The 72,089-nt window shown below is 45.1% G+C and overlaps 1 protein-coding gene across 1 annotated transcript; it reads right to left on the minus strand.

The window, feature by feature from the left end:
• Positions 1-31,874: 31,874 nt before the first annotated feature.
• LOC137322187 (putative nuclease HARBI1) lies at positions 31,875-58,327 on the minus strand. The gene is made up of 4 exons (XM_067985299.1): positions 58,046-58,327; positions 52,978-53,037; positions 49,684-49,764; positions 31,875-32,393 (listed from the first exon to the last, which is right to left on the minus strand). The coding sequence occupies exons 1-4, from the start codon at positions 58,325-58,327 to the stop codon at positions 31,875-31,877; spliced, it is 942 nt and encodes a 313-aa protein (XP_067841400.1).
• Positions 58,328-72,089: the final 13,762 nt, after the last annotated feature.

Genomic DNA, 72,089 nt, shown 5'->3' on the forward strand with positions numbered 1-72,089 from the left:
TTGTCTCTAGAGTTAAGATTTTAACCAAAAATTTAGCAAGCTTTATAAAGAAAAGGGATCTGCATGTATATATTACCTTGTCACATTCCTCATAAATGTCTCAAAGTGCTTCAAAATCTATGAATTACTAATTACAGTGATTATTATGTAACATAAACAGTTACTGGTAATTCTTTTTTAAAATTATTCATTCTCGGGATGTGAATGTCTCTGACAAGGCCGGCATTTATCCCTAATTTGATACAACTGAGTGGCTCGCTAGACCACTTCAGAGGGCAGTTAAGAGTCAACCACGTTGGTGTGGGACTAGAGTCACATGTAGGCCAGACCAGGTAAGGACAGCAGGTTTCCTTCCCTAAAGGACACCAGTGAACCAGATGGGTTTCTATGACAATCTGTCAGCTTTTATTGAATGCAGTTTTTTATTTCCAGATTTTTTTTAAAATTGAATTCAAATCTTCAAACTTTGATGGTGGGATTTGTTCAGTGGATTACCAGCCCAGTAACATAACCGACACACTACTGTACTCATGTGGAGCACTGTATCATATAACCTGCACAGTTAATTGAGTCGGGCAGTCAGAGACTGCATGCTATCCTTGTCTCTCTGCAATACATTTGCTGCCATAGCCATTTTACAATCATTTCTCTCAACTCGGTGCTGTTGTTTTTACACTTCACTACAGTTGGCTCATCACTTCCCAAGGCAGTAGCTCCTGTTAAACAACTAATTTACTTTTATTATCACCCTAAGTGAATTATCCTTGCCCATCACATACTAAATGCACATGGCAAGTGCTAAAATGTATTAAATTTAATTAATTTGCATCGTAACTGCCTGCTTTTAGTTTTTTAAAATAAAGGTGTTGAATTCTGTTGAGCCATAGTGTTTTAATATTGATGATACAGCTGGATCACAAATGTAAATTGCCTGAGACACAAAGAAAAATAAAACTAGGATCTAATGAAGGGTTTACATCCAAAATATTAACCCATCTTTTCTCTTTTTCATTGCAGATGGAATTGCTATTTATTTCCAGCATTTTCTGTTCTTAGTTTTAAAATGGAAACACTGTGATGCACTTGTACAGCTGATTCTGAGTTCTGAGCATTGTTAATGCACTTCAGGTTTTCGCAGAATGAACCCGCCAGTGTCTGTGACATTAGAGGTTGGTTCACAATGTAAAGATTTAAAAGTGAAGCATCAGACTGTTTTAAAGGAGAAAAACTCACAGAGATCATTTTTCTTTTTGGTTTGCATTGACACATACGTGAGAATTTTAAAGGAAAGCACGGGTGTAATTCCTCGGCAACACACTGTGCTTTGCTGGCTCTCTGATGCCTCACAGGTAAAGTCATCACCTCCAATCTGTACAGATCAGCAGAGTCTCAGGTTTGATCCCTGGTCTGTGTCGAACTAGCTGAACGCAGGTCGGCAAGCAGTAGTGGCACTAAAATTAGACTGTGAGTCAACGAAAGGAAAATTGGTCAGGTTTCCCACAGCTAATCGATAAACAGTGACCCCTACTGGAAGCATGTGTGTATGGACACTGTATGGACACTGGACGAGGACAGAATCAGACTCAGCTATAGGCTCCGAAAATTCATGGGGCCATTTACTTTGGTGTTGCATCCAGGACGCGGGGCTTCTGCCCGCTGACCCTCTCCAACACTGACTCTGCTGTAAACCACTGAGTCAGGCCATTTAAATATCTATTAGTGTTTCAGTAGTGCAACTGTAGCACTTGCACAGTGTACTGGGGGGTGTGGGGGGAGGCTTGGTAATGAGGAACGCAGCCTTTAAACAGACAAGAATAGCTGAAGATTGCAGGTTGGTAAGCAGAAGGTTAGCAGGAAAATGTTTAGCATAGCGAGTTGACATTCAGGTAACTCGTGTGATTCTGTGGCACTTTCGAAGTCTGTCTTCAAATGGAGGACCTGGCAGAGCCATTCAAAGAAGGGAGCAGGGCATTGCAAGGAGGCAAAAAAGAAGAGCATGCAATTAAATTGAGACCGACCTTCAGATGCTCATGGCTGAAATGCAGTTACGGAGGGAAAAACTGCTGGGTGCCCAAGAGGTAAACTCAGAAAAGTGTCTGGCGTGCCATGTGGAGGGAGGTGGCAGTGGCAAGTTCCACCCTTGCACCCCAAGACTGCAGATCGTTTCTGGAAAGAGTTCAATGACTTGACGAGGGCAGTCAAGGTAACACATCGGCCATTTCACTGTTCTTCCTTGGGAATTAACATACTATTCAGCCTCTAAAATTAATAGTGACTTTTCACATTGCACTGTGGTTAAGGGGTTCACTAACTCAGGATCTTACAATATTGCCACCATCTTCCCTAACAGCAATTACTTACTTGCAAGTGAATGTTCTGGACATCAGAGATTTGACCCCTTTACAAGGTGCAGGGTATAGAGCAGCTAGGAAGGCACTCTGCTCTAAGCTTGGGGGATGGCAACATCAGTGGACAATGCAGATGGCAGGTTAGCGGGTGCACACTTACATACTTGCCATGGAATCCCTGTGAAGCACCAGACAGCTAGAAGCTTCCTCAGTCTTCACTGTCTCCTTAATCATAATCAGTTTATGACCTCCTTTCATGCAGATCCATCAAAGCAACAGAGGGGGGGAGGAGTCAGAGGATGATGAGGAAGAAGATGATGAAGAGGAGGAAAGAAAATTTCTTTCTGGTGGGTTATGATGATGATGATGTTGAGGAAGAAGTTGTTGAGGACAAGAACACACAGGAGCCACAAGAGCAAGACCCTACCCCATGTTCCTCTGTCACAATCATCTCCATATCACCTCCTGCATTACTTGTTTTCTCACTCTCTTGCATTAGCTCAGATATTTTTACCTGGGTTGACTGAGGATGTGCCATCGGGTGATTCACGGACCAACAGGGAGCTTGAGGAGGGTGTGCCATCTTCCCAGTAAAGGCAGAGTTGAAGGCTGCCATCGGAGTACCCAGATCTCATAGGTACTCCCCCGAAAAGAAGGAAGTTCGAGGAACATCACACCTACACATAGGCTCTGAGGGCAAGTCTCCGAGGATGTGCAGCAACTGACAGCTGTGACTCTGGAGTCTACAACCCTCATTTGCAGTAACATTAGGGAGGGTTCTTGCTTTGTTGCAGGCATCAATGGAGCATGTGGCTGCTTCATTGCAATCCACGGCAGAAGAATCCTACTCGGAAATGGCGAGGGACAAGTTGGGCACTTCCTCCTCCATGGAAGTATAAATTGCAGCTCTGGTGGCAGTATGGAACAGATTAGTCAGCATCTTTCATACTAACTTTCATTCCCTGAGGGGCAGGATGCAGGCTGCTGCCTCTCAGGGCTTTAAGATCCTGATAGCTGCCATTAGATCAGCCAGGCCGTGATCAGTGAGATCAGCGGCCCGGTGAAATGGCTACGGATGGAGGCAACCAGCTGGTTCTCAGGACAGCAGCACGTGGCAGGCATCTGGCCTTCCCCCTCAACGCACCACGCACGCGGCACGACAGGAGGTGACACAAGGCTGCCCAGGCACAAGCTCTGGTGATGCAGGCAACAGCAGCAGCTCCCTCCCGGGAACAAGCCTCCATCGGAGGAAGTCCACCTGAGTCCCATGAGCCTTTCATGCCACTGGAGCAGCCAACCACCTGTGGTGATACTGGCCTTCATGCTGCACCTAGGAGATGCACTAGATCCGGAGAAAGAAGAGTGCGTTTCGGTGAACCATTATGGCAGCTTCCCGCAAATCTGCCATTATAGAATCATAGAATCGTAAAAAGGTTACAGCACAGAAGGAGGCCATTCAGCCCATCGAGTCCACACCGGCTCTATGCAAGAGCAATCCAGCTAGTTCCACTCCCCCGCCCTTTCCCCGTAGCCCTGCAAATGTTTTCCTTTCAAGTACTTATCCAGTTCCCTTTTGAAGGCCATGATTGTTCGTTTGAAGAATTCTTTATATTAGGTCACGTACAATCTGCACATTCAGTGAGTGGCACTCCTCTCTGTTCAGAATGTTGAGGGAATTAATGATAGGCACCGTCTACTGCACCCTGCACTCTGGGGAGCCTAACAACACGATAAAACTGGATGGCAGCATCATGCGGCTGCCTTGCTGTCATGTCAAACTGAATTAATTCCTCTGCTATAAAGAATGTCAGTTACCTGGTAAATGCATGCTTGGATGACACCCCGGGTGATTTTACACAGATCCCTCTGCAGCTGCTTGAAAAGAGCCTGTGATAGAAAAGTTGAGCGTAGTTGTCGCTTTCACAGCCACAGGCTCAGCTGCCCAGACAGAGGATCACTGGCCACGGGTCTTCCTGTAGAAATGGGCACATCTCTATTGCCTCTTTGATGAAGCGCACTCTTCTAACACAGGGCTCCTCACTGAAGTCTTCATAGGATCTGCAGGGCCTGTGCGTTCTTTTGGGAGCCGGGGGGAGGTAATGTCCTGGCTCCTCAACCAGCACCTCACTCTCATTTCCTCCATCCTGCACTGCTTCTCCTCCTCCTTTGAAATTGCATACAAGGGAGTGTCCATAGCGAAACATTGGGTGCGATAGTGTAGGGGTTACATTACTGGAATAGTAATCCAGAGAACGTGAGTTTAAATCCCACCATGGCTGCCGGGCGCGAAACTCGGAAGTACAATTGATGGGCCTCATTAAGGTCGTCATCCCACTTACCTTCCAGGATTCAAACTGGGAAATGATCCCCTCCACTCCTTGGCTCGCAGTTAAAATTTACCCCTATACCTCCTATTTTGGTATCATTTGCAAATGTCGGCACTACTCCCTCTAGGCCTATATCTACAACTCTGATATATAGGCCCCAATATTTAGTCAGATTGAGAGGCTGGCCGGCTGCCGGTGGGAAAGCCTGCTATACAAGGCCGCAGCCATGAACTGGAGAGGGGGGAAGGGAGGGAGAGATAGTGGTGGGGGGGGGGGGAGTGCGGGGGTGGTGGTGGGGGGGAGTGCGGGGGTGGTGGGGGGGGGTGCGGGGGTGGGGGGTGTGGTGGGGGGGTGCGGGGGTGGTGGGGGCGTGCGGGGGGGTGCGGTGGGGCAGGGGGAGAGATCGGATCGCGGTTACCTGGATCGGTTCTGTTCAGAGTAATAATAAGCTAGCACTTCAAACTGGTTTGAGAATATAAGCTGCTCTGGACACGCCTGTTCTAACCTTTCCTTCCTGCCTTTCCTACCCCTTTGATAGTCACCTCTCTTTCATCTTCCACTGCCTGCTCTTTATCTCTCCTCGGTGCGACTCCCCTCTCAAACTCTCGCTCCAGAAACTGCTCTCCCACCCTGTTGTGTCGAATTGCCTCCATCTGCTTCTCAAGTTCTGTGTTTTTGAACTCGAGCAATGTGAGTTGGAAACACTTCCCATAGACGTGTTTGCTGGAGTCAACACCTAGTGTTCGACACGCCGACGTTTTGCAGGAATGACATATCACTATCCCTTCCTGTGTTGCCATTATTATGTTTATTTAGTTTGTGCTACTTTAAATTTAATATTGCTTGCATATAACATCAGCTAGTCTACTTAGCACCTCCTTCCCCCTCTGTATCTAATTCCTAGTCTCACCAAATTCCTGTTTCAGAAGTTCTTACTCTCACTGTGGTCAGCCCCCACACAGGATCTAATTAACACCTACTTGCAGTTGACTGACAGCTAACTGCCAACTCACTTGCAGTTACACAAGGTAAAATCTAAGCTTAAATTTCAGATCAATAAAAAGCACAATTTCTCTACTACTTACCTATAGCTTATCTCCTACTCACAATCTGTGTTTGAAAAATAAGTACATTTTTTCTTTTCACAGCTTTACCAAGTACTGACTGAAAACTTTGAGGATAGAAAGAGCCACAAGGTGGTATTTTGGGTGCATGACCACTTCAAAAACAGATAAATTAGATCCTGACCCCAGAACTCCCAAAGAAAGGCCTTCAGAGGATTTGAGGGAACTTCGAATGGCAACAACCAGGTTGATAAGATAATCAATCTGCTACGCTAATTACATACTATTATGCAAGGTGCTATTTTGGTGTGCATCTGGGTGCTTTCAAGCTGCCAGGGACGTGTACAATGGCTTGATGAAGCTGGTGAATACTTGTCTCCAGCTGATGGATGGTGCTGCAGTTGGTGAACACACAGCCCTGTCTCATGTGGTTTTCTATTAGCTTTTTCCACTTGTCTAGAGGATCCCAAGAAGGGACTTTGGGAGATATGGTGATAGATTAAGTTGGCACTTGGCACCCCACAAGACACATCTGCAGTAGTTTTTGTTGGCGCTACTTGCCCAATGATTCAATGTTCTCTTGAGTATCATTGCAAGATGGTTGAGGGTTAGATTCAATCGACCTAGATGAAGATCTGTGTGAACAGGACATACATCATTCAATGAATTACTTTAAAATAAACCTGAAATGAAAATGCAATGACTGCTGGAGATGTCTGCTGGAATGATTTATTCACTTCAAGTACTTACAAAGGGTTTCTTCATAGGATTTCAAGAATGCATTTAGGTATTATCAAGCAGGTTACAGGCGTTGTGGATGAAAATCATCGTTTCTTCCGGAGCTCTGTCATTGTAACCCTGACAGGAGTGTGGAAGGGCCAGAAAGATACGCTGGATCCCGTCCTTATATCAGGGATTCTGTAGAGTGCAGTAAAGGGGCCGAGACTTCATCTGCCTCCTACAAGGCCAGTGGCAGATGAGAGGGTGGGGATGGAGGCTGGCACTCCCAACACCAAGAGTACTCGAGTCCTTGCCCTCCCATCAGCAGCATCATTGGCCGTGGTATGCCTGGTGAGAGTTGGTGTACTGGATCACCAAATGGCACACATGGGTCCCTGGCTGGCATTGTGGTCTGGCCATTGAAAAACAAGGATTTTTTAAAAAGTATTTAAATGCAGGACCCTTAGAAAGGGGCCAATGGGAGCACTGTTGCTGTCTTTCTAGGAGGGACAGGGCCCAGTACCTCCTTACCCCCTCCCCCCCACCTCTATGGCTGACTACTCTTTCGCCACATGGGGAGCAAGATGGGTGCCCTGGTGGCCCAGTGGCATGGAAATTAAGGGACCTCCTCCTGACTCCACAAATGTGGGTGGGATGAGTTGTGGAGGTCCTGCAGGGGCAATCTCAGCACCTACACTGGGATGCACCCTTCTGCGGATTTTTATGAACAGTACTTTCAAACATCTTCTGATATATGAGACCATTGTAATAAGCAATATTATTGCACAAACGATTAATGCATTCAAATCAAATTCCTCTGACTGCTATTTAATAAAATCCCCCACAGGAGACTGGTCAAGAAGGTACGAGCCCATGGAATCCAGGGTGCCTTGGCACTTTGGATACAAAACTGGCTTAGTGGCAGAAAGCAGAGGGTGATGGTCGAAGGTTGTTTTTGTGACTGGAAGCCTGTGGCCAGTGGGGTACCACAGGGATCGGTGCTGGGTCCCTTGCTGTTTGTGGTCCACATTAATGACTTGGATATGAATGTAAAAGGTATGATCAGTAAGTTCGCTGATGATACAAAAATTGGTAGGGTGGTAAATAGCGAGGAGGATAGCCTCAGTCAGCAGGACAATATAGATGGGTTGGTCAGATGGGCGGAACAGTGGCAAATGGAATTTAACCCGGAAAAGTGCGAGGTGATGCACTTTGGAGGGACTAACAAGGCAAGGGAATACACAATGAATGGGAGGACCCTAGGCAAGACAGAGGGTCAGAGGGATCTTGGTGTGCAAGTTCACAGATCCCTGAAGGCGGCGGAACAGGTAGATAAGGTGGTAAAGAAGGCATATGGGATACTTGCCTTTATTAGCCGAGGCATAGAATATAAGAGCAAGGAGGTTATGATGGAGCTGTATAAAACACTGGTTAGGCCACAGCTGGAGTACTGTGTGCAGTTCTGGTCGCCACACTACAGGAAGGATGTGATCGCTTTGGAGAGGGTGCAGAGGAGATTCACCAGGATGTTACCAGGGCTGGAGCGCTTCAGCTATGAAGAGAGACTGGGAAGATTGGGTTTGTTTTCCTTGGAGCAGAGGAGGCTGAGGGGGGACATGATTGAGGTGTACAAAATTATGAGGGGCACAGATAGGATGGATACTAAGGAGCTTTTTCCCTTCGTTGAGGGTTCTATAACAAGGGGACATAGATTCAAGGTAAAAGGCGGGAGGTTTAGAGGGGATTTGAGAAAGAACTTTTTCACCCAGAGGGTGGTTGGAGTCTGGAACTCACTGCCTGAAAGGGTTGTGGAGGCAGGAACCCTCACAACATTCAAGAAGCATTTGGATGAGCACTTGAAATGCCATAGCATACAAGGCTACGGACCAAATGCTGGAATATGGGATTAGAGTAGACAGCGCTTGATGGCCGGCGCGGACACGATGGGCCGAAGGGCCTCTATCCGTGCTGTATAACTCTATGACTCTATGACTCTATAATGGGGTCATTAACCCTTCAGTTCAAATATCAGACAAAGGAATAGGGTATGAATGTATTAAATCTTATTATAACATTTTGCAGGCTTTACAACCTTACGTGTTACAATTGCCGTGTTGGACTTTGAAAAGATTCTTTATTTCTCATCAAGATGATCAAAGTATTTTCAGGCCAACCAAAATCTTTTTTCCAGCTTTAAGGATTCTTTGGTATGATAGGGACTGCTGTTATGTTTAATTTTTACTTTGGAATTCTGCAGGTTGTTGATGTGCTTAAGTCAGTCCTGGCACTTAATGGAATTTTTACAACATTATTGCTATTGTGATTCAATCATCCTTACATCCTTCTCTGGCAATTTTTATACCAACAATTATATTTGTGTATTTGATAAAATTCAATGGGCTCGATTTTCCAGTGAAGTAGTGGGTGCGTTGGGGGCTCCGAAAATCACGGATATCACGAGCGGGTTCGGAGCCCGGCTCCAACCTGCAGACTTCCGGGTTCCCCATTGACATGTCTAGGTGCGCGTGCACCTCCCAAATGCGGCAGTCCCACCGGCTAGTTAAGAGACTTATTTAGATACTTAAAGTACTTGAAATACTTAATTTTGTCCACATTAAGGCAGGGGTCTGATTTTTAAACATCCTCAGAGTGTTTCCCGTGCTGTGGGAAACACTTAATGTTCTACCAGATGTGTTTCAGCCAGCAGACAGTGGGACATTCAAATACTTGTTTGACAGATGGGGAGAAAAGGTGAGTTCCTGCTGCAGGGCATTCAATTCTTTCACACAAACTTTTGGCTGTGAGATCTCTGTGTTTTCGCTGAAAATTCTTACTTGCCACACACAATTCTTCTGTTCACACATATTGAACCACTTTTCAGACCCTCTCAAACTCACACCATCAGGGTGGGGGGGCGCCATGGCCGCATTCACCACGACATCCGAGGACGAGTAACGTCACGAACCTCGCCAGACACGGTGTGCACTTCCGCCACTTGTAGCTCCACAACACAGTGCTGCGCCACAGGGACCTGCACAAAAGCACAGTGGGCAACAACAGAGAGAGCGACGTCGCAGGAGGCACTACCCTCGCCATAGGGTCTACAGACCGAGGCTCAGCTTCCTGGACCTCTCCGAGGAGCGGTGCATACAGAGGCTCAGAATGAGTTGCCAGGTAACCGCGGACATCCGCAGCCTCCTTCATGCCAAGCTGCTGCCAGCTGGGCCGAGCGGCATCTCATTACCCGTCACTGTCAAAGTTACCACTGCCCTCAACTTCTCCGCCTCCAGAACATTCCAGGGTGCCACCAGGGACATTGCTGGGGTCTCTCAGTCATCTGCACACAAGTACATAAGGCAGGTCACCTATGGCTTGTTTCGCAGGACCTCGCAGTCAACTTCCCCATGGACGTCCTCAGCCAGACGGAGAGGGCAGTGGGATTCCACTCTGTGGCTGGCTTCCCACAGGTGCAGGGTGTAATCGATTGCACCCATAAAGCAATACGAGCACCTCCACATGAGCTAGGACTGTTCATCAACAGGAAGGGCTATCACTCCATCAATGCTCAGCTCGTTTGTGACCACCGCAAAAGATTCCTTCCTGCACCAGATTCCCTGGCAGATGCCACAATTCCTTCATTCTGAAAGAATCCAACATCCCGCCCCTCTTCCATGCACCGAACACCCTTAAGGGCTGGCTCCTCGGGGATAAGGGATACCCCCTGCACACGTGGCTCATGACACCTCTGTTGAACCCCACCACCGAGCAACAGCGTTGATATAATGACAGCCACATCGCCACCAGATCTACAATTGAGCAATCTATAGGGCTTTAGGTGCCTTGATCGTACTGGGGGAATGCTTTAATAAGCTCCAGACAGAGTGGGACGCATTATAGTCGTGTGTTGTGCCTTGCAGTATAGAAAGTGTGAAGAGTCCAGTCCTCAGACCACCTAGAAAGAGCAGCGCCACACCAGGCCCCCCACCCCTCCCTGCACAAAACAGTCCTGCAACTATACATGCACCCATTGTAGAGTGACCCATTGGGTGGCATCAAGTGCCACCGTTCATGGTGAACCTCATGAAAGGGCCCTATCACAAAAGCCCGTCAAGAATGGGCAAGACGTGGCAGTAGTGGTGACAATCATAACATTTAATGTGACTTTAACAAAAAGCAAATATAAATGAAAAACATGACAGTCTGTCAAATACCCTTGTGCATACCCTTCGTGCTCACAAAACCTTCGCCTTTCTCTTCCTATTGCTTCCACTTGGTGCATCCCCTGTGGCTCCGGCAGAGGTAGTGGCAGGTTGTTCATGTTCATGCCCTGACTGCTTAGATGCTTTGGGCCTATGCCCTCTGGGTTTCAGAGCCCATGAGGGCCCCTCCAAAGACTGCTCCACCTGCACCTGTGCAGGGGTAGATTCGGCCACCTGTAGAGGAGGCAACATTTCGGGTACTGGTTGAGAGGGGGGTAACGGGTGAGACGTGGGAGCGCTTTGAGTGGCGTCCCCACTTCCATGTTCCCTTTCGCCATCATCCCTTCCATGGGCCAGGCCCACATCACTCCTTCCACTCTACTGGACAACAGTTTGGAGGACATGTGTGATGCCTTGTAAGGCCAGTGCTAGTGTATCTGTCTGCCTGTCTAAGGCGGCAGAATGTTGTTCACCCTGAGTCCAAACGGCTGTTGTCAGGGCCTGAATGGACTAATTTGTGAGCCATGCTTAAAGCTCAGTGGAGGCTAGCCTTCTCTCCATCGCAGACATTCCCGCACATACCTGTGACCCTATCTCAGAGAGTTGCTCACGTTCCTGTGACAGTATCTCGGAGATTCCTTCCTGTACCTGTGCCACCATTCCACTAATGCAGGAGTCGGACTCCTCCATCCTCTGCGTTCTTGTGCAGAATGTGCGTGGCACCTGTTCCAGTACCTCACAAATGTGTTGCTGTCCCTCGATCATTCTCCTTTTAAAGGATGGCCCCCAGGGTCCAGCATCTGCGTCCAGCTGAGCAGAGCCTGGAGAGGAGTGCGCCCACCGACACAGACTCTCCACAGCTGGCCCTGCCACCAGTGTCTGCTCGTGTTCACTTGTGTGTGGTGTCTCACCAGGTGCCAACCCAACTAACTGAGGACTAGGACCCACTGAGGCATGAGTATCTGTGCTGGTGGATGGCTCACTAAGATGCGATGGTGCGTCCTCAGAGGCCGGCAGGTCCTCTGAGGAATCACCCTCTGTTGTCACTATGGTCACTGAAGGCCCTGTAAGAGAACAGAAGGCAATATTAAGCATCATCACAGATGTGTCTTGTGATGAGCGTACTGAATTGTTGAAGATGGCAACCAGTGTTAACATCAATTCATATTGTGTGTGATGAATGTTAAAGTTATGTCACCAGACATTTGTCGGGTGCCAGTCTTGCCGCTCCCCGACAGACAGGCTCTCGAGGGTCTGGCTCAGCTCCAGCGCCTCTTGCTCCGTGTCTGTGAGGACCACTATTTGTTGTGGCCTAACTCCAGTCCTCTCCCTCTCGTGTGCATTTTGCGATCTCTTCTCCTAGAAGGGGAGAAAGCACAGACATGTGAGTGAGTGATGGTGAAGTGGCCAACCGATGGATGCATTGGTTTGGGTGAGGCTGTCCATGAAAGAGGTGCATCAGAGGGTGAGTATGAGACAGAGACATCACACTGGATCAGGATTGGGGTGACTAATGGGGAGGTGAGGAAGTGCTGAGGAAGTGCAGGTAAGTTGAGGATGAGCCTTAAGTGGGTGTGAGGAGTGATGTGATGGAGTAGTCTTGGCAGTGCAGAATGAGTTGGAGGGTGGGGGCAGTGATGTGGAACACGGAATGTAGGAGAATCAGTAAGTGTACTCACTTTTGCCGACCTAGTTAGGTCATTGAAGCGCTTCCTGTACTGGACTCAGATGCAGGAGATGACACTGCTGCTGGTGACCTCCTCTGCCACCTCGAGCTGGGCCTTCTTGGTCGTAGAGGCAGGGCATTTCCTCCCGTCTGCGGGATAAAACACTTCCCTCCTCCTCCTCACACTGTCCAGTAGCACCTGGAGTGATGCATCACTGAACCTTGGAGCAGCCTTGCCCCTGTGCTGCTCCATTGTGATCTGTGGGTCTTTGCTCCAGCAAAAGCCTTTGCAGCAATGGCCCTTTAAATAGAGCTCCTCCAGCTGACAGCCTATGATGTGGGTGCGCAGCCCGCCCACTGCGCAGCTCTCCGACGGCAAACCCGAAAGCTACGTTAAGTGACATCAATTCAATTGCGATCGCGTGGGAAATGGACATTTTTATTGGTCGGGTTACCCACAGGCCCATTCACTGCCATCCTGCCTCCATTCTAATATCAGGGCCAATATCAATTTTGCTTCGGTCTTTATTTTCTGCCCTCAACCACCACCAGAGTATGATATCACAGTCATCAGCATTGATCAAGTACGTTATTCCTAATTGTTGAGTTAGTAAATGATTGCAATTCCCACTAATATCTACCTTGGTGCCTTAAACTTGGTGTGTTTGGATTGGGTAGTGTTTGCAGTTGGTTCGCAATGCATTTCTTTGTTCAGTGTGTGTACTGTTTGTACTGATGTGCAGGGTGATGTAAGGTAGATAGGTGGTGAACTACAGTTTGTCTGGCAGAAAGTTTTATTTGTGCACAAGGTCATGGGAATGTCAAGGTTAAGTGCAAAGTGTTGTGGAGGAGACTTGCTGAGGATCATGCGAAAAACGCAGTGCGATGTGTTGAGTTAATTTTCCTTTTGCAAAGTGCTATTTTGAGCATAATGCAGGAACTGATCTACCTTATAAGTCGTGCATGATGAATATAGTATTTGTAATTTTTAGGAAATTAACAAAGGTGACTCCTGTCACTGCAGGAGAAGCAAATGGGTCGGAACATTATATGGTGAAAGGTTATTTAGTGCCATGTGCTTTTTGTATCGTGACTATGGCATCTTATACCAATCAAGTCATTCTTATGTTTTTCTGAGCATGCTGTGAGGATAGCAAATGAGCTCCTTGAATCGGTGTTATGTTTCAATCTAGGTCAGCTGCACATTGCAAAAGTCTTTCTTGCTATGGAGTTCTGAACAAAGCTAATTGCTTTAAAGAAATAGCAAGTGTATGGTTAAGGATGTGTGCAAGCTTCTGCACATACATATGGAGGTTAAAAGAGTTTTATACACAGTCTTCATTGTCTGTGCTGTGCAGGTGAAGCTGAACAGTTTCTACTCTGACACGACTGTCGAATCAAATTTTTACCACAATTCCTAACTTTGCAATTAATTTGCAGTTGACAAATTTGGGATCGAACACAGTTTGATTGTGAAACAGATGCTACATTAATGGACCAGCATTTTTTAGCAGTGACAAAAGATGTCACTTTTTTCTTGCATTATTCAACACCACAACACAATTGTTTCAAGCAAGGTGCGTTATACAATGTGCAGACAGCCATGAAGTGTTTGAGCTATCAAGACCGTGAACCAGAGCAAGCGTGGAATCCTACCGAGGAATTATCTGCGGTTATCATCTCCTTTTGCCTAGCAGCATCATCCCTTTTGTCATTTAATCACTGCTGCCCTCCACTCTATCACAGGCCTTTCCCTTTTGTTCTTTCCCTGCCCACCCACCCCTTTTCCCTGGTTCTGTAGTTGTTTAAAAACTGTTCATCTCTAACTCTGAAACGTAAACTCTATCTTTCTCTTTCCACAGATGCTGCCCGACCTGCCGAGGGTTTTGCAGCATTTTCAGTTTTAATTTCAGATTTCCAGTATTTTGCTTTTGAGGAATTATCTGTGCTGGCTGAAGCTGGTTTCTTACAGAAACATCGAAAGCACAAAATTGCTGCACATGCAATCCTCCTGAGCTGACATGAGGAAGGGGCTCATGACGCGGGGCTTTTTGATGACCGCGTAATTTGTCTCCTGTTCTCCTGTTGGTGCAGAAGTCAAAGAGATAACTGAGGCTTTACTGCTGTCACGCCCACTCATTTAATGATAAGAAAATTTGCCAGTTTGCACTGGGGAGTGAAAGCCTATCCTTGCCCCACACCACATATTTGCACTGGGGATCATGTTAATGTGATGGCCCAGATAGAATGTAAATGTTAACATTTTAGGAAATACTTCACAATGTCAAGACAGATGGAAGATTTGAATTAACCCGTAGTCCACTGGTTCCAGTTTCTTTCTATAAGAGCTGAGGAATTCTTGCAGTTTTCTGTCACAGAGCAGCATACAACATGAGTGACATCTGCAGGAGAGGCCTCAGGCAAAAAGGTGGTAAGCAGAGTCAAAGTATCTCTTGGGCATGGTCTCTTTGAAGATGCTGAGGCATTGATACAGTGCAGGACGTGATAAAGGTCAGTTTTTGCACACTTGAATACCCACTTTGGACACCAGTCAAAGAGTGAATCACCGAGTTTGAAGCAGTACAGGTGCTCCCTGCTTATCTAGACCAGTGGTCACAATTAGAACTCAGCCTTCATGAACGACATGTATGCAAAAGTACAGGAACATGTGAGTGGCTCTCAAGTTGAGTGATCCTATCTGGGTATTATGACATTGCACCTTACAAAGAAGTATGGATGAGTTGGGGGTTTCAAACATGTCACATAATTGAAGTGAAGAATTAGAATCCAAGAGGGACCAAAAAATGGAGGTGTAAACACCCTGAGGCATTCTAGAAACATAGAAACATAGAAAATAGGAGCAAGAGTAGGCCATTCTACCATAACTACCACTATACAGGGGCCCGCACTTGAGTCCTGCATCTGGACATGTCAGAGTTCCTTTCTTCAACACTTCTGCTTCAAAAGATCGGCTACCACAGAGTTATGCCATCTGCTTGCAAGTGATCTGCACACAGCATCTGGATCAGGGAAGGCTCTTCTCGTAGAAGTGAAAACTATGCCAGCAGCTTTCATACCAATGCATCTTTCCAAGCCACCACAGGAGAAATCTGCCACATCAGCCAGTTTGTGGTACACACGCGCACCAGGAAAGTAACAACCAATATGTCTGCATCACCTTTCCTACAGAAAGGAAGCATCGGCTGGAAAAAACTCCTAGCTTTTACAGAATGGGAGGGTTCTATTGAGTGCAAGGAGTTGCACCTGGTAGCTATGTGGGCATCAGCTATCTTCAGGTCAACTCATAACCTTCATGAAGAGAAAGGTTTATGTTCAATGGGGTAGAAATTGGACCATATTGCGCTCATTTTACGGGGTTAAAATGGACACGAGACTCAATGTCAGGGACCAACGTCTGCAAACGGCAGTTGATGCTAGCTCAATTGTTAATTTTAAATCTGAGATTGATAGATTTTTGTTAACCAAAGGTATTAAGGGATATGAAGTTAGGTCACAGATCAGCCAGGACCTCATTGAATGGTGGAACAGGCTCGAGGGGCTAAATAACCTACTCCTGTTCCCATGTTCCTACACTCCAAAATTGGGTCGGACTTTTATCAAGAGTCCAGGGCGGCTGCCTAAAAGAGGCATTAGGCCCCTTGCATGTGCTAATGAGGGGTCTAATGCCTGTTTTAGGACCCCTCTGGGAAATGGGGCTCCTCTGAGCAGAGCAGGGATTGTGTCTGCTCTGGTCAGATTTTCTAGACGTGGATACGGCCTGAGAACTGGCCACCACCCGAAAGGTATCTTTAATTATGTTTTTTTTAATTAATGTGAAGGCAGGAGAAGCAGGTGTGTTCCCCCCAGCTCCACAGCACTCTTGCCATTTGCTCCCAGCCTCAATCTGCTCCCGTCACGCTGTCCTCCACTCCCCCCCCCCAACCCACCCCTACACCTACAGCCAGTGAGGCAGGCGGCCTAAAATTTGATTCTTCAGTCAAGTGCGCTGCCTGTGGAGACATGACAGATGCCAATAGCTGGTTGCGTTTATTTAGTTGAGGCCCGAGGACCAATTTCTCACAATCCTGGGCCTCCGTCTTCAGGCGCAGGGATCCGATTGAGAATTGGCCTAAATGAATTTCTTGGCCAATTAACATTCAAGTGGTATCTAACTATAGAAACATCATTATGCCCATCACTAGCCATTATCTAGGAAACAGCCTTGGTGCCTTCATTGTGTGGAAGTCCCCAATGCCCACATTATTTGAAGGAGAAGATTTGAAGGTAGGTGGCTCTTGAGGAAGCTCTGCATCCATGGCTGCTGGTCTACTTTAAAAAGCCCCTTAACAATACAGGAGCAACTCGGACTCCTCTGCTAGAGTGTCGCCGGGAAACATAAAGATCGAGGGCGTACCTACGAGAGAAGTCCGAAAGACTGAAGCCAAAAATATCAAGAGTACAACAAAAGAATGAAGAAATCACAAAAAATGTAAACAGCTGGCACGAAGGGTGTGACTTATCAGCAGACTGTGAAGTGGTGCTGCTTATGGCTACGTGTATGGAGTGCAGCTAAATTATCTCTTAGATGCGACCATCTTTTTCTTTGTTTTTTGCATTCCCTCATATGGTGAAAAAGATGCTAATGCAGAAGGTCAGCGGTAGGGGAAAGCACATTGGGATGGTGCTGCATCCAAGTAAATCCAAGCTGGCAGTATTAGCAGCGATCTCAAGCCCGGGTCTGGGAATTCAGGGAAATTTCACTTTTTAATTTCTTTTTACGACCGCGCACATGGAAAATACACTTTTTGTGCACATTTCTGAAACGCCAGCAACAGCTCATTGTTTTGAACACAAATTAGTGTTTGGGAGAGGTAATAGAAAAATAGAGTGTTAATTGTGGAAAGTACCTCTGTGCAAAAAAATGATCACATTATCCCATGGACCTTCATTTGCATAAAGCCTACCAGAACTGTATCATTACGTGACACCACCAACATGAGTAACCAAGGCAACAGCACGTGCACTACCTCTCAAGAGTCCCCAGGTACTACACTTAACTGACAACTGCAGTTGGGAGCTTTGTATCTCCAAAGAAATATGCTAGGCAACAAAGGCCTAGTGATTTAAAAATCACATGCAGACCACACACTTATATCACGACCCGATTGCAGCACCAAATATGAAACAAAACATGCCAGGATTCCATGCATATTGAAAACACCAGATAATTTTCAATCAATTTTAAAATTCTCATCCTTGTTTTCAAATCCCACCATGGCCTCGCCCCTCCCTATCTCTGAAATCTTCTCCAGTCCTACAACCCTCCGAGATCTCTGCGCTCCTCAATTCTGGCCTCTTGCGCATCCCTGATTTTCTTCGCTCCACCAATGGCGGCTGTGCCTTCAGCTGCCTAGCCCTAAGCTCTGGAATTCACTCTGTAAACCTCTCCGCCTCTTTCCCCTCCTCTAAGACTCTCCTTAAAACCTACCTCTTTGACCAAGCCTTTTGGTCACCTGTCCTAACGTCTCTTTATGTGGCTCGGTGTCAAATTTTGTTTGATAATCACCCCTGTGAAGAACCTTGTGACGTTTTACTATGTTAAAGGCGTTATATAAATGCAAGTTGTTGTTCTTGAAGCAACCAAAACCCAGTGGATAAAGAAAAACAAGGAGAGCTGGTAATCTGCAAGGAAATGTGTGAGAGAGGGAGGTGGACCAGTTACAGCGCAGTAACAAGCTGCAGCGATTATGAAGACGGGGCATTACGGGGTTTGTGAAACAGCACAGCAATGCTAAGTACATTCTACACGGGGATGTAAACTAGGTGCTCCATTCCTTTGTATTACCTCCATTTCTTGCCTTCGCTTTGAAAATTATTTTATCGCATGAAGCTCACGTTGATTATATAATTTATTAATTACCTATATTTTAAAATGTCCTCATTTATTTCTTTCCTACTTACATTGATTTTCATTCTTACAGGTCTACAAGAAAAAAAGTACAGGGTCAAGTGTTGAAGAAATGCTGGGGGAAAGAAAGGCACAGAGGGCTAAATTTACTGTGATTGGGACCAAAGGCTCACCCAATGGGATTGCTGATCGGAGAAGCTGGCACAGAGGTCAGCGCACTCATTTTTAAAAAATGAATGTCCACGTTCTTTATTTTTCTTATATGATTTTTTTTCAGATTGTCCAGAAGCAGAGACCAAGTTGGAAAGCAGATAAATCACTGATCTGAAGGGTAAGCCAGCAATGGGAAGGAGGAGTGGTTGGAGGACTGGTGGTCTTTATTTAAGAAGGTATATCTATTTTCTCTTTACACATCAGGAATAGGGAACAGGAATCCAGACTAATCTGGAGTATGAAGACTACATAATTTGGTTACAGAAAGATTGACTGGGGTTAATTTTGACTTTGGGTGCTCGTGTAAAGTGAATGATGGTGAATCGGCAGCCTGTTTTACATCTCTCTCATTAACTTCAGTGGAAATAAAAATCGCCCAAAATCAAAATTACTCCCATTAAATCCAGTGCTTTTTTATGTAAACTACATCAAATTTGATTGGGATGTGTTCTAAATCTGAATTTTTAAAGCATTGCAATTTTAAGATTTGTGCATTTTCAAATGTCTTTGAATTCTTGGGATAAGCCCAGTTCAAGTCACTTAAAGAAAAAGAGATGAAGATGTACTTTTGTAGAAATGAACAACCACCAATGAAAATGGCAATAGTGCAGCTTTCCAGCAGATGATTTTGTGAAACCTAATTTTGTTATTGGGAAGAACAGAGATTGGCTAATTAATGCTCATCTGTAATAATGTTCCATTTCACACTTTTCAGACTAAATTTTCATCTTCAGCATTCCCAGCACAGGTCTTCATGGCCAGGAGGGCATAACTGGAATTCGAGCACACACCTGAATGGAAAATGGTGGTGGGGGTACCTCTGTGCCAAGAGTGTTGAAATTCCTTCCCCCTCTTCCCTCTTCAATTAGTTAAACAGCCACTTGACTGCTATAACCGATGAAAAAGGCTGCTGATGGGGTTAGATGAAGTAGGTTGGGAGGAGGCTCGTGTGAAACATAAACACTGGCATAGACCAGTTGGGCCGAATGGCCAGTTCCTGTGCTGTAAATTCTTTGTAACTCTATGTAAAAGTTTGGCAGTCTACCAGGATAGTAAAAGCCAAATTAGATGGACCTTGGTCTTTTTTCATCCAGCAATTCCTATGTTTCTATGTCTACTGGTAGAGTGTCAATTTACCTACAAGGCTCAGTCTTCAGAAAAAGTAAGTCCCGAGTCTTTAATATTTTCAGCAAAATCAACCAGTCTGCCTATAAACTGACTTCTCCAGATGAAGTAGAGTTGTCCATAAAAGCTGTTAATTTGACAGGGTTTTATGGAAGTGGCAATTTTAGCTGAGTTTGGGTCTCTCCTGCCATTTTACTGTGATTGGGAGTACTGCAGCTATCTCTACTTTGGCTGAACTCACCCTGATTACACACATTGTAATTTCCCTAACTATTGGTGCTACCACTGGCACACTGCTCAGATGTAATACTCAGAAGGGCTGTGCTGATCGTGACTGTGATACAAGATAAGGTGGAAATGGTGAATCTCATTACAAGTTTTTTTTATAGGGCGATGCATCTATCAGCCTTCCTAGTTCTATTCACCACAGCAGCAGCCCATTGATCAGACAGCCATCTCCCATTCCTCATGGAGTCCTTTACCTTTCACTGTCTGTGAAGAATATGTGCTTTTATGCTCCAAAGCCATCATACTTCCCACTCCTAATCTTTAGAAAGGTGCAATTTACAAGAGAGAGAAAAAAAAATCCACTCCTTAGTTGCTGATTCAACAGGCATATTGAAGACGAACGGATCTTTCCCCCAGATGGAAAAAAAAGTCCAACTTTCTGTCCTAAGAGGCACTTTAATTACAATAATACCAAATCCACAAATCTACAGTGTAAAAGAGGTCATGTCTTCCATTTTAAAGAGAGGCTGTTCCTCAGGCAGCAAGATATACTGCCCCTGTCACTTTCACATATCAGCTTTCTCCTGTAAACCCATGTTTTGTTCAGATCTTTCTGGCTGAATGCAAGGTGAGAGTCCAAGACGTGTTATTAAATAAAATAATAATGGTGCTAATCTGCTCTATGGGATGACAATGTGCCACCTCTCTCAAAGTGATCTTCCTTTGGTGTCAAGGAAACCAAGACTCCTGGCAGATTGGGAAGGCATAAAGCAGGTGGATTACCTGCGGAGGGAGGAATTTGGAACGGAACTCAGAGCCACTGGGTTTCCATCCTGTGCAACCTGTGGCCCAAATTTAGGTCAGTGGGGTGGTGGGGGAGGGGGTTGAGGCGGGCCGGGGAAAATGCCAGGGCACAATGGCAACTGGAAGCAAGGCTTCAGGAATATTGGCCCCAGCTCTTTTACTAGAGACTAAGGTCTATCTGAGTCTCTTCTTCCTTTAACTTGATGCAGATGGAAGGCAAATGCATTTACGACTCACTTAAATCCCTAAGGAAGGGGTGAATCAATGTTCTTTAAATGTTTGTGTACAGTGAATTGTACAAATTTCTGTTCCTGGTGCAAAGCTTCACTTGCAAGGAGCACATATCAGGGAATTAGGCACGGACATGAGCGGGCTATTTAGGATTTTCGTCCACTGGATTGTAAAACCAACAAGGCCCACTAACCCCCCACATGAGCAAATAGTCCTAATCACATTTGCCAACCCCGTTTCCATATTCCCCTCAACCCCTTGTCCTTCAGACACCTGTCCTTCTAATCTCAAATGTTGACATGATTTCTGCCTCAACAACTGACCCTGTAAATGAATTCCCCAGACTCTCAACTCTCAGTGAAGACGTTTCTCCTGCCCTCTGTTTTAAATCTCTTATATTTAATCTTGTATCTATGGCTGATTATTGTCTGCAAACTTAGCAGAAAACCAATTGCAATTGAAGCATTCACAAGAGTTCAGCAGAACAGGGAGATCATAAAAGAAGAGCAGATACATAAAGGGCTTCATCACAATACAAACTTTCACAGCAGCTCAGGGAGTGAAAAGGCATTTAACTGCAAACCACAGATATCCGTGCTTGCTGGCAAGTCAATGGTAAATGTATGTTGGAGATTTGGCTTTAAAGCACCCTGATCACAGTATTGATGGTCGAAGTGATGCAAGATAAAATGAGGCATGCCAGGTAGACACTAGAGCTGGACTCATCATTATTTTACCAACCCTATCAGCAGGCCCTAGCAATAGTTGAGGATAACTGCTTCCATTTGCTTGCAGTCAGCGGGAGGCAATTTCAGAGCCATGCCATCTGCTGCAAGGACATCTGCTGCCAACCTGAAACTTAGGGATTGTCAGTGGCAGTTAAAGTCACCGCCCACCTCCACTTTTCTGCTTCTGCCTCTTCCAGACTAGGAAAGGGATCATCTGCAGTAACAGCCAATGTGCTGTCCATAGGTTTCACAAAGTTAAGGTGGGGGGGTGGGGGTTCATTGATGGCAGCTATATGACCACTAGGCCCCTGCTCCTACAACTGCACCACCACTTGATTCTCTTCACTGACATGATTTCAGCATACCTGTCACTGTTCTTTGCAGAATTGCTTGGGTTTGAAAATGAAAGAAGAAGTTGGGTTGGAACGGTGATGAGTTTTACTTAATTTAAAGGATTACACTAAGATCCCATGTTTAGGGTTTTACTACAAGGTACATTTACAATGGATGAAGTGGGCAGTTGGCCTGTTTGTGGGTGAGTTGTCATGCCTGGCCATGTTCTGTAACTTTGAAAATGGTGTTCAATTTGGTTACTCGCTTGTGGTGGAGATCACTTTGTTATCTTGTGGTAATTGGGGAGTGAGCTCACACCAGCCATATTAAAGCAGTCAACATCCTTGGAGAAATGTGAGGTATGACATTAATGATCAATAAACGTATAATAACATCAAAATATAATAAAAGTATAATATAGACTTCAAGAGGACATAAACAGGCTGTTGGCATGGGCGGACACATGGCGGATGAAATTTATTGCAGAAAAGTGCGAAGTGATATATTTTGGCAGGAAGAATGAGGAGAGGCAATATAAACTAAATGGTACAATCCTAAAAGGGTGCATGAACAGATAGCCCTGAGGGTATATGTGCACAAATCTTAGAAGGTGGAAGGACACATTGAGAAAGCGGTTAAAAAAGCATACGGGATCCTGGGATTTATAAATAGAGGCATAGAGTAAAAAAGCAAGGAAGTTATGTTGAACCGTTATAAAACACTGTATCGGCCACAACTGGAGTTTTGTGTCCAATTTTGGGCACCGCACTTTAGGAAGGATGTGAAGGCATTAGAGAGGGTGCAGAAAAGATTTACTAGAATGGTTCCAAGGCTGAGGGACTTTAGATACATGCATAGACTGGAGAAGCTGGGGTTGTTCTCCTTAGAGCAGAGAAGGTTAAGAGGAGATTTGATAGAAATGTTGAAAATCATGAAAGGTTTAGATAAAGTGAATAAAGAGAAACTGTTCCCATTGGTGGAAAGGTCAAGAACCAGAGAATACAGATTTAAGGTGTTTGGCAAAAGAACCAAAGGCGACAGGAGGAAAATCTTTTTTACGGAGCAAATGGCTATGATCTGGAATGTGCTGCCCGAAAGGGTGGTGAAAGCAGATTCAATCGTGGCTTTCAAAAAGGAATTGGATAAATACTTGGAGGGAAAAAATTTGCAGGGCTACGGGGAAAGAGTGGGGCATTGGGACTAACTGGATTGCTCTTACAAACAGCCAGCTTGGGCTCGATGGGCTGAATGGCCTCCTTCTGTGCTGTAACCATTCTATGATTCTATGATTCTATGATAATAGATTGCAATTCCCACACTGGAGCACATAAAAGAGCAGAACATTCAGGCCCCCACCCCATTCCTGCAAAATATGTTTTAGTGTATTTTAGTGGTTTTAAATGATTGCCATTTGTAAAGGTCTTTATTTTCAGTTCGAGAAAATGAACCTTTTTGACAGTCAAAAGAATGAAATAGGTGAGAAATGGCTGTTGCTGATAATTGCAGATGAATGCTTAACATGTTCGATTCACTTTCCTCCATCCCCTATTTTAATAGAGGGCATTAAGCCATTTTGTTTAACTAGGTCAACTGCCCTGTTAAAATAGCCGACAGAGGAATGACATACGAGTGTTTTAAGTGTTCACTTGCTATTATCACCAACAGTAATTTCTAGCCTTGCTTTAGAAAATTTTGTGATGCACAGTAGTCTGATCAGCATGTAAAAGAAGTGACTTGTGAATATTTGAGTGAGGCCCTTCATCAGAACTTGGATGCAAGGTTTTGTTTCAATGATGTTGACTCATCATAATCCATCCTGAAGCTAATTAAAAATAAAATGCTGCTTATTTAAAATGATTGAAATCAGCAAACCCTCATTTCAGGTAATCTTGCGCTTGTCTGTGTGCTCCCACGGGATCAGGAACAGGGACAGATGTGATAGCGAGTCAGTTTATTTTGTGCGTGTAGAATGCTTGTTGGTCGGGATTATTGTAGGCATGTGTTGTAAAGATTTCAGTTCTTTGCCTGCTTTGAAAGATGCTGGGGAGTGAGGTGGATAGGTCGGTTGCATACAGCAGCATGTCATTAGCATACAAGGATATTTCATGATGTTTCTTTCCTGCCTGTACTTTGTAGATACCTGGGTTCACTCTGATGCATGTTGTTTGAGTTTCTATGGCTAGGGCAAACAGGAGGGGATATAGAGGGCATCCTTGTCTGGTTACCCAGTGCCTTGTGAATTCAAGGGAGCTGAGGACATTTGTCCAAACTGTGGATGTGGGGTGCAAACACTGGACAGTAATCCACCTCTTGAGGATGCCACCAAAGTACATTCGCTTGGGTATCATGAGGAGGAATTTCCACTCAACTTAGTCGAATGCCTTTCTGCATTGAGGCAGAGTACTAGGGAAGGTGCTATTACAGTGGTGCACCATATTGGACAGTCACCTAGTGTTGCCCCTCGAGGGGTGACCCTGTATAAAGTCTGTTTGGTCTGCATGAATCAGCCCAGGAAAGACAGTATCTAGCTGGAGACTAAAATCTTGGCCAAATTCCTATAGTCAGCATTAAGGTGGTATATAGGTCTACATGGTGTTCTTATCATTCTTATATTTTATTGTGATTGTCGCTACTCTGCAAGTGTCTGGCTTGGTCTTTGCCTCCAGCACGTAGTTTCAGTAGGAGAGAAGTGAGGCCCAGGAATTGAACCTTAGAGAACTCATAAGACTATCCATCAGACTCTGAGGGAATAAAGGAAGGAGAAGTCAAAGGCCTCCCCAAGTTCAGGAATAGTACTGATGTTGTTATGCCTTGTCCTTTCTCTCTCTCTCTCTTGCCTGCATACACACACATATGTACACACACATACATGCACGTCCTCATAAACATCACATTACCATAAATGCCAACCAAAAACTGACCAATTTGGTGCTTCTCACATACTACATCGGTTTGAGACAATTAAATTTATTAACACATTTCAGAAAGTAATGTTGGAGGTATGTTCATTTATATGAGCCCAACGTGGGGAGAGGGAGAGAGGGAGGTATCTACCAGGGAAGCTATCACCTGGGTGAATAGTAGCCAGCTTTATTGGTGGTTCAACTCAGACATAGAGATCTGGAGGAGGGACAGAGGTCATGTCCTTGGCTTTCTATCCAGCTGGAACAAAGGACACATGGTCTGTAGCAATCTGGAGTGGAAGTCAGACAGAGAGAAAGAGAAAACTCCCTTTATAATTTTGGTGCCTACTAATTTCAGAGAATTGCTAGTCAAAAGGTGAATTTGGCCCGAAAACAGGAATGGCCCAGTGTGCTTTTGTTATTTTGCACGTTATGAATAGTGCAACGAAATGGGCAAAAAATTAAATGTAAATGTTATTCTGTTCATTTACATATATATAAAATAGAATGTGTATCAGGATGCCATCTGGAAGATGGGAGAAACACACTTAGGGGCACGTGTGATATTAAGTTATCCAATTCACACAACAAAGGGTTTAATTGTTAGAACATCTTGGGTCATGTTATCATATGACTAGATATCGAGTAGAAAAGGTAAACTCCTGATTGTAAGGGATGCAGAGACCACTAATGGGAGACACTGGTGACACTGAAATAGAAAACTATCTAATGCAGATTTTAACTTTTTCCCAGGTTTCCTTCAGCCTTTCTGACTCAACTTCTCCAATGCCCTCCTTGCCGGCCGCCTAAGATCCTCCCTACACAAATTTCAAATCCTGCTCGCCCATCAACCCAGTCCTCACCAATTTTCACCGTCCAGTCTCCCAACACACTAAATTCAAAATCTTTGTCTGCATTTACAAATCCTTCCATGGCCTCTTCCACTGTACCTCTGGCAGCCCCTCCTACTCCATGGTCCTCTGACTCTGGGCTCCTGTGTAACCCCCTCCTCCCAATCTTACTCTACTATTGTGGTAGAGATATCAGCCACCTCGGTCCTATCCTCTGGAACTTCCTCCCTAAACCCCTTTGATTTGCCATCCCTCCTGACCATCTTACAAAATCTCCTCAAAACCTATCTTTCTGGCCAAGCTTTTGGTCACTCCTCTTAATTTTTATCTCCTCTGTGAAGCATTTTGGAATGTGTTTTAGTATTAAAAGTGTTATACAAATGCAAGTTGTTGTTGTTGAACATTGGTTTATAAGCAGTTAGTTGGTGAATTAAGTAATCCTGCACAGCGAGCTAGGCTTCAGCAGGTATTATAGTTGCAGTCTTTCACAAGTTATTAAAATCCAAAGTTACAAGACCCCTATTACTTAGCTTTAACTACTTCTATCAGAAGTGTTTTATGAAATCCAGTTTTCAATCATTTTTTCTCTGTAAATCGAAAGCACTTTCTGTCTGCCAGTATTGCTTTCTTGTTGCCTTTCATTAGACTTGCCTGAACTACAAGCACCGAGCACATTTCTCTCTCATCTGAAGTCCTTCTGTACAGTTCATTTTTTTTCCTTGACATGGTAAAATAACGTCCAGTGACAGAAAGAAATAGGCAGTCACTGTTTCAAACCTGTCCTCCGCACAAATCTATTTCTACTTCTGAACAAACTGCACTCCAGATGGTATTAACTTATCTTTCTTGCTCCAGTGTTATTTTCATACCTTTGGTTAAATGAAAACAGCCTGGATTTTTCTATTGGCATTAGTATCTGGGCAATATCAATTAACAGTTCATATTTTCTAGTGCATTTAATGGCTGATTAATGATCAGCACCCAAGTAATTAGGGCCCAGTTAAACCATAATTGACGTTGTGATTTTAACTCGGGGCGGGAATCGGAACTGCAGAGTCCGAAGCGGGTGGTGCTCTGTCTGGTCCCTCCAGTCGTGAGGCCTGGGAGATTTTAACTGCCAGCCTCATTAGTACGCTCCTGTATTAATACCCACCCAAAGCTGGTGAGAATTATGTCACTGCCAGCGGGCGGGAATCCGCCGGGTTTCCACAGAAACAGTCCCCGGTAAGGTAAACGAAGAATGGTGGGGAGGTGGGGCTATCGGGAATGTCCACGACCGGGAGAGGTGGGAGGCCTGGGGCAGTGGAGGCCCAAGATACCCTTGTGGGGCCTAGAGGAACTCTCCTGCTCCTTCTGCACCACATGGAAACTTTAAAAAGAAAAATTAAATTGACTTATCTGGGCCTCTTGTGACTAGGATCCCTAACACACCCATTGGTCATTGCCGTTGAAATTAGGATCCCACTCTTCTGATGGGCGGCCGTCCCATGCCTGAATTCAGGCAAGTTAAGATGGGGGGAGGGTGGGACCGCATCGGGAAAGTGGCGCCAATTCCATGCCACCTTATTCAATTGCCCGCACCCTGCGCTTGGGTCAGGGGAGGATTAAAATCAGGCCTTAAGAGTCAAGAAGGTGAGATGTTGTCCTAGTTACTGTTTTCAATCACTGTGTTAAACACAAGTACTATTAAGACCAGTTTGAAGTTGGATTTATCTATAGAGCTTTATAGTATGGCTTCATTAGAAGCTTATTTCACTAAAATCATTCTTGAAGTGATGGGCCGCACATGGAGGAGCTGAAAGTACCACAACTCTCAGAACCTAGGAAGTACTAGATTCTAATTTATAATGTCACAGACTTGATCGCATCCCGATACACAAAAATATACCTGTGTGACGATAGGACCCAGACCATCCCAAACACTAAAAAAGTCCCCGGATGACATTGGTTGATGGGTTGTCTAAAAATGTATTGAAACACATCCAATGGTCTCAGAAAGGAAAACCTAAGATTTTGTTTCACCGACATGGAAGATTTTTGCGATTGAAATACAAATCTATAAGAATAATGGGAACATAAGCAAACCATGAGGTGAAAGTTAAACTCTGAGATAACTTCATAATAACCAGAAATGAATGTTGTTTTGGGAATGCCATATATGATCAAAGCTTGCCAGTGAAATGCTTAGCATGATCAGAAGTTGTTCAGTATAAAATATGTACACACTGAATTTGAGCACACCAATCTGAGAAAGACTGGTAGCTTTCCATGTGTTTACTATTTATGTGTCCAGATGTACCATAACAGTGTTGAAACATTTAGTTTGCATGCAATTGGCCTTTATGATCTGAATCAACATTTTGTATTCAGAGTTGTGAAACGTCAATGTTTATTGTCAACTGTACCAATTTTCCACTTGGGCACAGTATATTATTATAACCTTTTACAACCAATTAAAGCCCACACACTGAGATATACTTACTGGGGAACTACAGATGGACAATAGTTGCTCACATGCTGAGAACAAATAATAAAAATAAAATCAACCTAACACTGACCTCTGGGTAAACCACTTCCAATCCTTCTCCAATCCACACAATATCCATTAACACTGTGTTTCCTGTTTGTCAACCATCTGTCTATCGAATGCCTCTACTTTTCCCCATATACCGCATGCCTGATTCCCACTGACGTCAATTTTACTAGGGCTCCTTGGTGCCACACTCGGTCAAATGCTGCCTTGATGTCAAGGGCAGTTACTCTCACCTCACCTCTGGAATTCAACTCTTTTGTCCACGTTTGGACCCAGGCTATAATGAGTCTGAAGCTGAGCGGTCCTGGCGGAACCCAAACTGAGCATCTGTGAACATGTTGCTTCCGCTGTTTAGCATGCATGTAGTCCTGTGTTGTCGCTTCACCAGGTTGGTACCTCATTGTCAGGTATGCCTGGTGCTGCTCCTGGCATGCTCTTCTACACTCCTCATTCAACCAGGGTTGTTCCCCTGGCTTGTTGGTAATGGTAGAGTGAAGAATATGCCAGGCCATGAGGTTACAGATTGTGCTGGAATACAATTCTGCTGCTGCTGATGGTCCACAGCACCACATGAATGCCCAGTTTTGAGCTGCTAGATCTGTTCTGAGTCTATCCCATTTAGCACAGTGGTAGTGCCACACAACACTTTGGATGGTGTCCTCAGTGCGAAGACTGGACTTCGTTTCCACGAGGACTGTGCGGTGGTCACTCCTACCAATACTGTCATGGACAGATGCATCTGCGACAGGTAGATTGGTGAGGACGAGATCAAGTAGGCTTTTCCCTCATGTTGGTTTGCTCACCACCTGCCGCAGGCCCAGTCTGGCCGTTACATCCTTCAAGATTCGGCTGGCTCAGTCAGAAGTGGTGCTACCGAACCACTCTTGGTGATGGACATTGAAGTTCCCCACCCAGAGTACATTCTGTGCCCTTAATTCAACCCGTTCTTCAGGTGTAAAAAGAGGGTGAAACCCACAGCTTGAGTACTGCATACAGTTCTGATCACCACATTACAGGAAGGTTGTAATTGCACTAGAGAGGGTGCAGAGGTGATTTACGAGGATATTGCCAGGACTGGAGAATTTTAGCTATGAGGAAAGATTGGATCGGCTGGAGTTGTTTTCTTTGGAACAAAGGAGGCTGAGGGGCAATTTAATTGAGGTGTACAAAATTATGAGGAACCTAGATAGAGTGGATAGGGTGGGCTCAATTGCTAAATTTAAATCTGAGATAGATAGCTTTTTGGCAATCAAAGGTATTAAGGGATATGGGCCAAAGGCGGGTATATGGAGTTAGATCACAGATCAGCCATGATCTCATCAAATGGCGGAGCAGGCACGAGGGGCTGAATGGCCTACTCATGTTCCTATGCTCCTATGACCTATTTACCTTTGCAGAGAGGTCAATAACCAGGGAGCATAGATTTAAAGTGATTGGCGGAAGGATTAGAGGGGAGCTGAGGAAAAGATTTTTCACCCAGAGGGTGGTAGGGGTTTGGAACTCACTGCCCGAAAGGGTGGTAGAGACAGAAGCCCTCAGCTCTTTTAAAAAATACCCGGATATGTACCTGAAGTGGCATAACCTACAAGGCTATGGACCAAGTGTTGGAAAGTGGGATAAGGCTGGGTGGCTCATTTTCGGCCAGCACGGACACGATGGGCCGAGTGGCCTCATTCTGTGCTGTTAATTTTCTATTAATCTATGATTTTATGATAGATCAGCAGCCGAAGTTCGGCAGTTGCCATTTTGGATCGGATGACTTTTAATTGCCCAAGTGACCTGTCTGAAACTGCCGTTAGACCCCTTGAATATGGTAATCAGGGGCCTAATGCTGTTGCAGGACCCCAATGGCAAATTGGGGCAAAATCCAGGCACAGCATGCATCGAGCATACTCTCTGATGGCCTAACCATTAGCAGCTATTGTCCATCTGTAGTTCCTAACTTTCTAAAGGGACCGCTCGAAGCCGCCGAAGAAGAGATAAGTTTTCTGGTGTCCACTTAGCTTAATAAGTGCTTCTCTTGGCTCCACAGCAATACTGCGGGCCACTGCTAGCCCACGCTCACTCTCCTCTCATTCGCCTGTTTCAACCCACCCCTCCCCGCCCACCCCAGAATTACCATGCTGGTTGACTCAATGTCCGAGCAGGCCAATTTTTGGAAGGTCTGGATTGACGAACTGCATCTGGACACCTGATTGGTGTCCACAGCACGCCAGCATTATGGAGATGAGGACTAAGGCCCAATTTGAGGCGAGCCTCAGGCCTCCTTCGGGCACATGTTTTCAACGCATCGCCAATTTTGTGCCGCTTCCCTGCGCAAACTCAATTTCTCCCCATGTACGTTACATCCACTGCATTCCTTTTATCTATGCAACATTACTTCTGTGATAATTCTTAATATTTCTGTATGTTCTCTTCCAGGCCCTTCAAGGAGTGAAGACGTGATTGAGGGCGGTTCCTCAGTTGAGCTCCCGGCCTCTGAGGGTGCACCGTCACATCTTAGTGAGCCATCCACCAGCGCAGATACTCACACCTCGGTGGGTCCTAGTCCTCAGTTAGTTGGGTTGTCACCTGGTGAATCACCACACACAAGTGAACACGAGCAGATGCTGGTGGCAGGGGCAGCTGTGGAGAATCCGCTTCGGTGGGCGCACTCCTCTCCAGGCTCTGCTCAGCTGGACACAGTTGCTGAACCCCAGGGGCCACCCTTGAAAAGGAGAATGATTGAGGTACAGCAGGATCTTTGCGACGTACTGGAAAATGTGACTCTGCACATTAGCGGAAAGGATGGAGGAGTCCACCTCCAGCATTAGTGGAATGGGGACACAGTAAGTGAGGGAATATCTGCGATGGAGTGAATGGCAGCCTCCATCGAGCTGCAAGCATGGCTCACAAATGAATCCATTCAAGCCCTGATAATGGCCGTGTGGACTTTGGATACCAACATGTCTGCCGCCTTAAACAGGCAGACAGATAATTTAGCCGTGGCCTTAGAATGCGTCACAGATCTGCTCCAAGCTGTTGTCCAGCAGAGTGGCAGGAGTGAAGTGGCCGTCGCTCAGGAGAGGGATGATGGTGAAAGGGGACATGGAAGTGTGGACGCTACTCAAAGCGCTCCTAGGTCTCACCTATTGCCCCCCCTCCCCTAACAAGTACCCGCAAAGCTGCCTCTTCTCCAGGTGGCCGAGTCTGCCCCTGCACAGGTGCAGGTGGAGCAGTCTTTGGTGGGGCCCTCATGGGCTCTGAAATCCAAAGGACATAGGCCCAAAGCATCTAAGCAGTCAGGGCATGAACATGAGCAACCTGCCACTACCTCTGCTGCAGCCATAGGGGATGGACCACATGGAAGTACTAGGAAGAGAAAGGCTAAGGATTTGTGATCACGAAGGGTATGCACAAGGATGTCTGACAGACTGTCATGTTTATTTATATTTGATTTTTGTTAAATGCGCATTAAATATTATAATTCTCACCACCACTGCCATGTCTTGCTTATTCTTGAGTCCCTTTGGTGAAAATGCCCTTTCATGTGCTTCATCATAAATGGCCAGCCCTGATGCCACCCATTGGGTGCGTTTACAGTGGGTGTATGTGTGGTTGTAGGAACATTTTGTGCAAGAGAGGGGGACTGGTGTATGTGGTGATCATTGCAGATGATCTGAGAACTTTACTATCATCACTTTGCAGATCGTCTTATGAGAATCTTTCAAATATGAGTGATTCCCTGGCATCACGAGCAGCCAGGTGAGGCACTGCTCTGCCGATGGGTTGCTCATCGTCGTCCTCCTCCTCCTTCTCTTCATTGTTGCTGGCAGATGTGGAAGCTTCATGAGCGCATTGGAGCTCCTCCACCTGTAACCCTCTCTGTTGACCGATGTTGTGCAGGACGCAACACATGACTATTATTCTACACACGTGCACTGGTGAGTAGTGAAGGGCTCCCCCAGATCGATCCAGGCATCTGGAGCGCATCTTCAGCATTCCAATGGCTTGTTCAATGACAGACCTGGTGGTGATGTGACTGTCATTGTACCGCTGCTGTTCCTTGTTGGTGGGTTTCCTCACAGCTATCATGAGCCACGTCTGCAGGGGGTATTCCTTGTCTCCAAGGAGCCAGCCCTTAAGTCTGTTTGGTGCATGGAAGAGGGCCGGGGTGTTGGATTCACGCAGGATGAAGGAATCATGACAGTTGCCAGGGAATTTGGCACACACCTGCAGAAATCTCTTCCGATGGTCGCAAACCAGCTGGACATTGATGGAGTGATATCCCTTTCTGTTGATGAACAGTCCTGGCTCATGTGGAGGTGCTCGGATTGCTACATGTTTTCAATCAATTGCGCCCTGCACCCGTGCGAAGCCACTCAGAGAGTGGAAACCCACTGCCCTCTCAGTCTGGCTGAGGCCGTCGATGGGAAGATGACGTAGTGAACTAGCCCTGTGAAACAATCCATCGGTGACCTGTCGTACACACTTATGAGCAGATGACTGAGAGACCCCGACGATGTCACCGTTGGTGCCCTGGAAGGATCCAGAGGCAAAGAAATTGAGGGCAGTGGTGACTTTAATGCCACGGACAATGCGTTACCACCAGGCCCAGCCGGGAGCAGCTCTACATGAAGGAGCGTGTAGATGTCTGCGACCACCTGGCGACTCACTCTGAGCCTTCATAGTCACTGGTCCTCAGAAAGGTCCAGGAAGCTCAGCTTCTGTCTGTAGACCTTCTCACGTGGATTGTGCCTCCTGTAACGTCGACCCCTCCATTGTTCCCCTCTCTGCTCTTCTGCAGGTCCTAGTGGTGCACCATTGTCTTGTGGACCCACAACTCCCAGAACTGCACACTGTGCCTAGTGAGGATGGTGATGTGCCTCCTCCTCAGATGTACTGCTGATTAAATCCATTGCGGCCTCCCCCATTCTAAGGGTGTCAGTTTCAGGGGTTCCAAAAGGTAGGTAAATATGTCTGAACACAAGAATTCTGAGTGTGAATAAAGAAATCTCAGTCTAAACACAAAGAACTCCCAGCCAAAGTTTTGCCTGAGAGAACTGAGTGCCCTGCTGCAAAAACCCATTTATCCCCATGTGTCAATCAATGATTTAAATGTCCAAATAGCTGCCGGCTGCAACTCGCCTCTGTTTCCATGGCGTGTTTCAGAGGCCACGGGAAACACGTTGAGACAGAGTTAAAATCCTTTCCCCGCCTCAGTACACAAAAAATTAAACTATTTAACTCGTTCAAGTATCGTAATTGATGGTTTAAATATCGGCCCACCGACTTCCTGCTTCTTGAAGTGTGCACGTCCAGATGCGTCTGGGTCGATCGCGGAAGTCAGAGGCTAGGAGCCGGGATTCATTCCCGCTCCTAAATTCCACGATTTTCATTGCCCCCCCCACCCCAACCCACCCGAACTTGGGGGTTAAAATCATGCCCCTTATCTTTGATGATTCATTACCTTTTACTATTTTCATTTTAAACCTATTTCTCAATTGTTCTCCTACACTTCCATTCGACCCATTTTATTCCCCAGAACTAAAGCAAGGAATTATTCTTTCTTTGTTGGACTAGGAAGCAGTCTTAGATGCACAATAAAATGTATGACTACGTACATTACCATTATCCTAGTCTACCTGAGAATATTTTAAATCATTATTGCCCTGTTGTTCATTCATATGTCTCTAAATGGTTCACAAATCTCACCCTATATCTTATCTCTAATGTTTGGTGGTCTGTAATGCACACCAAAGATTGTATCATTTCTTTTCCTTCGACTCAACTCTATCCATTCATTCTAGCACTGTGATAGAATCCTTTGTTAATGCTGCTAACCATCCTCCTTTCTCCCTCTCTACCTTGCCTGAAAATGTTATAACCGGGAATATTAAGTTCCAAGTCCTGTACAAACCAAATTGCTAACTATATAGCCACTATGTTATATCCCTCCATAGTTATTAATGCTTCTAATTCTCCAGTTTTACTTTGAATGTTTTGTGCATTCACATACATAGCACCTGTAAGAATATGGTTTAAACCAAGCATTGAAAATAGGAGGGCAAATTTTCGTATTGCTATGAGGAAAATAACTTACAGAAACCCAAGAGGTCATTGAAAAAACATCGAGGCATTAGAATTGTGAAAAACAGTGATATTTAAGAGACAGGTTGTCCCAACCTAATATGAACATACTACAATAACAGCAGAAACTGCATTTTTATAGCGCCTTTAATGTAGTAAAACGTCCCAAGGCGCTTCACAGGAGCATTATCAAACAAAATTTCACATCAAGCCACATAAGGTGGTATTAGGACAGGTGACCAAAAGCTTGGTCAAAGAGATAGGTGTTAAGGAGCATCTTAAAGGAGGAGAGAGAGGTAGAGAGGCAGAGAGGTTTAGGGAGGGAATTCCAGAGCTTAGGGCCTAGGCAGCTGAAGGCACAGCTGCCAATGGTGGAGTAATTAAAATTGAGGATGCGCAAGAGGCAAGAATTGGAGGAGCGCAGGGATGTCGGAGGGTTGTAGGGCTGGAGGAGGTTACATAGATACGGACGAGCGACGCCATGGAGGGATTGGAAAAGAAGGATGAGAATTTATCAAGGCGTTCCCGGACCGGGAGCCAATGTAGGTCAGTGAGCACAGGGGTGATGGATGAACGGGACTTTGTGCGAGTTAGAATACAAGCAGCAGAGTTTTGAATGAGTTCAAGTTTATGGAGGGTGGAAGATGGGAGCCCAGCCAGGAGACCATTGGAATAGTCCAGTCTGGAAGTGACAAAGGTACGGATGAGGGTTTCAGCAGCAGAAGCGCTGAGGCAGGGGCGGAGACGGGCGATGTTATGGAGGTGGAAGTAGGCGGTCTTGGTGATGGAGCGGATATGTGGCCGGAAGCTCATCTCAGGGCCAAATAGGACGCCAAGGTTGTGAACGGTCTGGTTCAGCCTCAGACAGTGGCCAGGGAGAGGGATGGAGTCGATGGGTAGGGAACGGAGTTTGCTGCGAGGAGCAAAGACAATGGCTTTAGTCTTCCCAATATTTAGTTGGAGGAAATTTTTGCTCATCCAGTACTGGATGTTGGACAAACAGTGTGACAAATGAGAGACAGTGGAGGGGTCGAGGGAGATGGTTGTGAGGTAGAGCTGGGTGTCGTCAACGTACGTGTGGAATCTGACGTTGTGTTTTCAGATGATGTCACCGAGGGGCCGCATGTAGAAGAGAAATAAGAGGGGGCTAAAGATAAATCATTGGAGGACTCCAGAGGTATCAGTGCGGGAGCAGGAAGAGAAGTCATTGCAGGTGATTCGCTGGCTACAACTGGATAGATAATGCGAGCGCAGTCCCATCCAACCGGACGACAGAGGAGAGACATTGGAGGAGGATGGTGTGGTCAAGACCTGATAAAGGGGAAAGGCTACATAAACATTTAGATATTAAACAATCCTTGGCAGTTTCTGAGAGTCAGCAAAGTGGGATGGTTTAAGACCATGAGGTAAGACCAGCAGTGCTTACGTACAGAACAATGCAATATAGTATAACGGTAAGGCACACACCCTCTCAAAAGTTAGAGCTCTCAAGAGGGTATGGTCAGAAGTTCATCAGGTTGTATTGATTGCATGTCATTTAATGTAATCTGTAGACAGTTGTATTATAAATATAATAACTGTTGAATGTAATGTTGAAGACAGCTGTGATGCAACTCTGGTATAAGTGAATCTATTAAACTTGCTATTTTATAACCACTCGGGCTAGAATCAAGCGGAAGCTATTGTTGATAAATTAACAATCCATGGTAAGGGGAGAAAACCACTAACATAATCAGGCCGGTCAGTCGGACGGCAAATGGAAAGAAAATTAAAGACGTCCTTACGTCAAAATCGTAAGGACGTCCAGGAAACCCGTACTTCCGGGTTTCCCGTCTGCAGTTTGACCCCCCCATCCCCTTTGCGGCTCGGGGTCAAATTCATGCCCATGAAGTGTGCATTGGAAAACACATTTGCCAATACCATTAGGACAAAGAAACTGGTCAGCAGAAAGTTACCTATGATGTGTTGCATGTGAGGCAACCAGTATGTGGAAATGCGTGATGAAGATGCACTGAAGAACAGGTCTCAGACATGCTCAGTTACTTGACAACAGCACAACATGAAATGGTTAATGTGGTTCAGTAGAGTGAGAAAACCTTTTAAACAAGGCACTGACACATGCTCCATAGATAAACCGACAGGAAACACTGGTACCAATCAGAGGGATTGAAATTAAAGTAAAGAGGAACATTGTAATTTGGATTTCCAAAATTCAGGGTTAGGTTTCCTTCCGTTAACAATGAAATTGAGCTAGGGAGAAATAATACTTAGCAAAAATATCCACAAGATGGATATTAGTAAAGAGAGAACTGGAGAATATTTTAAGTCCATGATTTCTTGATATTATGATACACTGTAGGTTTCTGTATTAACCAAATGAAACATGGGAGCAATATGTATATGTTTATGTGTGCTTATGTAAACTCAAGATGATCTTAGGCAAGACCAAAGAGATAGTTGAGAGATAAAGTGAAAATTGAACCTGGGTGGAACCAAGAGCCAAGCATGGTCAATATCCCATCTCACATAGCTCGCATAAATATCCCCGATGTGGAGATGCTGGTGATGGACTGGGGTGGACAAACGTAAGGAGTCTTACAACACCAGGTTATAGTCCAACAGCTTTATTTGAAATCACAAGCTTTTGGAGCTTTCCTCCTTCGTCAGGTGAGAAGACAAACACAACCAACAGAGTACCCTTCATCATCCAGTACTTCCCCGGAGCGGAGAAACTACGCCATGTTCTTCGCAGCCTTCAACATGTCATCGATGACGACGAACACCTCGCTATGGCCATCCCCACGCCTCCACTACTCACCTTCAAACAGCCACCTAACCTCAAACAGACCATCGCTCGCAGCAAATTACCCAGCTTTCAGGAGAACAGCGTCCACGACACCACACAACCCTGCCACGGCAACCTCTGCAAGACATGCCAGATTATCGACACAGATACCACCATCACACGAGAGGACACCACCCACCAGGTACATGGTTCATACTCCTGTGACTCGGCCAACGTTGTCTACCTCATACGTTACAGGAAAGGATGCCCTCCGGGAAGACCATGCAGATACTGCGACAACGGATGAATGGACACCGCGCAACAATTGCCAGACAGGAGGATTCCCTCCCAGTCGGGGAACGCTTCAGCAGTCAAGGACATTCAGCCTCCAATCTTCGGGTAAGCGTTCTCCAAGGCGGCCTTCGAGACACACGACAACGCAAAATCGTCGAGCAGAAATTGATAGCCAAGTTCCGCACCCATGAGGATGGCCTCAACCAGGATCTTGGGTTCATGTCACGCTACACATAACCCCACCAGCGAAAAAAAGTTATCTGTTTTTAATACAACTGGTCATTCTCTCTCTCTGCCTTTTGGGTGTCTCTCTCTCTCTCTCTCTCTCTGTCTTTGTGTTCTGACCGCTTGTGTATTCAGTAGTCTGGGATGTAATGTTTCTCTGTCTGAACACCGTCCACTCCTTTGATTGCTTTGATTATATCTCTGCCGAGGTGTGATAACGGGCAGTTGGAAAGATTATCTGTAATCACCAGGCATTGTTCTCTGACAATGCCTGGTTAGTCCCTCCAAAGTGCGAGGTGATGCACTTTGGAGGGACTAACAAGGCAAGGGAATACACAATGAATGGGAGGACCCTAGGCAAGACAGAGGGTCAGAGGGATCTTGGTGTGCAAGTTCACAGATCCCTGAAGGCGGCGGAACAGGTAGATAAGGTGGTAAAGAAGGCATATGGGATACTTGCCTTTATTAGTCGAGGCATAGAATATAAGAGCAAGGAGGTTATGATGGAGCTGTATAAAACACTGGTTAGGCCACAGCTGGAGTACTGTGTGCAGTTCTGGTCGCCACACTACAGGAAGGATGTGATCGCTTTGGAGAGGGTGCAGAGGAGATTCACCAGGATGTTACCAGGGCTGGAGCGCTTCAGCTATGAAGAGAGACTGGGAAGATTGGGTTTGTTTTCCTTGGAGCAGAGGAGGCTGAGGGGGGACATGATTGAGGTGTACAAAATTATGAGGGGCACAGATAGGATGGATACTAAGGAGCTTTTTCCCTTCGTTGAGGGTACTATAACAAGGGGACATAGATTCAAGGTAAAAGGCGGGAGGTTTAGAGGGGATTTGAGAAAGAACTTTTTCACCCAGAGGGTGGTTGGAGTCTGGAACTCACTGTCTGAAAGGGTTGTGGAGGCAGGAACCCTCACAACATTCAAGAAGCATTTGGATGAGCACTTGAAATGCCATAGCATACAAGGCTACGGACCAAATGCTGGAATATGGGATTAGAGTAGACAGGGCTGATGGCCGGCGCGGACACGATGGGCCGAAGGGCCTCTATCCGTGCTGTATAACTCTATGACTCTATGACTCTATGACTATATATGCTATGCCTTTATGGAATCCTACACTCACCTGACGAAGGAGGAAAGCTCCGAAAGCTTGTGATTTCAAATAAAGCTGCTGGACTATAACCTGGTGTTGTAAGACTCCTTGCATAAATATCCCCAACATTTAGCAAGAGGGCGGTGTTAATAGGAGGGGGGGGCGAAGCCGTGTCTCGGTGTGTGTATGAACAACAGTTTGTAAAAGACAGAGCATGCTGACACTTCAAAACTATAAACACCCAAAGGCCAAGAGATGGCCCATTTCTAGATGCTATAATTGAACCAGAGTGGTTCCACTCACGTTCGAGGGGAGGGGATGTAAGAATATGGTTTAAAACAAGCATAGAAAATAGGAGGGCAATGGTCCGCATCTCTATGAGGAAAATAACTTATAGAAACCCAAGAAGTCATTGAAAGAGCACTGAGGCATTAGAATAGTGAAAAACAGTGAGGTTCAAGAGACAGGTGGTTCTAACCTTGAATAAACATACTAAGATCTGATAATGGGGAAAGGCTACATAAACACTAAGACATTAGCAATCCTTGGTGGTTTCTGAGATTCAGCAAAGTGGGATGGTTTACGACCATGAGATAAGACCAGCAGTGCTTACGTACAGAACAACGTAGCCGAATAGTATACAGGTAAGGCATGCACCCTGCACCCTCAGAGCTCTCAAGAGAGTACGGTCAGAAGTCCATCAGGTTGTATTGATGGCTTGTCATTTAATGTAATCTGTAGACAGTTGTACTATAATTATAATAACTGTTGAATGTAATGTTGAAGACAGCTGTAGTGCAACTTTGTTGTAAGTCAATCTATTAAACTTACTATTTTATAACCACTCAGGCTAGAATCAAGCGGAAGTTATTGTTGATGGATTGACAATCCATCGTTGTGACAGTAACGGGAGAAATCCGATAACAACACTCAATCCTGATTTCAATTTCTTGGATCACTGGCCTTCATTCTTATTCCTAGTATTCTCATTTAACTTTGATATCCCATTCCCCTTCCATAAGAGTGTTTTATCTCTCACTACCTTAAAGCCTCTTCCATAATCTTTATCCCAGGTAATATTTTTTCAACGTTTATTTCAACTAAGCTTTCTGTTCCTATTCCAACAGCTTCATTAATCTTGCTTTCCCTAGTCCCAAGCCTAGATGTTTCCCCATACCATACTAGTTTATGGTCTCTATACAAAGAGACTGATGTCATTTAAATAAACGTGCCCAACCCTTGTTGCCCTGAAGGTACTGGTATGGATCAGGAGTCAGATTGTGTTGGGGTGGCAGGTTCCCTTCGCTGAAGGACATTAATGAACCAGTTTGGTTTCTACAACAGGGAAGCATTAGATTCGGAGACACATATTTTGAATAATAAAATATTGTGGCATTTGAGACGCGACATGTGCAGAAAGTTTCATTTGTGTGGCTCAGGAAAATACACGTGCAGTTGAAGGGAGTGGTAATGCTGACAGTTAAGTCGATTGTTGTGCAAATGTAATTGATGGTGATTTTTTTTTCCCCAGATAGAGGCCCAGTTTATATGGGACAGATTAAGAAGTGGCATGTAATTGTCAGAAGAAGAAGCAGAAGGCTGTTTTAGGCAGGAGCTTAATGCAAGCATTTCTAGTCCCATTAGAAATGCACAAAAAAGGAGCAGAGAACAAAGAGTGAGTAATGCCCTATGAACTGGTGCACATGGGGTGCAACCAACGTTAAATTTGGCCTCGATATTTCTGAAGACTTAAAAGAAGCTAGCCTTTCATTGCTGCATTGAAGGGCATGGAGGAGAATAAGATAGTGATTCAGTCATTGTTCTGTGAAAGGACTGGAGGCTGTGTGCACTGAGGGCATGCAATCCGAAAGAAGTTGATGAATGTAAAGTGGAATTATCAGCAAACTAGAGGATAGGATTGAATGATGAGGTGGATATAAAGAAAAGAACAGATAAAGATAACTAAAGGCAGAAAAAAAATTGAGCGCCATTGTACCAAGGTAAAGCCAACTGAACCCAAAAAGCCATAGGGGCTAAATTGTTATGTATCCTGAGTGCCTGGCAGGGCCTCACGTGTGGTGAGTGGGCAGCATATTGAAAAATCACTCAAGCCTTGCCCACTATTCCCTACCAGTGCACCCACAATTTTCTGATAAGCCACTGTTACTTTAGGTCCTGCCAATGGCATAGTCTTTTGGGAAATATAGTCCTAGGTCTCAGATAAACCTTATTTATTATCAATGTGGCAATTACCCCTCCCATCACCACTATGATAAAGGATATTGGAGTAGCCTTGTGTGAGAGAGAGTTAATCAGTAACTTAACTGGACTAAGATTTCAAAACCGGCTGTGGCATGGTGGAAGATTACTAATGTAATTGAGCCCTTGGGATTAAAAGTAGGACTACTTTCTAATTCAAAACTTGTTCTTTGCTCTGCTATTAATTTGCCAAATATAATGTAAGAAGTCAGAAATAAAAACAGAAAATGCTGGAAATACTCAGCAAGACAGGCAGCATCTGTGGAGAAAGAAACAGAGTTAACCTTTCAGATCAATGACCCTTCATCAGAACTGGAAGAAGTTCAGAAGTTCAGTGATGTAAGAAGTCAATGGGCATCACCTGGCATGAAAGCCTGACTCTAACTGCAAGGTCACATTCAGAGCCTGTGTGGTTGTACGTAGCTGCAGCTGCACGAAGATCAGTGTAGGATGGGACTGCAGTGTCGCGACAATTATCTTGTGCTGTAGGGTATGCAGGTGTGGAATCTAGTGTAAAACAATGAAATGTTTCTCATGCTGCTTCTGAGTCCATCTATCATTTAGTTTCCACTCTAATGTAACCTAGCACACAGGTTACACTGCCTGAGGGTTTCTGTGTTATGGGTTTATAGAGTACACTCAGCAGTATGGAGAGCAAACAAAGGATGAAATCAGCAACAGAAGCCACTATAAATTGGAGACTGACCGGAGAGATGGGAAAAGCAGTCGTAAGGGATTGGAAAACCAAAGAAATACAAGGTTGACTCACCAAATCTCGATTTCCTCTATGCCTTTTGATAGAGCAATGAAAGTCTTTTTTCTTTTGATTCTTCAAACACACAGTGGGGCTGAAAGTCCCTGGGGCTTCACTGGTCTCTCCCCATCAATCTGCCATTTCCCATCATTATAGGAACTTTTCTAACATCTCTTTCATACTCCTGGCCAATGCAAGAAAAAGCTTGTTGATTTGTATGAGATCCTTATTTCACCTTTAACGTCTATTTTTTCTCTCCCTCCATCACAATCACACTTGTTTTACTCTATTCTAGTGATATTATATACTAAGCTTCACTCATCTATCACCGCTGTCCTCAAACTTCTATGGTTTCCCGTACATAGCATGATTTGAAAATGCCCATCCTCGTGTATAAATCCCTCTATGGTGTTGCTGCACACTAAGACTGCAACCACCTCCAGCCCTACGTTCCAGCTCACAATCTCCGCTCTTCTTACTCCAGACTACTATGCATCTCCTGTATTTTCTCCCCACCACGGGTGGCAGAGCTGTCAGCCATCATGTCCCCGCTCTCTGCTGCTCTCTCCCTAAACCCCTCCACCTTGTGACATCTCTCCCCATCTACGAAACTTGCTCAAAACCTTCTTCTTTGGCCTAATCTTTGGTCACCTCCGCTGACTCTTCCGTGAATTCTTGTTCAGTGCCTATTTTTCACCTCTTGGGAAGTAACAGGCGATGTTTTGCTTCATTAAAGGTACTGGAGCCTTACGTTCTCACTTGCACCATTCACTCCTCTGACACCAATCTACTCATTCAATGTCCTCTTCACTTCACCATTGGTAGTCAGACTTTCAGTCCTTTTGAATGCTATCCCAAAATCCTTTCATCGTACCTCCTCCATTCCTGCTTTTAAAAATCGGCTACTCTTATAGTGTATGATAATGTGACGGTTTTGATACTGAACTCGAAATCCAGAGCTTATGAGTTCAAATCCCATCCTGGTAAATTGTGAAGTTTAATTCAGTAAAAATGGCTAGGATTGTTGTAAAAACCTAACTGGTTCACTGATGTTCTTCAGGAAAGGGAACTTGCCCCTCCGATCCAGTCTGCCTCACTTATGACTCCAGTCCCACAATATGTGGTTAGCTGCGTGAAGGTAAGTCCTCAGGCCTGACGAAAGTCTCGTCCTGCCTGCACAGGAATCACCGGGCCCGGGTTAATAGCGGATTGCACTACCCACACCCGTTTTTTGGGGTTAAACATAAGAACATAAGAACATAAGTTATCCAATTTAACCTCCTGTCTCTCTTAACTCTTAACTGTTCTTGGAGCCATTGTATCTATTTCTGACATTCAACATGGTAGACTGTGGACAAAGTTTTAGCCCGGAGCTGGGAAGGGGGCGGGTCGAATCGTGGACGGGAAACCCGGAAGTACGGGTTTCCTGGACGTCCTTATGATTTTGACTTAAGGATGTCTTTTATTTTTTATTATTGGTTTCCAGTCTGACAGGCTGGTCTGATTGGCAGGCTGGTCTCAGTCGGATGGGAGAAGAGCAAGGAAGAGGTAAGTGAACAGGTAAGCCATAGATTGTATGGATGGGGGGGCATAGGGCATCAGTAGGCATGGGGACATGGGGACATGGGGGCATGGGTGCATGGGGGACACCGGGGGGGGGAGGAGTTAGTCATCGGGGGGGGGTGGGGGGGGGTTGGGAATGGTGATCTTAGCAGGGGTCGCGATTGTTGGGGGAGTGCGATCATTGGGGAGGGTCGCGATCGTTGGGGCGGGGTTGCAATCATTGGGTGGGTCGTGTTCGTTGAGGGGGTTGTGATCGTTGGGGGGGGTCAGTGATCGTTGGGGGAGTCGCGATCATTGGGGGGATCGGCTCATCAAAAAACTCAATCAAGTTAGTTAAACACGATTTGCCTTTAACAAATCCGTGCTGGCTTTCCTCAATTAATCCATACTCGTCCAAGTGACTATTAATTCAGTCCCGGATTATCATTCCTAAAAGCTGCCCCACCACTGAGGTTAAACTGACTGGCCTGTAGTTTCTGGGTTTATTCTTACATCCTTTTTTGAACAAGGGTGTAACATTTGCAATTTTCCAGTCCTCTGGCAGCACCCCCATATCTACAGATGATTGGAAGATTATGACCAGTACCTCCGCAATTTCCACCCTTAATTCCCTCAGCAACCTAGGATGCATCCCATCTGGACCGGGTAACTTATCTACTTTCTAGTACAGCCTGTCATTCTAGTACCTCGTCTTTATCAATTTTTACCCCATCCAGTATCTCATCTACTTCCTCTTTTACTGTGACTTTGGCAGCATCTTCTTCCTTGGTAAAGACAGATACAAAGTACTCATTTAGTACCTCAGCCATGCCCTCTGCCTCCAAGCATAGATCTCCTTTTTGGTCCTTAATCGGCCCCACCCCTCCTCTTACTACCCGTTTACTTTTTATATGGCTATAGAAGACTTTTGGATTCCATTTTATGTTAGTTGCCAGTCCTTTTTTATACTCTCTCTTTGCTTTCCTTTTTTACTTCCCCTCTGAACTTTCTATATTCAGCCTGGTTTTCACTTGTATTATCAACCTGACATCTGTCGGACGCCCCCTTTCTCTGCTTCTTCTTACTCTCTATCTCTTTTGTCATCCAGGGAGCTCTGGCTTTGGTTGCCCTACCTTACCCCCTCGTGGGAATGCACCAAAGCTGTACCTGACCCATCTCTTCTTTAAAGGCCACCCATTGTGCGATTACAGTTTTGCCTGCAAATCTTTGATTCCAATTTATCTGGGCCAGATCCATTCTCAACCCATTGAAATTAGCCCTCCTCCAATTAAGTAATTTTACTCTAGATTACTCCTTGTCATTTTCCATAGATAATCTAAACCTTATGATACTATGATCACTGTTCCCTAAATGTTCCCCTACTGAAACTTGCTGCACTTGACTCGAAACTTGGAAAGGTAGTGAACAATCAGGAGGATAGTGATAGACTTCAAGAGGACATAGGACAGGCTGATGGCATGGGCAGACACGTGGCAGATGAAATTTAACACAGATAAATGCAAACTGATACATTTTGGTTGGAAGAACAAGGAGAGGCAATATAAACTAGAGGGCACAATTCTAAAAGGGGTACAGGATCAGAGAGATCTGGGGGTATGTGTGCACAAATCATTGAAGGTGGCAGGGCAGGTTGAAAAAGCAGTTAAAAAAGCATACAGGATCCTGGGCTTTATAAATAGAGGCATGGAGTACAAAAGTATGGAAGTCATGATGAACCTTTATAAAACACTGATTCGGCCACAACTGGTGTATTGTGTCCAGTTCTGGGCACTGCACTTCAGGAAAGATATGAAGGCCTTAGAGAGGGTGCAGAAGAGATCTACTAGAATGATTCCAGGAATGAAGGACTTTAGTTACGTGGATAAACTGGAGAAGCTGGAGTTGTTCTCCTTGGAACAGAGGAGGTTGCGAGGAGATTTGATAGAGGTATTCGAAATCATGAAGGGTTTAGACAGAGTAGATAGAGAGAAACTGTTCCCATTGTCAGAAGGGTCAAGAACCAGAGGACATAGATTTAAGGTGATTGGCAAAAGAACCAAAGGTGACATGAGGAAAAACTTTTTTACACGGTGAGTGGTTAGGATCTGGAATCACCCACTGCCCAACTGGGTGGTGGAGGCAGATTCAATCATGGCCTTCAAAAGGGAACTGGATAAATAGTTGAAAGTAAAAAATTTGCAGAGCTACGGGGATAGGGCGGGGGAGTGGGACTAGCTAGATTGCTCTTGCATAGAGCCGGCGAGGACTCGATGGGCCAAATGGCCTCCTTCCGTGCTGTAACCTTTCGACGATTCTATGATTCTATGACCCACCTCATTCCCCAGAACCAGGTCCAGCAATGCCTTCCTTGTTGGGCCGGAAATGTATTGATCAAAAAAGTTCTTCTGAACACACTTTAGAAATTCTTTTCCCTCTCTGCCCTTAGCACTATTACTATCCCAGTGTATGTTAGGACAACTGAAGTCCCCCATTATTACTACTGAATAGTTCTTGCACCTCTCTGTAATTTCCCTGCAAATTTGCTTCTCTATATCCTTCCCACTAGTTGGTGGCCTATCGAATACACCCAATAGTGTAATGGCACCTCTATTGTTTCTTAACTCTAGCCAAATAAATTCTGTCCTTGGCCACTCCAGGACATCCACTCTCTCAGAATATAAATTCTCAGTGTGCAAATCCGCAGGACATGGAAGCCCAACTGGCTTACAGCTATATCCTACAGCCAGCCAGCATACCTCTTCCTTCCGTTCGGGAATCATGAAGAAGCTGTGGGACATTAGGGGTCACACAGGCCATTCAAACTGGCACAAGGGAAAAACACTGTCACAGATTACACTGACAGCATTCATGGCACATATAATAAAAATAGCACTTTGCAATTGTATATTGTGCTGAGGCTTGGGAGGGTATGTAAGGAACGAGGAGGGGAAGTGTGTGAGAGAGAGAGAAGTAATGTGCAAGGCTAGGGTCATCTGAGAATGAATTTATTTGCTATCGTGGCAATTACAGAAGTTATAGAAAGGCATGCTGTATGAGTGCTTTGAAGCGCAAGTGTTAATTGATGCATTGAGGGTGTTGGAGTTGATTCAACATTATCCCTGTTGTCCTTTTGCTGTATGAAGGCTTAGTCATTCTGTGCAACCTCCTCAATGTTCATGCAGCATACCACCATCATTGTAGAGGTGCAGGGAGTGGCAGAGACTGGGGGAGGAGGATTGGTGCAGGCATCTGAAGTGTTTTTGAGGATGCCAAATGTATGCTTTATTAGTAGCCTTGTCACAATAGGAGTCTCATTGTACCTGTGCTTCGACTTTATGTGTGGTTAGCACAAAGGTGTCATGATTCAGGGTTCAAAAAATGGTCTCCAAGCAGCCAACCTTACACTTGTTACTCCTCTTCAAATAGCAGGGGCATGGAGGATTGCTTTAGTATGAAAGGGAATAAATTCGTCTTTGGGCAAATCAGCCGTCCATTTTATACTCTGCTTGATTATCTTTTCCATTGCAATCACCAGGAGTGCAAAACAGGCTGCTGATTCGCTATCGGCCATTTTGTACTACCACGCAAGATGAATTTAGACCCTGAAGATGTTGTGGGATTGCTGTAACAATGGGCATTTAGCTGCATTATTCTGTACTGCTGGTCAAAGATCACAAAACATTATGGAGTAGAAGCCGTTTTCGTGGAGATGGGGCATAGCTTTGTGCACAGGGGCCATATGACCACATGTGTACAGTCAACATTGCCTTGAACTCTGGGGAAACCAGAAGACGTGTAGCATTGGGCTGCCCTGGAATACTGTATCTGTTCAGCAGGGAAGGTGATGAAATAATAGTTCCCGAGGAATAAGGTAGCTTGGAAAATTTTGCACACCAAACTGATAGCCTCTGTGCTAGCCTGAATTGCTTGACAAAAATGTTCAGTATCATGGCGATTTTCAAAGCCATTGGCAGTGCTGTGCAGATGGTGGATGTCGTCTGCAGGTTCTGGTTAAAGCCGGTGGCAAAACTTTGTCACTGCTTCCGAACTTTACATGGCTCTCCTAAGACACTGCCCCTCTGACATACCCAGTTGGCTTTGCTTAGGTCAGTATATTCACTGTGCTCAGTGCGGAATTGGAAAGCATTGTTTTGGGAATTATTGCTCACTCTTCCACATAAAGGATTTAGAAAAATAGAGTTACTTTTAAATGTTGTGCTTTTAAAGCAAAGTGTATCCACACAAGTTTAAAAGAAGGAATTGTGATAAAAGGTGCTAATGAGCTAAGCTTTGATATTGCATTCTCAAAAACTCTAACTGATAAGCAATTCATTATCGTATTTCAGTAATCGATAAACACTTCATACCAATTGGGAAGTTTGTGGTTTTGGGTGCTCAGCAGGAGGCTGGCAGGCTTTCCTTTATGGCTGTGGAACACAAGTTGATAAAGAAGGAGACAGAGACACAGGAGTCAGTCAGGTTTTTAAACAGCAGCTGAGAGAGGAAGCTTTCAATGAGCTTAGAAGGAGAATGCAGGAGGATAATTCGCAGTTATTTTGTTTAAGTCAAGCAAGTTGACCACTGATGTTGGGAAGCATATTATTTTTATTATTTTTGTATTATTATGTTACGACAATTTGTACTGATTGAATTAACTGAGTTTCATTATAATTGCTACTCAGTTTGTTCACTTTCTGTGAAATAGAGCAGCTTAACGGCCTGGTCTCACCAAGTGTTTTCTTGGTCTGCCTTTGAAAAGATTGGAGAGGCATGTGAGAGGCATTTCTGAATGACATGAATGTCCATTTCAGATCACTAGAGAATAACACTGTTATACCCCTGCGTTATGCCATCATACTGTTAGATATTGGGTTATAGAGGCACACCCCTAACCGTATGATGCTCAGATCACTTACGGAGAGACTAGCACTGCTGCACCCAAGAGAATATCCAATGTAACACCCTAAACTTGTAATACGAACCTTGCATGCCACCTGACATCCTGGGCTGCCCTTTCCTGTTCTTGTTCATCCTTCTCCACCAAGTGCACTGCAGGAGGCACACTGAAACCAACTGCAACTCTCAATATTGTTCAAGTTTATGCGGTCTCCAAGCTTTTTACTGCAGCTGACCACTTAACAATAAATCTAGGCAGTCTGCAGTCACTGCCGCAACGCCTATTTCAAGTAAGAGGGAGCAAACCACATGTGCCCACATGTGCAACTTGGACTCTGGGAAGTGGAGCACTAGTGGAACAAGAAATAATCCCGAATTTAATCACTTAACGTGGTGTAGTAAATGATTTTCATGGTACGATGCAAAGCAGCAACTTTCTCTGACAGCAGTTTCACTGCAATCCAAAGCTAGAATTAACTATAGTGCACTCATAAACCGACTGGCAATTCCTACACAAATAATGCATTTCTTAATGCTACGTCACACAGTCGTTTCTGCCCTTTTGTTTTCTAGCCTATTTGAACACACAAATGTACTTATTTTTCAACTCTCTTTTTTGGCAATCTATTGGCCCTGCAAAACATTCATATATTTCAATATTTTTTCTCTCATTTTTTTTAAGAAAATAGCTTCTCGCACACCAGCATCCAGTCCAATCCACCAACCAGCACCGTGCTAATTCTGTCACCAGGACTTAGCAGGACATCTAGTGTTGATCCCAATAACGCAACGCACCAACAATTCAACCATTGTTTCACCGTTCAGTAAGTTCCTAACTTCATTTGAGAATCAACTAACTTACTTAGTGATTTAGTAACTTACTCACAACATTAGTAATTTACCAACTATATTTAACTTACGACATTTCATTATTCATTTAAAGGCTATATTTAGGGACCATTAAAATCAGTTTTTACTGATCTCCACGGATAAATTCTCAATTTTGTTTTGGGAAGCCGAACCATTAAAAAATGATTTTCTCCTGAATATGAGATAGAAAAAGAAATCGCCATTATTTTTTTACCAAATATCAGGTCCGGAGATGCCCATGGAACTGCAATGCCAGTTCACACATTGAAAAGCCCTAATAGTGACTACAGCAATGTTATTAACAAAATGGGTACACTGAATACAATGGTTGCAATATATCGTTCATTTATCAGGAAGTGTTCCAAAACATTTGTGCTTCATGATACTATGGTGGCGATGTACCACTTTGAACATACATTTTAGCTGTCAACGTTTAGCTGGCTCCTCTGCGATGAATGGGTCACCTCCTGACCCCTCAATGCCTCTCCAGCATCTACAATGCTCAAGTCAGGACTGTGGTGGAATACCCACCACTGACCTGGACGGGTGCAGCTGCAACAACACTCAAGAAGCCGAACACCTGGAAGGACAGAGCAGGGCCAGAGGGGGATATTTCTGAAGCAATTTGATAGTGACCTCAGACATTGTGGCCAAAGTCAGTCACTTGAGGTCAGACAATTTTGAATGACCACCTTGTCGGGCACTGACCTTTGGAGACTTGGCACTGGAAAAACTTTCACTCGGCAGTAATTCCTGAACAAAAACCTCAGCAAAATCTACAAATCCACTCTGGGAAGCAAAGGGGAGAAAAATATCTTATATAATTATGCACATAAATCAGAAGGAAGGTTTCGAGGAGGAGGAGAGAAGATTGAATAAAGTGCTTGAAGCTTAACAAACACTGAAAATCCACCATGGGAGATAGAGCAAAAAAAAATTATAATGGCGATAACTGAGAATAAGAGATTTGGGCAAGGAAAAATAACGTTACCTGCATTTTAAGCAAGTTATAAGAACATAAGATCATAATAGGAGCAGGACTAGGTCATACGACCACTCGAGCCTACTCTGCATTAAATAAGATCATGGCTGATCTTCGATCTCAACTCCACTTTCCTACCTGATCCCCATATCTCTTGATTCCCCTAGCGTCCAAAAATCTATCTGTCTCAGCCTTGAATATATTCAATGACTGACCATCCACAGCCCTCTGGGGTAGAGAATTCCAAAGATTCGCAACCCTCTGAGTGAAGAAATTCCTCCTCATCTCAGTATTAAATGGCCGACCCCTTATCCTGCATCTTTGACCCCAAGTTCTAGACTCTCCAGCCAGGGGAAACAACCTCTCAGGATATACCCTGTCAAGTCCCCTCAGAATCTTATATGTTTCAATGAGATACTCTTATTCTTCTAAATTCCAGAGAGTATAGGCCCATTCTGCTCAATCTCTCCTCATTGAACAACCCTCTCATCCCAGGAATTAATCTAGTGAACCTCCGTTGCACTGCCTCTAAGGCAAGTATATCCTTCCTTAGATAAGGAGACCAAAACTGTACACAGTACTCCAGGTGAGGTCTCACAAAGCCCTGTACAATTGTAGTAAGACTTCCTTAGACTTGTACTCCAACCCCCTTGCAATAAAATTTGATAAAAGTTTGATAAAATTGTAAGAAAATAGTATTACACATATTGGCTAGGATTTTCCAGGGCTAATAACACGAAAGTAAATCCAATGGAGAACTGACAATATAGAAGGGAAGCAAAAAATTATTAGAAATTATAAGAAAAGTGTATGATGAAAAACTGGCAGATAACTTAAAGGGAATAGGAAAGGATTTGGTAAAAACAAAAAAAGTAAAGGAATAGCTAAAGAAATGGTCGGGGTGAATAAAGATGAAAAAGGAAATCTTGTTGTCGAAGGGATAGCAGAGGTACTTTGTTTCAGTTTTCACAGAAGAATATGGTAATCATTGAATCATACAGCGCAGAAGGAGGCCATTCGACCATCGTGCCTCTGCCGACTCTTTGAAAGAGCTGTCCAATTTAGTCCCACACCCCAGCTTTTTCCCCATAACCCTGCAAATTAGTCCTCTTCAAGTATATGCCCAATTGCCTTATGAAAGTTCCTATGGAATCTGCTTCCATCACCCTTTCAGGTAGTGTGCTCCAGATCTTAACAACCCTCTGTGTGAAAAAAATTCTCCTAATTTCCCCACTAGTTCTTTTGCCATTTATTTTAAATCTATGTCCTCTGGTTACCGACCCACTTGCCAGAGGAAACAGTTTCTCCCTACTTGCTCTATCAAAACCCTTCATAATTTTGAATACCTCTATTAGGTCTCCCCTTAACTTTCTCTGCTCTAAGGCGAACAATCCCAGTTTCTCCAATTTCTCCACATTACTGAAGTCCCTCACCCTGGTATCATCCTGGTAAACCTCCTCTGATCCCTCTCTCTAAGGCCTTGACATCCTTCCTCGAGGGTGGTGTCCAGAATTGAACACAATACTCCAGCTAAGGCCTCACCAGTGATTTATAAAGGTTTAGCATGACTTCCTTGTTTTTGTATTCATTGTCCCTATTTACAATGCCAAGTATCCCATACGCTTTCTTAACCACCTTATCAACTTGCCCTCCCACCTTCAAAGATTTGTGAATATGCACCCCCAGGTCCCTCTGCTCTTGCAGCCCTCCCCCCAAAATAGTACCATTTAGATTGTACTGCCTCTCCATGTTGTTACTCCCAAAATGCACCACTTCACACTTATCCGCATTAAATTGCATCTGCCATTTCACCATTCTGTCTATCTGCTCCTGAGTCTGCTGCTATGCTGCTCACTATTTACTACGTTGCCAAGTTTTGTATCATCCTCAAACTTTGAAATTGTACTGCCAAGACCCAAGTCCAAATCATTTATATATAACACAAAAGCAATGGTCCTAATACCGACCCCTGGGGGACCCCACTGCATACTTCTCTCCAGTCAGAAAAACATCCATTCACCAGTCGTCTCTACCTCCTATCCCTTGCCAAGTTACCACCATCTTTTTAATCCCATGTGCTTCTATTTTCAGAATACTTTGTCAAATGCCTTTTGAAAGTCCATTGTTACAACATCTACTGCATTACCTTCATCAACCCTCTTTTGTTACTTCATCAAAGAACTCAAATCAGGTTAGTCAGACACGATTTGCCTTTAACAAATCCATGCTGGCAGTCCCTTATTAACCCATGCTTCTCCAAGTGAGAAAGAAGTAGTAATAAAAAAGTGGGGTCAAACTCAAAGAGGAAACACAATGATAAAAGTTAGAGAGGAAATAGCAGAGACTCTGACCACAATTTTTCTAACAACCTTGGATACGGAAGTTGTGTCACAGAACTGTAGTTTGCCAATATAATACCCCTGTTCAAAAATGGACAGAGATAAAACAGATATCTATAGAGCCAGTGTGTAAGCATCTAGAGGCCATAATACAGTATAAAATTAATGGTCAACTAGAAAAATGTGGGTTTATTGAGGATGGGCAGCATAGACATGGATCATGCCCTTCATGCTCCAGCTAGTCTGGAGTACTCAAATGTTGTCACTTAGTACATAAAGGAAAACCATTTAATTTAGCATCAACTTTCATCTTCCAACATGATGAGTATACGAGCAGAGACACCAAATTACAAATATCAATAAAATGGCTCACATAATAACTATCAGTAGTTATGTCTCAACAGGAAGTTCTGTTTTAATTAAACCAGATTTAACATCTTGAATTGGAACATGCCTCATAAATCCCACATAATGTGTAATTGTACTGTATCTTCTTTCTCTCTAGCTCATTAAAATATAGTTGGGATTTTCTCCCAAGTGAGCAGGGGGAAAATAACCACTTCTGTGAAATTTGTCAATTTTGCAGAGGCAGAGCAGATATTAAAAGATACAAATTACAATCATGTAACAAACGTTGAATTGCTTGCTTCATTTAGTTAAAAGATCAAATGATTTAATTACCAACAGTGTTCCTTTGATGTAGAAGACATGGTTTTCTTCCTTTGTATGAATGTTTCTATTCTGAACACAGACATACAAAGTGATTGTATCTTTGGGGATATGCACCATTGTATTTGTGAAATCTGTTTTTCTTTATAATGTATTGTTAACCATTAATTTAATACTTAAGGTAATTTGGACTTTAGGCGATGATGTAAAACATGCGATATGGGCTCGGCCCCCCATTAAACACCTCTTCTGATACCTCCTTAATACATTGAAGTCAATGGAAACGAAAATCAGGAGTGGTGTTTAACGGACAACAGTTCTTGAGATTCATCATGGATTCTTAAGGGCTGATTTTACAAAATCGTGTGGAGTGTGCCCACAATTTCCTGACACATACTCCCAGAACCATTCTTATGAAGAATAATTGGCCCACTATGAATTTTCTCCCTGCATTTGTGTTAATATATTTTGTACTTTCAATATTTGCTGATTTTATATTCATTTACTTGTATGGATGAAGATATTGGTCTCTTTTGTCTGTAAGCCTCTGGTCCATGTGATAATTTCTGGATCTGGTAGCAATAACAAAAGCTTAAAGATAAAAGAAACAGGAGGTGAGTGTATAGATCAGACCAGGGTAAGGAATAAAGATAATATAAACGGTCAAGGAACAAATACAGTTATAAAACAAAAGTATAAAAGGACTGTTGAAAATAAAGTAAAAGGAACAACCAATAAATATGAATTAAACTGCCTGTACAGCAATGTACACAGTGTCCAAAATAAAACAGGGGAACTGGAGGCAATAATCCGTAGCGAGGAACCAGATGTAGTAGGAATAACTGATGCATGGTACATAGAGAACAGGACTAGCAACTAAATATTGCAGATTATAACATAATCAGAAAGGATAGGGAAGGAAGAAGGGGGGTGTGGAGTAGCTGTACTAATTAGAGATAAAATAATGGCAATAGAAAAAAGGGACATAATTAATAGAAGGATAGAAACAGGGTCCATATGGATTGAAATAAAAGATACAAGGGATTGATCACACTAATAGCGGTATACTGCAGACCACCTGATAGCGGAAAGGAGGAGGAGGAAGAAATATGTAAGCAAATATGTGAAATGAGTAAAGGCTATACAATAATAATGATGGGAAATTTTAACTATTCCCAGATAAACTGGCAAGAAGAGGTAGGTAAAGGGGTACAGGGAATGAAATTGTTAACAATGTGTGCAGGACTCCTTTCTTACCCAGTATGTAAAAAGCCCAGCAAGAGATGAAGAACTGTTGGATCTAGTAATGGGAAATGAATCAGAACAGATAAGAGAGGTAAGCATAGGGGAACATGAAGGCAATTGCGATCACAACACAATAAGGTTTATGATAAAGATTGAGAAGGACACAAGTAAGACAAAGACCAAAGTAATGAATTGGAAAAAAAGGTAATTTCAAGGGGATGAGAATGGAACCAGGGAAAATAAATTGGAAAAATTTACTGATAAACAGGTAGGTCAGAAGATTGGTCAGAATATAAAAAATAACAAAGAATGACTAAAAGAATAATAAGGAGGGAGAAATTAGAGTACGAGAGAAAGCTAGCTAGAAATATAAAAACAGATAGCAAGAGTTTCTACAGGTATTTAAAAAGGAAAAGAGTAAGTAAAGTGAGTGTTGGTCCTCTAGAGAGTGAGTCTGGGGAATTAATAATGGAGAATAAGGAAATGACGGATGAATTGAACAGATATTTTGCGTCCGTCTTCACTGTAGAGGATACAAATAACATGCCAGAAATAATTGTGAATCAAGAGGTGAAAGGGAGGGAGGAACTCAAAACATTTACAATCACCAGGGAAAGGGTTCTGAAAAAATTATTAGAATTAAAAGCTGACAAGTCCCCAGGTCCTGACGGACTTCATCCTAGGGTCTTAAAAGAAGTGGCTGCAGAGATAGTTGATGCATTGGTATTAATTTTCCAAAATTCTCTAGATTCTGGAAGGATCCCATTAGATTGGAAAATAGCAAATGTAACTCCTCTATTCAAGAAAGGAGGAAGACAGAAAACAGGAAACTACAGGCCTGTTAGCTTAACATCAGTCATAGGGAAAATGCTAGAATCTATTATTAAGGAGTTTATAGCAGGGCACTTAGAAAATCTCAATGCAATCAGGCAGAGTCAACACGGCTTTGTGAAAGGGAAATCGTTTTTGACTCATTTATTAGAGTTTTTTGAGGAAGTAACAAGCAACGTGGATAAATGGGATCCTGTGGATGTGGTGTACTTGGATTTCCAGAAGGCTTTTGACAAGGTGCTACATCAAAGGCTACTACACAAAATAAGAGCGCATGATGTAGCGGGTAACATATTAGCATGGATAAAGGATTGGTTAGCTAACAGGAAACAGACAGTAGGCATAAATGGGTCATTTTCAGGTTGACAAGATGTAATGAGTGGAGTGCCACAGGGATCAGTGCTTGGACCTCAACTATGTACAATCTATATCAATGACTTGGATGAAGGGACCAAAGGTATGGTTGCTAAATTTGCCGATGACACAAAGGTAGGTAGGCAAGTAAGTTGTGAAGAGGACATAAGGAGTCTGCAAAGGGATATAGATAGGTTAAGTCAGTGGGCAAAAATTTGGCTGATGGAGTATAATGTGGGAAAATGTGAACTTGTCCACTTTGGCAGGAGGAATAGAAAAGCAGTATATTATTTAAATGGAGAGAGATTGCAGAACTCCGAGGTACAGAGGGATTTGGGTGTCCTAGTACATGAATCACAAAAAGTTAGTATGCAGGTATAGCAAGTGATTAGGAAGGCAAATGGAATGTGGTCATTTATTGCAAGGGGAATGGAATATAAAAGTAGAGATGTTTTGCTACAGTTGTACAGGGCATTGGTGAGACCACATCTAGAATACTGAGTGCAGTTTTGGTCTCCTTATTTAAGAAAGGAGATAATTGCTTTGGAGGCAGTTCAGAGAAGGTTCACTTGACTGATTCCTGGGATGAAGGGGTTATCTTACGAGTGTGCAACGCTGATTTAAAGTGTTAGACACCATTTTGGACCTTAATGCTCAACTCAATGCACAGTCTTAACCACACACACCTGAACTTGTCTTAGAGTGCCTGGAGGACCCCCCACCAGCACTATTTAAAGGGACCATGCAGGTATTGCAGGTTTGTTGCTGGATTATTGCTTCTGACTGCTATTGGAATAGGACGTGTTTTTTTGAAGCTCCCTATAGCTACTGAGTGTTGCTACAGTACATTTGAGAGTGGTTTGGCAGGTACTGCCTTATGGTTTGAAAAGTTACAATCGTGGTTGAACAACATTCCTGGCAACCATGGGCAGTCTGCTAGGGCTCCCGCTGGGCATTGAGCACGACTGGGAACATGCAGAGAGGCCAAGCATAGCAGGTCAAGCTGCGAGGAGACGGAGGACGAGGAGGCGCAGGGCACTGAGCAGAAGACCATATCCAATCAAGGCCTTCCGGGACCAATTCTCTTACCTCAACATGAGCGAGGAACATTGCATCCGATGGCTGAGGTTCACCAAGGAGGCCGTGATGGAGATCTGTCAACTGGTGCAGCCACAACTGTAGACTCAGAGCAGGGCGAGGACAGCATTGCCTGTGGCTATGAAGGTAACTGTGGCACTGAACTTCTACGGCTCAGGATCATTTCAGATGTGCAACATCTCGTAGTATGCAGTGCACTGCTGCATAAGGGAGGTCACAGACTCACTGTATGAGATGAGGAACAGGGTTCATCACCTTCCCTCTTGACAAGGACAAGCAGAACAAGCGAGCACGGGGGTTTGCTCGCATTGCTGGCTTCCCCATGATGCAGGGTGCCATTGACTGCACGCACATTGCCCTGTGTGCCCTGCATATCAACTCAGCCGCCTTCATCAACCAAAAGGGCTTCCACTCCTTGAACGTGCAGCTGGTGTGCGACCTCACGCATCGAATCATGGAGGTCGATGCCCGCTACCCTGGGAGCAGTCACAATGCCTTCGTTATGCGGCAGTCCAACGTGCCTGCTATCTTTCACCTGGTTCGGCAAGTGAAAGGTTGGCTATTGGGTGACAAGGGCTATCCCCTCACGCTGTGGATCATGACTCCGGTCAGGAACCCACACACACGTGCACAGCAGGCCTACAATGAGAGCCATGCTGCCACACGCAACGTCACAGAGTACACCATAGGCCTCCTCAAACAATGCTTCCGCTGCCTGGACCAGTCTGGAGGAGCCCTGCAGTACTCCCCTGAACAGGTGGGCAGATTTGTGGTGGTCTGCTGCATGCTGCACAACCTCGTCATCATGAGGGACCTGCCCTCGCCATTAATGATTGGAGAAGACCCTGAGCCAGAGGTGGAGGAGGAGGAGACTGAGGAGGAAGAGGCTGAGGAGGAGGAGAAGGAAGAGGCTTAGGAGGAGGAGGAGTTGGAGCTGGAGGAGGAAGTGGAAGAAGATGCGAGGGTGCAACAGGGACCACACACCTTGTCTGCAAGGGCTCTGCGTGCTCGCCTGATCCGTGTCCGCTATCAATAATGTCAACTACATCCCCCAACTCACCAACAGTCTTACACTCTCCACCTGTCTGCTCCCAAACGACCATCAAATTACCCTCCATCTGATTACACATTGTTTTCCCCCTCAGCTCATCGCACAAATAAAAACCACCACCAAATGCAAATTCAAAGTCACATTTATCAATTAACAAATAAAATTATGGAAACAGAACAGAACTATTCACCCTTGTGCATTCCCTTAGTGCCTGTTGTCTGTATGCCTTTACCTATCCTAGTGCTCCTATGAGGTGCTTCCCCAGTGACTGGTGCATGGGTGGTGGGAGGCTGCTGGCCTTCAATGGAGGAGCGTGAAGATGGCCTTGGAGGACGACCTCGAGCAGCTCTGGGCCGGGAGGGCCCGGCTTCAGACTGCACCATCTCAGCATGGACTGCAGCAGTCTGGCCTGGCTGGTTGATAGGCAACAACAGGGGCACTGGCGGAGTGGCAGGGATGGGAGCAGCAAGGCTGTCATCCTGAGAGGACAGCAGGTCTGACTGCCATGGCGCTACTGCCACTCTGCTGGGGCGGCGCCTCAGCATTCCTGGTGATCATCTGGAGAATGGATTGCTGGAGTGCTGTGACGCCCTGGAAGCCCCGTTCCACAGTAGTCCCCAGAGCCACGAAAGCAGCAGTCTGAGCTTCCAAAGCAGCAGTCTGAGCTTGCAGATCTTTAATTACATTGGTTTGTGCTACAATGGAAGCCTCGACATTGGCCATCAGGCACTGCATCATGGTGGGTTCCACAGGTGCACTGATGGAGGTGACCACCAATTCCATGTTGGAAAGGATGGGCTCTGAGCTCTGCACAAAGCCCTGTGCCAAGTTGGAGCTGGCTCCTCCATGCCCCTTCTCATTGTATGTCGGCTTTCTGGCAGGGTTTCCAATGCCCCAAGCATTTGGTGGTGTACGCCCATCAGCCGTCTTCCTTAACCTGGCCAATCGAATTCCTCATCTGAGTCCTCTGCTGCAGAACTAGTGAGCGGCCTCGCCCTCTGGCGAGTTGGCTCCTGTGGGATCCGTTCCCCCCGCCCCGGCTCCTGCGCACTTGTGCCCGGGGTCTCCCCACGCACAGATCCCTCCTCTAACCTAACCTCTAAAGGTCGCGCAGTGTCAGTCTCTGGGCTGGTGGATGCAAGTGTCAGATTGAGTGATGATGTGGCTTCAGTGTCCTCCTCCTCCTCCTCCTCCTCCTCCTCAGACGGTGCCGCCACGTGTTCTTGGGTATCTGCAATGACAAATGGCAACAGGTTGAGTTGTGGAGTGGGGAGAGGAGCAAGTAAGACGTGCGTGCTGACAGCATCTACAGCACGTGAGTCAGAAAAGATTATGTGAGGAGGGAGATGTGGAAAAGGAGAAGGAGCATTAGATATGCAGAGACCCCCTTCATCGGGACCTCCAGCGCAGCATGTAATCATGGCTGCAACGACGGCCCGCCCAATGATCCTAAGCACTGCCTCCTCCAAGAGGGAGAGGATGTGTAAATGTGCCCGTCCACCCTCAGGTCCCTCCTGCTGCCAACTGTTATGCGCCACCTTCTCCTGCAAGACAGAGGGCAGTGTGTCAGTGAGTATCCTGCAAGGTTTGTGGGTGATGTGCTTGTCATGGTCAAATAGCTGCCAGTGTGTGTGACCTGTGAGTGGTGGTTGTGTGGCCTGCAAGTGTGGCACTATGTGCGGGTGAGATGCATCATGCCGAGCGCAGCGTTGCGTATGGACGGGCAGTGTTAGTTGGTGAGTGGGTGATGGGGGGTGTAATGCATGGAGCAGTGGTGCAATTGGTCGGATGTGCCACTTGACACTTGTATTCACCCACCTTGACCGCTCGTGTCAAGTCGTTGAGCTTCTTTCAGCACTGCACCCACATGCGTGGTGCAATCTCCTGGCATTCACTTCCTGGCCACAGCCTCCCAATGCCTGCAGAGCTGGATGATGGAGGGTCTCCTGCCACCCTACGGGTACATGTTGGCCCTCTTTCAAGCCACCCCCTCCACAAGGACCTCCAGTTCATCATCGGAGAAGTGTGGTGCCCGCTCTCATGCCAGTCCTGCCACCCTTCTGGCCATTTTTCCCTCCTCCCAGTGGACTGTGCATGTCCCATTTAAAATGTGCACCTGCACCTTTAAGAGGTGCAGGCTGGTGATGACATGCGCTGAGCACGCCCCATTTCGGGCTTCCTCATTCTCTGTGCAAACAGCACTACCCGCGCTGCTGGGAGTGAGCATTGAGCTATCATGGTAAGTAGCAGGCAGTTTGAAATTCACGTGGTGCTTACGTAGGGGCCATAGGGTGCGGCTTAATAACAGATTGTGCTTTCTACGCCCAATAATAGGCCTTATCCAAATTCTTTCCACCCTAGTATGAATGGATTGCATCCACGCATATTAAAAGAAGTTAGGGAAGAGATAGCAATTCATTTGATAAGGGAATAGTGCCACAGGACTGGCGAACAGCTAATGTGATTCCTATATTTAAAAAGGGAGATAGAACAAGTCCAGGGAACTATAGAGCAATTAGCTTAATATCGGTGTTAGGAAAAATAATGGAATCCTTACTCAAAGATGTAACAGAAAAACATCTAGATAAAGAAAATATAAGAAGGAATAGTCAGCACGGATTTCAAAAGGGAAGGTCATGCTTGACCGACCTTATTGAATTCTTTGAAGAAGTAACAGAAAGAGTAGACAAGGGTAATGTAGTAGACGTAATATGTTTGCATTTTCAGAAGGCCTTCGCTAAGGTAACACCACTCTCACATAAGGTCAGAGCACGTGGAGTCGAGGAACAAGCAGCAGAATGGATAGCAAGCTGGCTACAAAACAGAAAATAGAGAGTAGGGGATACGAGTAGTTACTCAGACTGGCAAAAGGTGGGAAGTGGTGATCCACAGGGATCGGTGCTGGGACCACTGTTGTTCACCATTGATATAAAGGATTTGGACTCAGGAATCCGAAATACAATTTCAAAGTTTACGGACAACACTAAATTGGGAGTTATAGTTAATACCAAGGAGGACTGCGATAAAATATAGGGAGACACTAATAAACTTGCCAAATGGGCATGTAATTGGGAAATGAATTTCAATATTAGTAAGTGTGAGGTATTACATTTTGGTAGGAAGAATAAGGAGGCCACATACTGCTTGGATACTAAGGGCGGTGGGTTGACTGGGCGTTGGGTAACGCTCCCGGTGAAATCAGTGTGTTCGCACGCAATTGCAGGCTAATTGGAGCCACTTACCTGTGCTTCCGGGTTTCCCGCTGGTAAGCTACGCGGCGGGCGGACTGCGCATGCGCAGCAAGGTCTGTCAGCTGGAGGAGCCCTATTTAAAGGGGCAGTCCGCCAATGCTCCTCCTGCAGCAAACAACCAATGCTGAACTATGGAGCAGGCCAGACGAAAGGCTGCCCCAAGATTTTCGGACTCCTCACTCCAGGTTCTGCTGGATGGGGTGAGGAGGAGGAGGGAAACATTTTTCCCGTCTGATGGGAGGAAGTACCCTCCCTCCACCACCAAGAAGGCCTGGCTGGAGATGGCCGAGGAGGTCACCAGCTGCGGCAATGTGCCACAAACCTGGGTCCAGTGCAGGAAGAGATTAAATGACCTAAGTGAGTATACTTACGCATTCTCCCACACTCAGTCTTCCACATCACCTCCACCACCACACAATCCCTTCTGCACTGCCACCACAACGCTCTCGCATCACTCCTCACATCCACTCAACTATCATCCCCACCTTGTCTGCACGTACTCACCGCCCCTGTCCCCATTCGAACACTACCACGCACCCCAATCCTCATACAATATCATGGCTATATTGCACACGCACTCTCCCATTCATCTCCCTCACGCTCAACCCCACCCACACCAATGCATGCAGCGGCTCACCATGCAACCATCACTCAATCACGCCGCTGTGTTTTGCCTTGATAGGAGAAGAGATGCCGGAATGCCCGGGAGAGGGCATGGACCGGAGGGGGCCCGCCACACCAGGTGGTCCTAACGGACACAGAGCAGCAGGCGTTAGAGATCAGCCGCACGCTGGAGTGCATGTCCGTGGCGGATGCTGAGGCTGGGATTGCACAAGCGGAAACATTTTTCCCGTCTAACACTCAGCACTCATGATAGCGAATGATCTTAGCATCACTTGGCATCTGCAGCACCTCAACATCTGTCCACATGCCTAATATTGTTTTCTGTTCTCTTGCAGGGCCACCAGCGAGCACCATGACCGTGGAGGGCGATTTCTCAGAGGATCTGCCGGTCTCTGAGGGTCCATCATCACATCAGAGCCATCCATCCACCAGCGCAGATACATACACCTCGGTGGGTCCCCGTCCTCATTTAGTTGGGCTTGCACATGGTGAGTCACCACGCACATGTGAGCACGAGCAGACCCTGGTGGCAGGGGCAGCCGTGGAAAGTTTGCATCGTTGGGAGCACTCTTCTCCAGGCTCTGCTCAGCTGGACACAGATGCTGAACCCTGGGGGCCAGCCATGAAAAGGAGAGTCGTCGAGGGGCAGCAGCACATTGTCGAGGTACTGAAACAGGTGCCACGCTCACTCTCCACAATCGCACAGAGGATGGAGGAGTCCAACTCCTGCATGAGGGGAATGGTGGCACAGGTACAGGAGGGTATCTCCGAGATAGTGTCGCAGGGACGTTAAGGCATCTCTGAGATAGTGTCGCGGGTAGGTGTGGGAATGTCTGTGGTGGAGGAAAGGCTAGCCTCCCTCGAGCATCAAGCACGGCTCAACAATGAGTCCATTCAGGCCCTGACAACGGCCGTTCGGATTCAGGGTGAGCAACATTCTGCCGCCTTGAACAGGCTGACAGATACTTTACAGGTGGCCTTCCAAGGCCTCACACAAGTCCTCCAAACTGTCGTCCAGCAGGGTGGAAGGAGTGATGTGTGCCTGGGCCACGAGAGGGATGATGGTGAAAGGGGACATGGAAGTGGGGATGCCACTCAAAGCGCTCCCACGTCTCACCCGTTGCCCCCCTCTCAACCAGTACCCGCAATGCTGCCCCTTCTCCAGGTGGCCAAGTCTGCCCATGCACGGGTGCAGGTGGAGCAGTCTTTGGAGGGGCCCTCACGGGCACCCAAACCCAGAGGGCGTCGGCCCAAAGCATCTCATCAGTCAGGGCATGGACAAGAGCAACCTGCCACTACCTCTGCTGAAGCCACAGGGATAGCACCACGTAGGGGTTCCCGGAAACACAAGGCGAAGGTTTTGTGAGCACAAAGGGAATGCACAAGGGTGTCTGACGATTTGTCATGTTTTTTATTTATATTTGTTTTCTTTCACATGCACAATAAATATTATTATTATCACCACTACTGCCACGTCTTGCCCATTCTTGAATGGCTTGTGCAATAGGTCCCTTTCATGGGGTTCACCATGAACACGCACACTTGATGCCACCCATTGTGTCACTGCAGAGTGGGTGTAGGTGTATTTGCAGGGCTTTTTTGTGCAGACGACTGAGAGACGTCGGTGATGTCCCCGGTGGCATCCTGGAAGGATGCGGAGGAGAAGTTGTTGAGGGCAGTGGTGGCTTTGACAGCGACAGGTAAGAAGATGGTGCTCAGGCCAGCCGGGAGCAGCTCGGCATGAAGGAGGCTGTAGATGTCCACGACTACATGTCGAGTGACTCTGAGCCTCCATGTGCACTGCTGCTCAGAGAGGTCCAGGAAGCTGAGCCTCGGTCTGTGGACCCTTTGGCGAGGGTAGTGCCCTCTGCGACGCATCTCTCTCTGCGGTTGCCCTCCCTCCTGCTGTGCAAGTGGATGTGTCACAGCACTGTGTTGTGGAGCTCCACGTGTCAGAGGTGGACGGCGTGGCCGGCGAGGCTGGTGATGCTGTTCGCCCTCCGAGGAGGTCATGACTGCAGCTACGGCGGCCCCCATCCGGAAGATGTACAGCTGAGGGGGTCCGCAAGGTAGGTACATGTCTCTGGACCCCGGGGTAAGTGTGCAGGTGGGTGAATTTTATTGTTAGGAGGAGAATGGTGGAGGCCAAACTTTGTCCAAAGTGACAGAGTGGCCTCCTGCAATGAGTGAGGGTCTCCACCCCCAACCTGTCAAATGGACCTTTGCAGCTACCACAGGCTGATGGCTGCAACACGTCCATTTGAACTGGGAGTGTTTCCCCTGGTATGGAAAACAGTCTCAGTTCATTTCAAAATCCCATCCCTCCTAAAATATCAGGTCAATCAGCTATGTAAACAACCTGAAGTACCTGTTTAAGTACTTTAAGTGGCACCCCGCCGGTTTTAATTGCCGGCGGGAGTCCCACATGCGGGGGCTGCGCGCGCACGTCAGCGCGTCACTGGGGAACCCGGAAGTGGGCGGGTTGGAGCCAGGCTCCAGACCCGCCGCGGGAATCCCGGATTTTCGCAGCCCCCCCGCCACGAGCGCACCCGATCGCGGGTACGAAAATCGAGCCCTAACAATCAAAATGTGATAGAGAAGCAGAGGGATCTGGGGATACAGATACACAAATCACTAAAAGTAGCGACACAGGTTAATAAGGCCATAAAAAAAAGTAAACCAAGCACTGGGGTTCATTTCCAGAGGAATAGATTTGAAAAGCAGAGAAATTATGTTAAACTTGTATAGAATCTTGGTTAGACCACAGTTGGTGTACTGTGAATAGTTCAGGTCTCCATATTATAAAAAGGATATAGAGGCACTGGAGAACGTGCAAAAATGATTTACTCGGATGATACCTGAACTGAGAGGTTATGCCTATCAGGGAAGACTGAGCAGGTTGGGGCTCTTTTCTCTAAAAAGAAGGCTGAGGGGTGACCTGATAGAGGTATTTAAGATTATGAAAGGGTTTTGTAGGGTAGACGTAGAGAAGGTGTTGCCACTTGCAGGGGCAACCAGAATTAGGGGCCATAAATATCAGATAGTCACTAATAAATCCAACGGGAATTCAAGGGAAACTTCTTTACCCAGAGAGTGGTTAGAATGTGGCACTCACTACCTCATGGAGTAGTTGAGGCGACTAGCATAGATGCATTTGAGGGGAAGCTAGATAAACACGAGGGAGAAAGGAATAGAAGGATAGGGTTTGATAGGGAGGGAGGAGACTCATGTGGAGCATGGTCCTGTTGCACGAATGGCCTGTTTCTATGCTGTACATTCTATGTAAGTCTATATAACTCTATGTAATTTCAACAAGAACGTGTTTTTATTTAGTCCCTTTAATGTAGAAAAAAATCCCATGCCACTTCACAGAGGATTGTGGAAAGCGAACACAGAGCCCAAAAAGGGATAACCAAAAGCTTGCTCAAAAAAGTAGATTTTAAGGACTGAAAGGTGAAAAGTCAGAGAGGTTTGTGGAATGGATTCCAGCGAGTGGGACCTAGATGGCTGAAGGTCATCAGTGTTGGACAAAGGGAGCTAGGAATGCACAAAGGACGTGAGTCAGAAGAATAGAGTATCCAAATCAAGCTTGTAAGGTTCAGGAACTTTGCAGATAGGGAGGGACAAAGCCATGGAGGAATTTAAAGTGAAGGAAAAGAATTGTAAATTTGAAGCATTAAGGGACCAACAGGCAATGTAGGTCAGCAAGGAGAGAGCAAATGGGTGAGTGAGACAATGGGTGCAGAATAGGATACTAAAGATAATCATATGGATTATAGAAAATGTAGTATGGAGGTTAAAAGGGACATTGCAAGGGCTAAGAGGGAATATGAAAACTAGACTAGCAGATACTATTAACGGTAATAGGACGAACTTTCAATAGCATATAAAACATTAAAAAAATAGATGAAGAGGGTAGGACCACTCAGAAATGAAGCAGGGAGATTAATTGTGGAGGTTGAAGATAAGGCAGAAAGATTAAATAAATATTTTTTATTGCTTTTTTTACAAATGATGGTGGGGGGGGAATTGAGAACTAGAGGAGAATATGAAACAGTGTTAGAGCTAATTGTAGAAAAGGAATTCATTCTCAAATAAGTAGCAGAACTTGTCACTGGACCTTAATAACATGTACCCTAGACTGCTGAAAGAAGTCAGAGAGGAGCTAGCAGGGGCTCTGGCTACAATTTGTTAGTCCCTATTAAATATTCAAATTGCACCATTGGGCTAGAGAGTAGCCAATGTAACATCTTTGTTCTAAAAATGAGAAAGGAAAGATCAGCTAAGTATAGACTAGTTAAACTGATGTCAGTTGTGGTCAAAGTCTTGGAATTCATCATTTGAGACAAAATCAGTGAACATTTAAAAATGTACATGGTAATCAAGGACAACCAGTACAGATTTGTTATAGGCAAGTCATACTTGCCAAATTTAATAGAATTTTTTAAAGAAGTTACTGATGGACAGATAGAGAGAATGCAGTAGATGAACTGTATTTGGATTTTCAGAAGATATTTGATAGGGTGTCTCACAAAAGACTCGTTAGAGAAATTTAGGTGTATGATCATAGAATCATAGAATCATAGAAGTTACAACATGGAAACAGGCCCTTCGGCCCAACATGTCCATGTCGCCCAGTTTATACCACTAAGCTAGTCCCAATTACCTGCACTTGGCCCATATCCCTCGATACCCATCTTACCCATGTAACTGTCCAAATGCTTTTTAAAAGACAAAATTGTACCCGCCTCCACTACTGCCTCTGGCAGCTCGTTCCAGACACTCACCACCCTTTGAGTGAAAAAATTGCCCCTCTGGACCCTTTTGTATCTCTCCCCTCTCACCTTAAATCTATGCCCCCTCGTTATAGACTCCCCTACCTTTGGGAAAAGATTTTGACTATCTACCTTATCTATGCCCCTCATTATTTTATAGACTTCTATAAGATCACCCCGAAACCTCCTACTCTCCAGAGAAAAAAGTCCCAGTCTATCTAACCTCTCCCTATAAGTCAAACCATCAAGTCCCAGTAGCATCCTAGTAAATCTTTTCTGCACTCTTTCTAGTTTAATAATATCCTTTCTATAATAGGGTGACCAGAACTGTACACAGTATTCCAAGTGTGGCCTTACTAATGTCTTGTACAACTTCAACAAGACATCCCAATTCCTGTATTCAATGTTCTGACCAATGAAACCAAGCATGCTGAATGCCTTCTTCACCACCCTATCCACCTGTGACTCCACTTTCAAGGAGCTATGAACCTGTACTCCTAGATCTCTTTGTTCTATAACTCTCCCCAACGCCCTACCATTAACGGAGTAGGTCCTGGCCCGATTCGATCTACCAAAATGCATCACCTCACATTTATCTAAATTAAACTCCATCTGCCATTCATCGGCCCACTGGCCCAATTTATCAAGATCCCGTTGCAATCCTAGATAACCTTCTTCACTGTCCACAATGCCACCAATCTTGGTGTCATCTGCAAACTTACTAACCATGCCTCCTAAATTCTCACCCAAATCATTAATATAAATAACAAATAACAGCGGACCCAGCACCGATCCCTGAGGCACACCGCTGGTCACAGGCCTCCAGTTTGAAAAACAACCCTCTACAACCACCCTCTGTCTTCTGTCGTCAATCCAATTTTGTATCCAATTGGCTACCTCACCTTGGATCCCGTGAGATTTAGCCTTATGTAACAACCTACCATGCGGTACCTTGTCAAAGGCTTTGCTGAAGTCCATGTAGACCACGTCTACTGCACAGCCCTCATCTATCTTCTTGGTTACCCCTTCAAAAAACTCAATCAAATTTGTGAGACATGATTTTCCTGTCACAAAACCATGCTGATATAAAAGGTAATGTAGCAGCATTAATAAAAAGTTGCTTGAATGGGAGAAGGGTTGGAAATTATGTATTCCAGACCTGGCTCCATTTTGTTTTGTGGTGTATAGGAACATAGGAATACAGGGACATTAGGAACAGGAGTAGGCCATTCATCTCAAGCCTGCTCTGCCATTCAATTAGATCATGGCTGATCTGCACCTCAACTCCATTTACCCGTCTTTGCTCCATACCCTTTGATACCCTTACCTAACAAAAATCTATCGCTCTCAGTCTTGAAAGCTCTAATTGTCCCAGAATCCACAATCTTTTGAGGGAGAGGATTCCAGATTTCTACTACCCTTAGTGTGAAAAAGTGTTTCTTGATTATGCTTCTGAATGTCCTAGCTCTAATTAAACATATTAACTACATTTAAAGGTGTGAGGGGAGGTTGAGGGAGGGAAGAAGTGTTTAGCCATGATGGTCTGGCCATCATGGTGTGGGGCAGACTTGATGGACTAGCTGGACTTTACCTGCTTTACAATTTCGAATGTTCAATTTTGTATGTTGTAAATAAATTTAATTAAAAATATCGATGATTTGAGGAAATATCAATATGGAGCGCACACTTGAAATTTGCAAATGTAGGAGTTTTGGCAAAGAGCTAGATGGACTATAAAAGACTCCAGGAAAACATACAGGTTAGCAGAACGGGCAGATAAGTGGCAGAGGCAATTTAATGTGGATAAGTGCACGGTCATACATTTTGGAAGAAAAAAACAGTGGGAGTTAAAACTCAATGAAAAATTTCTGAAGGATGTGGATGAACGGAGAGACCTGGGGATTCAAATACATAATTTCCTGAAATTGTGAGCGGAGGTCGATACAGCCATGAAAAAGGCCAAAAACATTTTGGGTTTTATAAATAGGAGCTTAGAGTAAGAATAAAGAAGTAATTGTACATTTATGCAAAACATTGGGTATGCCACGGCTAGAGTACCGTGTGCCCATTATAGAAAGGACATTAAAGCCGAGGAGAGAGCATCGTGTAGATTCCATGTAGCTCTGCATAATTTGTTTAGAGTCATGTTTCAATGAAAGCTGTGATGATATAAAGAGAAAAAAGGTGAAAGGTAGATTAAACTCATCAGGTAAATGAGAGGACAGAGATGGCTATCTCTGCAAATTCAGATTAAGAGAAGACACTTGCCCTGAAACTCCGCAGGGGTTCTCCTGATCTTCTGCTGCAACGTCAAAGGGAGATTGGCAGAGCATCCAGGGAAAGGATGTAAACAGTAATTTTCAGCCATTTAAGCTGTTTCTCTGAGGGTTCTAGTCACCTCCTAATGAAGTTACAGCAGGAGATCGAGACAGGCTCTCATAGATTTTTCAGACCACAGTCATTAGCTTATCAGAGGAGAAAAGTCCAGTGTCAAACAGACTAAAGGTTGGTAGAAGATAATGAATTCTACATCCAATATCAAGCCTAGCTTTATCAACCATCCTCAAGAAGGATGAATCATAGAATCATAGAAAGGTTACAGCACAGAAGGAGGCCATTTGGCCCATCGAGTCTGTGCCGGCTCTATGCAAGACCAATCCAGCTAGTCCCTCTCCCTCGCCCTATCCCCGTAGCCCTGCAACTTTTTTTTCTTTCAAGTGCTTATCCCGTTCCCTTTAGAAGGCCATAATTGAATCTGCTTCCACCACTCCCCCTGGCAGTGCATTCCAGATCATAATCACTCGCTGCGTAAAAAAGTTTTTCCTCATGTCACCTTTGGTTTTTTTGCCAATCACCTCAAATCTATGTCCTCTGGTTCTTGACCCATGCACCAATGGGAACAGTTTCTCTCTATCTACTCTGTCTAGACCCTTCATGGTTTTAAATACTTCTATCAAATCTCCTCTCAACTTTCTCTGTTCCAAGGAGAACAACCCCAGCTTCTCCAGTCTATCCATGTAACTGAAGTCCATCATCCCTGGAATTGTTCTAGTAAATATTTTCTGCACCCTCTCGAAAGCCTTCACATTTTTCCTAAAGTGCGATGCCCAGAACTGGACACAATACTCCAGTTGTGGTTGAACCAGTGTTTTATAAAGGTTCATCATGACTTCCTTGCTTTTGTACCCTATGCCTCTATTTATAAAGCCCAGGATTCCGTATGCTTTTTTAACCGCTTTCTCAACCTGCTCTGCCACTTCCAACGACTTGTGCACATATACCTCCAGATCTCTCTGTTCCTGTAACCCTTTTAGAATTGTGCCCTTTAGTTTATTTTGATTTTTTTTTATTCGTTCATGGGATGTGGGCGTCACTGACAAGGCCAGCATTTATAGCCCATCCCTAATTGCCCTTGAGAAGGTGGTGGTGAGCTGCCTTCTTGAACCGCTGCAGTCAGTGTGGTGAAAGTTTTCTCACGGTGCTGTTAGGTAGGAAGCTCCAGGATTTTGACCCAGCGACGATGAAGGAACGGCGATATATTTCCAAGTCGGGATGGTGTGTGACTTGGACGGTAATGTGCAAGTGGTGTTGTTCCCAAGTGCCTGCTGCCCTTGTCCTCCTAGGTGGTAGAGGTTGTGGGTTTGGGATTATTATATGTCGCAATATGTTACATCTTTGTGAATAAGTTTTCAAACCACATTTACTGAAAAATGATTTAGAATCAAGTCAGGTTATCAACAGTTTCATTGAAAAGCAGGAACCCAGTAAGTTAAATCAAGATTGAGTACAAGAAAGTTCCCTTTAAAAGGTTTGACCCCGTAAAAACTGCTGGTGCAATGCCATAGGAGCTTGGGTGCTCAGAATTCTATATCAGCCATGCATGTAGTCTCTCTGATTGCCAATCTAATGCAAATGTGTTCTGCATTAAGAAACATTTTGCATTGTGGGCCACGCTCACGGAGAGCTGGATTCTGGCAGTACCAAATCATTGTATGTACAACTTTCAGAGCTTTATTCTATTATCACAAAGCTAGGCAAAGGTCCTTCATGCTGTTCATCCTGTTTACTATTCGTGGACATCATCAAAATAATGTATTTTTGCTGACGATCTCAACCTCATCAAAATGGTTAACTTTCTGAATAAACCTCAATTGCAAATGGATGCAAGCCAATTTGGACAGCGGACTGACAAATATGTTAGCTTCTGCAATGAGACAAATGCCAATAGCTGATAAGAACATCCCAAAATATAGAATGACAGGAGGCTGGTTGACCCTTCGAGCTCATTCCCACTACAAACCATTCTTTCATCAAATCTTGAATGGAAATTCTCAACAAACCTTTATCCTACTTAGTCCTTTGAAAGAGCCGGCATAGGCATGATGGGCCAATCGGCCACCTCCTTTGCTGTAAGATTCTATGATTCTGGTCAGCAGCATTACTGTTCTGCTAAGTCTAATCTATCTTTCCAGTGATGGGATGTTGCAGTCTTGTTTGGCAAGTTACATGCAAAACCCATCTCTTATTGCTGGATTCAGTACAGTCCAAAGCCATTGGCCTAGAAATTCGACCGTGCAGCGCCCCTTTTATTGGGCGCTAAACAGCCTCCCAAGCCTCCAATATGGCGGGCAGGAAGTGCATGGTCATTACAAGTCGTAAGTGTGCCTCCAACCATATTGGTGCAGGCAAAAAAATAGGCCCTTTGCATATTCAAATTTTTGTTTCCATTAACTTGAATGGAAATTACCCCCTAGTTTCTACTGGTCTCTAAGCTTAACGAGCACTTCATACGTCTAATTATCCCTGATACAATTTAGCTCACAGAAAATCAACCCAAGCAACACTGGTGGTTTAAGTTCCATACCATATCATTTACATGTGTAATCTGTACAACCAACATGATCTCAACTCATAAATAGAAACAGAAAATGCCGTAAAAACTCAGCAAGTCAGACAGCGCCTGTGGAAAGAGGAAGATGGGGCTAACGTTTCAGGCCGATGACCTTTCGTCAGAACCCACATTTGATCCCAAGATTGTAGCTGTGCCATTTATTATTAGTTTTTTTTATTCATTCATGGGATATGGGCATCACTGGCAAGGCCAGCATTTATGGGGTGCCAATCAAGCGGGCTGCTTTGTCCTGGATGGTGTCGAGCTTCTTGAGTGTTGTTGGAACTGCACTCATCGAGGCAAGTGGAGAGTATTCCATCACACTCCTGACTTGTGCCTTGTAGATGGTGGAAAGGCTTTGGGGAGTCAGGAGGTGAGTCACTCACCGCAGAATATCCAGCCTCTGACCTGCTCTTGAGCCACAGTATTTATGTGGCTGGTCCAGTTAAGTTTCTGGTCAATGGAGACCCCCAGGATGTTGATGGTGGGGTATTCAGCGATGGTAATGTTGTTGAATGTCAAGGGGAGGAGTTTAGACTCTCTCTTGTTGGAGATGGTCATTGCCTGGCACTTGTCTGGCGCGAATGTTACTTGCCACTTATCAGCCCAAGCCTGGATGTTGTCCAGGTCTTGCTGCATGCGGGCAGGGACTGCTTTATTATTTGAGGGGTTGTGAATGGAACTGAACACTGTGCAATCATCAGCGAACATCCTCATTTCTGACTTTAGGATGGAGGGAAGGTCATTGATCAAGCAGCTGAAGATGGTTGGGCCTAGGACACTGCCCTGAGGAACTCCTGCAGCAATGTCCTGGGGCTGAGATGATTGGTCTCCAACAACCACTACCATCTTCCTTTGTGCTAGGTATGACTCCAGCCACTGGAGAGTTTACCCTGAATTCCCATTGACTTCAATTTTACTAGGGCTCCTTGGTGCCACACTCGGTCAAATGCTGCCTTGATGTCAAGGGCAGTCACTCTTACCTCACCTCTGGAATTGAGCTC

Source organism: Heptranchias perlo, chromosome 5 (assembly GCF_035084215.1).
Source record: "Heptranchias perlo isolate sHepPer1 chromosome 5, sHepPer1.hap1, whole genome shotgun sequence".
Classification (NCBI taxonomy): domain Eukaryota; kingdom Metazoa; phylum Chordata; class Chondrichthyes; order Hexanchiformes; family Hexanchidae; genus Heptranchias; species Heptranchias perlo.

What these genes read in the sequence shown, in the direction of transcription:
- LOC137322187 (XM_067985299.1), bottom strand. Translation starts at nt 58,327, where the DNA reads ATGGAATTGGTGGTCACCTCCATCAGTGCACCTGTGGAACCCACCATG. An exon ending in GTGGCAGTAGCGCCATGGCA is followed by an intron (nt 53,038 to 58,045) that starts GTCAGACCTGCT and finishes GTCTGTGTTCAG; the next exon opens with AATAGAAACATTCATACAAA. An exon ending in CCAGTGCCAAGTCTCCAAAG is followed by an intron (nt 32,394 to 49,683) that starts GTCAGTGCCCGA and finishes AGATTTCTGCAG; the next exon opens with GTGTGTGCCAAATTCCCTGG.